Source organism: Cupressus sempervirens, chromosome 6 (assembly GCF_028749045.1).
Source record: "Cupressus sempervirens isolate cs-2001-9-10 chromosome 6, ASM2874904v1, whole genome shotgun sequence".
NCBI lineage: Eukaryota > Viridiplantae > Streptophyta > Pinopsida > Cupressales > Cupressaceae > Cupressus > Cupressus sempervirens.
Window position 1 is genome coordinate 480890433 of NC_143123.1, and position 72089 is coordinate 480962521.

At 32.6% G+C, this 72089-nt stretch overlaps 2 protein-coding genes and 1 pseudogene across 2 annotated transcripts; 2 read left to right on the plus strand and 1 right to left on the minus strand.

Moving 5' to 3' along the window:
* The first annotated feature begins 6760 nt into the window (after nucleotides 1-6760).
* Nucleotides 6761-9763, plus strand: LOC149553128 (protein NRT1/ PTR FAMILY 4.5 pseudogene; annotated as a pseudogene).
* Nucleotides 9764-20868: 11105 nt separating this feature from the next.
* Nucleotides 20869-26785, plus strand: LOC149553129 (protein NRT1/ PTR FAMILY 4.5-like). Its single transcript, XM_089790289.1, has 7 exons — nucleotides 20869-21021; nucleotides 21949-22003; nucleotides 22846-22932; nucleotides 23245-23462; nucleotides 23559-23990; nucleotides 25688-25812; nucleotides 25909-26785. The coding sequence occupies exons 1-7, from the start codon at nucleotides 20869-20871 to the stop codon at nucleotides 26783-26785; spliced, it is 1947 nt and encodes a 648-aa protein (XP_089646415.1).
* A 5193-nt stretch (nucleotides 26786-31978) lies between these two features.
* LOC149553130 (protein NRT1/ PTR FAMILY 4.5-like) lies at nucleotides 31979-40175 on the minus strand. The gene is made up of 5 exons (XM_089790290.1): nucleotides 40028-40175; nucleotides 39649-39866; nucleotides 39104-39544; nucleotides 32934-33058; nucleotides 31979-32846 (listed from the first exon to the last, which is right to left on the minus strand). The coding sequence occupies exons 1-5, from the start codon at nucleotides 40173-40175 to the stop codon at nucleotides 31979-31981; spliced, it is 1800 nt and encodes a 599-aa protein (XP_089646416.1).
* Between the last annotated feature and the right edge of the window lie 31914 nt (nucleotides 40176-72089).

Here is a 72089-nt window from a genome sequence, read left to right on the forward strand (position 1 = left end):
CTTTAAATAAAAAATTAAAGATACACATTTAAGCATAAATATAAGGATATAAATATTAAATTCTATGGTCACTATCAAATCCAATGCAATTGCGTTGAGTACTTGAGCGAGCAATCTGGCGCGTGACATTGGATGTAAGGGGATGCCAGTGCCCTTGTTGTGGACATTCCTCAGTTTTTGTACTCTCCGACCAATGGATAAACAGGCACATGTAGGATAAAAAAGGGCACTAGCTATAGTGCAACATATTTGCACTGGCCGGATGGGATGTCTGTATACCAGTCATGTCCATCGGTATGTACTGTACCTTTCTAATTACATTCGTACCCTGTACACTATCTTTACTGAGTTGTCCAAAGAACTTTACTAAGTGAGGGCATTGATTATTTTAGGGACTAATATAATTTTAGATTAAGTATGTTCTTTTATTTGATTTAAATGAATTTAAAATGTTTGAATATAAAAATGTTTTTTTTAAAAACTTGTAAGTGAATTTATTTAAGCAATTTTTCTTTTAGTATATAATTTTAAATTTAGAAAATATATTTATTTCGTTATTTTAATGAGAACGTGTCTTTGGTTTTTTCATATATTCATGTAAACTTTTGAATTTAGTTTTTACATATATTCATGTAAACTTTTAAATTTAGTTTATATATATAAAGAAAAAAATTATTTTTTAAGTTTCTTTTACTATTGTAAATTTATTTGTTTGTTATTATACATATATCATTATTGAGGATATAAGATAAGTAATTTTTTTAAACAAGGTATTTATTTATTTATTTAAGATAATTTTCTATTAAAAAAAATATTAGCACTAATTATTTAATAGAACTATAAATTTAAAAGAAAATATTATTTAAGAAAACCTTTTGTCTCTTCTATTATGTCATTGTTCATATTATAGCTCAACTATAGCTCAACCAACAATTTTTTCAAGCCTACAATAAGGGTCATCCAATCCTTGAAATTTTCAGAACAAAAATTAAATAATTAAAATAGTAAGGGTAAGATAATTGTGAGAGTGAACATGTAAATAGGAATATAGTTTTTTTCCTTTTTTCTCTCAATAAGTGTGTGGGTCTTTTGAATAATCTGAATAAAATAATTGTGTCATCTAATAATAATATCAAGTTATAAAAAATGATTAAATGGAATATTTTCAATATCAAGTTAATATTATAATTATTTAAAATAAATTGATCCTTCTAAAAAATTGGTCACTAAAATATTTTGGTTGGTGCATTTAAAAAAAAAAAATATATAATATGCAAGTACAATAATCTTTTTAAAAAAAAATAAAAAAATCAATTAAACCACTAGCTAAAATACTTAGATGACCAATCATAAATCAAGAAAATACAATAAAAAAAACATATTAGTACACTAAAACTATTAGAAACCATAGATTAAGAGCAATTTATATTATTGTCAAACATATATTAATTAATGTAAAACAATGTGAAAACATAAGTCTCTGCCTAAAAATCTATATAAAGATATTATGATATTTTAGAAAAAAATTGTAAATACTTACAATTGAATCCTATAGATTATTATAGTAACTTATTAAACATACATTATATGTATAAATTTTCAAATTATAAAACGAAATGGATAAATAAAATCAATAAAATAAATATTTTAGATTTATTTAATTTTAATATATAAAACGAAAACATAATTAAATTTTCTCACTATTTTGTGTAAAAAAAAAATTTAAATAGCTTTTATATATTTATTTTATTTTTAAAATTATTTGCTTTAGAAATGATCTTAAAAATACTATCCAAGTTATTACATTTATAATCTATTATAAAATTTAAACTTAGAAATTACATAAATATAAAATAAAATATAATGATACATTGTAATTAAATAGACATGTACCTACGGCCAAGACTATGTATGTGACATCCCATGTGCAAATATGTTGCAGTATTTTAGCTAGTGGTTTAATTGATTTTTTTAAAAATAGGATTCTTGTACTTGCATATTATATTCTTTTTAAAAAAAATGCACCAACCTAAATATTTTAGAGACTGATATTTTAGGAGGACCAATTTATTTCACATTTTTTTATAGTACTATATTTTAAATCTAAGTTTAAATAATTATAATATTAAATTGATATTGAAAATATTTCATTTAATCATTTTTTTTTATAACTTGATATTATTGTTAAATGACACAATTATTTTATTCAAATTATTCAAAAGACCCACACACTAGAGAAATAAGGAAAAAAAAATTATATTCCTATTTACAACACTCTACACAGTTATCTTACCCTTACTATTTTATTTATTTATTTTTTGTTCTCAAGGATTGGATGACCCTTATTGTAGCCTTGAAAAATTTGTTCGTTATAACAATTGTTTGAGCTATAATATTGTCATGCCCAAAAATATGAGGGCAAAAAACACACACAATCTTTTAAAAAAAAATAAAAATAAAAATGCTCTAAGTTTGATATGGTTGTGTTCACAGTTAAAGTAAAGGTTCTCTACATACCATCTTAAGTTTATAATCTTGTGGAGGAATACATCGTAAATTTGAACTCTTGTTATTAATCTGATATCAACATTTGTTTTGTTATTTCATTACTAATATAACATTATATTTAAAAAAATATTGAATAACAATTCAAATGAAAACGGTTCTAATTTAATTGAAATATTAAATCAAAGAACTAACTAAGATAATATCACATCTAACATATACATAAATATACTTTCTTTAATTTTATTCCAATCACAATTTTATATAAATCCAATAAAACATTCCTAATCTAATGACCATATGAATTGAATTTAAATTTGACTAAGATAATAAAACATTATCTACAAATTTTAACAATACTTTAACTAAACTAAAACAATATTAGCTATAATTTTAAAGCAATCATAATGATTAACATTTTAATAAAATCTATTAATTAACTTATAACGTATCAACTACTAAAAGAAAAACATTTAAATTAAATAAATTATACACTACTCCAAATTAATAAACAATATAATGTTAACATCTTTCTTCTTTTCATATAACAATTTCTATTTAATTCTTAAAGTAAATTTCATTTGACTAAATTAAATTTACATCCAATAATAATAATAACATATAATTTTTTGACTAATAAATCAAACAAGCCACTTTCTACATATTACTCTAATAATATTAATAAATCTAATATTAAAACTAACAAAACAAAAATAAATAAATATTATCTAACAACTATTCTTATCTAAAATCAAATACTAATAAAATAAACCAATTTTAATTTAGATTTAAACTAACATATGAACAATGTATCAAAACTTAATATTTAAAAAGATCATAACAATTAAATATATACAAAGATAAAATTCCAAACTAACCAACTAATATTAACTAAACATTAATTTAAAACTTTCTAAAATAATAAAACAACTAAATTAATTTAAAACTAAACTAACTGCCAATAGTGGCATGTTGTGATGGTTAAGTTGTTATGTTATTATCCTTGCCATCAAGGTTCAAGTCTCATGGGGATGAGGTCCCCCGTTTGTGGCCTCACTGGTTCATAGCTCCAGGTCAAAGCGTTTACCCCTCTTTAAAAAAAAAAAACTAAACTAACTTCAATTTAATTCTATCTTAATTTAAATCCTATTTTTAATACACTAAAAATAATAATTTAAAACAATACTAAACTGCAAGCAAACTAACTTTAATTAGTTATAAACTAACTAAATTTAATACCCACTAACTAAATTTACTATCATCTAACTAAACTTAAACTAAAACTAAATAATACCAAACACTAACTAAAAAAAACTTTAATAAAAAAAAACTAACATAACAATATCCTAAACTATCCTAAAAAAAACTAACCCCTTACGCATCTAATCTTACCTCCCCCCCCCCCTTCCACACATCACATCCTCCACAAGACTAAGCGCTCCATACTGCGCGCTACCCCAGACTACATGCATGTCAGTCTTGTCCCCCTCCTTGGCATGCATGGTAGTCCCAGGTTAGCGCCCAAGGAAGAAGGCCAAGTTTTTTATAAAAAAAAACAATCTTTCTTATCAAAGCCCATCCCAAACAATGATGTCCTACGCCCAAGTTGGAGAGGAAAGAGGGTGGGGTGACGTCACCCCAAAACATATATTATTTGAATTTTTTTAAAGTTTCTTTTCAAACCCATATCAATAGCTAGCGCCAATGAAGGAAGTAGTGAATGCAAAAAAGTTAAGTTGGTAAAAGAAAGATATTTGATAGTCCAATATATTTAATAATTTGTTTTGATTGATTATGTTTATTTTATCTTTATTTATCCATTTGATAAGTTATTTATATTATTCAATGAGAATATCTAGGAGAATCTTTAGAGATTCTCTGTTACCAAAGGGGGAATTAATTTCTTTCCCATACAAAAACCAGAGAGTTTTTGCTCTCTTGTGACAAATTTATTCTTGTCTTAATTTTTTCTAAGCATAAATTTTGAAGTTGATTTATTAATCAAGAGGGGTTATATTGTTTTTTCAAAGTAAATCTATTAAGACTAGTTACAAATTAAATATACCAAGAATTTAAATGTTCCATTTTAACAACAATGCAAGAATTGTTTTGTTTTTCAATAACCACGAAACTGAACCTACATTCATAATCATTAATTTTTTTGTTTTCAACATATAAGAAAACTTGAAATTTTGCCTAATTGAACATCATCATTTCATCTTATTTTTGCTGTGCATCCATATGACCAAAAATTACAAGAAAACTCATGAGAAGCAATAATACTCAAACACTATTTTATCAGCAACCTAATTCAAAGGCTCAGCCGCGAAAGAACCAGGAAGAAAACTCGACGTCATTGCCACTACAACAAAGTTTTGAAATACAATTTACATAGGATTCAAATCCCAAAATTTCAACAATCCAATAATAAGTTTCCTTCATGACCTTTATCAAGGGGTACATATCATTTTTTGCAACACTTTGCTAAGATCGTGGAGGGAACATAATCTGATCAGGTGTCAAACAAGCATGACCAAGAGACAAAATCAAACATGAATATTCATACTAGGTTTTCACAACAGGATTCACAATGAATCAAAATTAGAAAAATGTGGATTTTTCCAACAGGAGATGTCAGACACAACACCAAACTAGGTACCCAATCGGGGCTATAGCTCAAGAACTTCCATTCTTCCATTCTTACATGCCAAAACTCATACGTGATTTGTGCTGAAAGGTAAGGGCCCATAACACCTTACCCTCTCTCCCTCTTCTTGTCTTGAGAAGAGACTCTTCACTGTTGGAGTTCAACTAAAAAGACCTTTCCCAAAATTGGCCACTTTTGCCCTCTCTAAGGGTGAGCAATGCCAAAACACCCATACAAGAAAACTTTGAAAATTCAAACAAAAAAATATGAAAAGAAAGCATTCAAGAAAATATGGTTTCAATCTTTTCCAAGCATACCCAACATACATACAAGCATACCAATAAACAACACAATAGCATATGAAACATCATGAAAAAACATGAACAACATGATCAAGGAGATAAAAAATTCTTACCTTCACAAGGAGATTATGGTAATATGAACAAATTGAGAAGAGTTTTTCCTTCTTTGCCTTCAATCTTCCAAGACTTCTCTTTAAAGGTAGAGATTGGGTAAACACCAAACTATTCCAAAAAGGGCCTCTAAATAATATCCAACCTCAAACACCAAAAAGGGCAATAACTTCCCCCACTCACCTAAAAATCAAGAAGTTTCTAACTCAGCCAATCCTAAGGTTAACCACGAAGTGGAGTTGAGGTTATGCAACTCATGATAACCACTTTCAATTTTCGCACAAAGGCAAAAATAGACTTTTTGAGTGACCTCAAAAGTCAATAAAAGGGGCTTAGGGGGTGGAAAATACCCCCAACCCATACCCATACCCCTTGGGTATAAATATTTCATGTTTTAAGGCCTTAGGAAGTGATTTGGGGCCAAACAAATGCTAGGAAAAATTTAGGACCATCTAACAATTTCAAAATGTAGATTAAGCACTAATCTGGATTAGGGATAACTAAACTCGATTAAGAAACAAATTAGTAAAAAGGTCACTAACTTAGTTTGACTTAGGTCCAAAGGTTACATAGTTAACCCTAACTGGCTTGCTGGAATGCATAAGCAGATTCACGAGTGTCAAGTGACACTATAAGAATACAGTTACAAAATATTAACATTTACTGATCACGGAAAGATACATTCATACATATCATAATACAATTAAGTTACAAACAACAAGGTTTCCACGAATGACACATAGGGATCGGTTCTGTTTCTCTGTCGGGTTCCTCGGCTAAAATATCCTGCACACTCATTGCACACATTAGTAGCCCCATAAAATCATATGCACATATTTATATACATATCATGGAATCACATAAATTAAAACATACATCTTTCAATCAATTAGGGTTTCTCTCGTCCTACGCATATTCTTAATCATTAAATTTTCATAATCAAAGTGTTAATCCTGCATTTACTTCACCAACATACATGTTCATAAAGCATTAAATGACGAAGTCAAATATCTGAAAGTAAACATCAAACAATATGAAATAATATAATATGTTCAAAGCATCTAATAGTGTCTTGACATCTCGAATCGTGAGTATCAAAATAATAATGTATCATTATGCTACAATGGATCGAGGTGAGGCCTCACATCTATGATGATATTAATGGTTGTTATAGATGCATATAATAATGAAATAAATGGTGATATCTTTTGTGGTTCATGCGCAGGGATATGTTGTATTGTTGATACAGGCGCACAATAAGTCTTTATTGCCTTCGTACTGCGACCGATCTGATCAGAATGTGGTGTGCGAGAAAGTAAGCGGGGGGAAAAGTGGGATGTTATTTGTGGGCCTGTATTTGGTATCAATTGGAGGAGGCACAAAGGCTACTGTGACGCCCTTGGGAGCAGACCAGTTTGATGTGAAAGATCCCCATGAGAGACCAAATGTATCTCACTACTTCAACTTGCTCTTCTTCAGCCTCACAGTGGGCTCAGCTCTTGGAGTGACTGTGCTGGTTTGGATTCAGAACAACAAGGGATGGGATGACGCCTTTGCAATTTCAGCTAGATTCGTTTTGTTTGGAATGATGTGCATTTTTCTCGGATGTACTACTTATCGTCACAGAATCCCACAGACAAGTCCCCTTACTCGAATTCTACAGGTGCCTACATTATTATGTGTCCACGGCTTGTCATTTTACTATAGAGGGTGTATTTTTTTTAATCAAATTTCCGTATTTCATGAATAAAAGTTCACAAAATCCTCTCCCTCAAAGGATATCAGGGCTAGTTCAACATTGAGTTTCACCATAAACTCTAGTTGAACAGTCTCATTTGGTATTGGTCATTTGAGTTTTTATTATTATATAAGTTGTTGACAATTTGTCTTTATCAAAGAGAACATTTTGTTATTTATCATTTGATCTTTTACTATTAGACAAATCTATTAATATTTGTCATTTTTTTCTTAGTTCTCTACCAAAAATAGAATTCAAAACTATCTTTATTTTAAATTCTTATGGATATTGATCATACTTTTTATAACAATGAAATTGATCTTGAGATTTTTCATAATTTCAAAAATTAGACTAATTCTGACATGTAATTTTGAATCAATAATAGAAACAGCAAATCTAGAGTGTTAAACTTATAGACAAACATCTCAAATTCAACTTTAAAAACCTAGAAACAAAATATTAACAACACATTTAACAATAACAATATATAATATCATAATATTACATAAATATAAAATTCTACAATAAAAAGTCTTCAGAAAATATGTCATGAAACCAAAAAATCAAATTCTAGTCACCACCCATATCAACATTTAAGAACTTGAAAAGATCCTTATAATTCCTCTTTTAAGATATTGTCAAATTTTTTATTTTAAAAAACACAATAAAGTGGTCGTGTTGTGAATGACTCTTAAACTAAATTATAAGGTCTTCACCATTTTCTTCTCCATTTTCAACCCCTTACTCACCAGAGACAATTATTTTATTGTAGTAGGCTTATAGTTAGTATAGGTATTTGCTTATGCCAAATGTCCTCTTCATCAGGTACACCTCCAAAGTCAATTTTTATCCTTACCTCTAAAGATAGATCTCTATCCACCTCTAGCTTCACTTACACCAATTTTTTGACTTGAAATAATTTCTAAGAAAGAGCTAAAAGGGTGAATTAGTCTAGGCTAATGAGAAATCGGAATATGCATGAAATTCATAAATGCAAAGCTATGTATTTTTTTATTTTCTTTATATTGACTTAAAATTTCTAGATACAAGTCACATCAGTTTGCTAATTTTAATTGTAGAATAAACATTATCCACTGGACTCTTAAAGAGCTTTCAAAAGAAAAATGAATGGTCATATTTCTAGAAGGGAAAATAGAGTGACTGTTAGGATTCATGCACCCAACAGATGCAACTACATTAACATTAGTGACCTATGGAGTAAGAAAGAAAACAATATAGAAATTTTCATTTCTTTTCAATTTATTTGTTCTTTACGTTGAATTTTATTAATTGTGATTTCATGTTTTTTGTGCAAGCATTTGAATTATTTTTTCAGTAATGATCAAAACTAGTTGGAATTACAAACAGGTATTCGTCGTGGCAATCAAGAATCGAAAGCTTGAAACACCAGAGAAACCCCAAGAACTATACGAGTTGGATGATAAGGAAGCAGATTTGCCATCCGAGAGGCTTCTACATACAGATGAATTCAAGTATGTAACTTATTTGTGTGTAACTATAATCCCCACTCTCTATCAAAATCTTTTTACATCAAGAAAATGGATTAGCTGTTTTTTTTTTATGGAGAGAACAGATTTCTTGACAAAGCGGCAATCGAAACCAAGAATAGCCAGGGAAAAAGTTCGTGGCATTTGTGCAATGTAACCCAAGTAGAAGAAACCAAAATAATAGTGAGAATGATGCCCATATTTGCAAGCACAGTATTGATGAGCACATGCTTAGCACAACTACAAACATTCTCTGTTTCTCAAAGGGTGACTATGGATAGAAGCATGGGAAAACATTTCCAAATCCCTGCTGCATCTCTGGCTGTAATTCCCTTACTCTTTCTTATTTTCATCACTCCAATCTACAAAAAATTCTTCATTCCACTTGCTAGGAAATTCACAGGGCATGAATATGGTATTACTCACTTGCAACGAATAGGGGTTGGATTAGTACTATCTTATATTTCCATGGCCATTGCTGCTCTTGTGTAGGTGAAGAGGAAATGTGTGGCGATAGAGAATGGAATGGTGGACAATATACCAATTTTGGATCCACCCATTCCAATGAGTGTGTTTTGGTTGGGATTGCAGTACTTTGTTTAATGGAATTTCAGATCTGTTCACATTTGTGGGTATACTTGAATTCTTCTACAGTGAAGCTCCTGCGAGGATGAGATCCTTTGCCACTTCTTTTACATTTGCGTCCTCTTCCATTGGTTACTTTCTTAGCACCATCTTTGTTTCTATTGTAAATTCTTCTACTTGACACAGCACCAAGAGCCATGGTTGGCTTCATGGCTATAACCTCAACCGCAACCACCTTGACTTGTTTTACTGTTTTCTTTCTATTCTCACCATGCTCACCTTTTTCAATTACATTTTTTGGGCACAATGTTACAAGCCAATACTTGCATATGATCCTTCTACAAAAAGGTCTAAGGACAGAGCATAAATGTCATTTCATTGTTCAAATAAATGTTAGGTTATCAGTTAGTATCCATTCATGTTTTTCCATTTCATTTCTAAAAGGCCATCACACCTTTTGTTGAATGATATTTAATCAATATAATTTAATTGTTGTTAAAATTGAGGCAGCATTGTATAAGATCATACACTAACTCTATTTTCAATTGATACCATGCAAACATAAGACAGTGTTACTCTATTTTCAAATTAAATATTGGCTAGTAGAGTATAAGTAGTTTAGAAGGTTCTAGCCTCTCATTCTATATAATATTAGCTTGATTTCATATGAATTTAATTATAGAGTAGGATTGGACATAGTTTATTTACCTTCCTAAAGATAAATGATATCATTTTCACCATTTTAAGACATTAAGCTCTAACTAGACATACTTATTATTAGGCATTTATATCCCTCTCACATCCAAATAGATAAGTTCATCATCATGTCAAGAATTGTGAGAGGATTATTTTTTATTTTGGTATAGCTCTGCAAAGCAATCCAACATATATGAACTCTTCTTCTTTTATATCTTCTTTATGGATAAAGAATTAGAAATGGATTTCCTATCCACATTTTTCTTTTCTTCTTTGAGCTTTTATTTATGAATTAAAAAAATTAGGACTCATCACCAATTTCCAATTCCAAAGTAGGAAAAAAGGAACAATCTATTTCTTAGAAGTTTCTTCACAGGAAGAGTCTATGTACTTGAGTGTAGGGGCATTATTCTCAATTAATGATATTCTAGAATTTATAAGTCTTTTTAATTTCTCTTTAATAGATCCAAAGGTATTTATTGAGAATTTCTTCACTTGCATGTGTTCCTTATCAAAAAGGAGAGTTTGACAAACATCTTAGATCTTGGGGATGTTTTGGTAATTATCAATTGTAGTAATATTAACTTCAATTTCCTCTTTAAATAGAATATTTTCTAAAGATATAAATTTAGAGCCATCATGGTCGAAAATATTATTATTGATTAAGAGCTAAAATAAGTTTCTTATAGGGGACTTGAAACCTCAACAATTAATACAAAAGATATATCAATAAAATTCCAACAAAAAACAATGTTGAGAGAAACCAACACTCCTGAAAAAATAGAAAAAAAAATTCCTACACCTAAACAACTACCAACAACTAACCTAAAATAGGACACAATGAAAAATAGAGGAAACTAAAAAATAGAAAGACCCAGGACAACAAACCTTATGCCGGATCCAAGACTAGCTCCTCCTTTATTTCCTCAATTTTGTCAATGAATTCTTTAAGGTCTTCTTTGTTAAGCTCCATGCTCATTGACTTTAGTTTCCTCATACTCTCTCTGGTCCTTTTCACTTTTCCTGGAGAATTCTTCGCATACTTAGAATACTCTAAATCAAGAACCAACAACCATTACCCACTAATTTGTTCAAGCATTTAACAATGGCCTCCATTATCCCCTCCTAGCTCTTAGTCATGACCTTAATAATCTTATTCATTTTCTCTACTCTTTACATTAGACTCTGAATGACATTATTAGTATCAATGAGATCCCCTATTTTCTCTTTATTAGTAACATCCTACATTTTATTGAGGATTTCTTCCATCCATGCTTGCAAACCTCTATACTTAATTTTTAGGAGTTTTATAAAATTGAAGAACCACTTATCCATCCAGAATGTGTAAAGAGAGATGGCCTTTTGTAGTTTGGAGCACTCCAAGGGGAGGTTTGACATTCATATCCTTAAGATCATCCACCAACATCTTAACATTAACCTCATCCAAATCAATAGTATTGGTCATTGGGAGATTTCTTTTGTAATTTTCCTTTTTCATGACTATCAACATTTTTGACAATTTCTTTCTAGACCAAGACATTAGAAGAAATATGTACATCATGTTCCATTGATTTGACATAGTCATCAAGTTGGGGGGCTCCTTTATTTTATTCCTCAACATTCTTCTCATTATTTACTTCTTTTTCCTCCTCATCCTTATCATTTTGTGAATGGCCTCTATTGTCCTACAAGTGAGTAGAAATAAGGGACAAACATTTACTGTGAGGCCCATACATTTTTTTCCATAAAACCATATGAGTGATCACTCTCCCTCTCTTCTATCATCTCCATACTCTTCTCATCATTTTCACTCTCACCTTCTGACTCCATCCCCATCTCCTTGTAGTTCACATTAAGTTTCTTACTCTTAGTTGACTTTAGTATAGCTTCACATGGTTCACTAATCATGCATTTATCCTTCTCTTTAATATCTCTTGAGCTCAAAGGATTATTTTCCTTTTTGATCAAGATAGACTGTGGGAGGGACTCTTTCACTTTCCACCATAAATTCTAAATTGAATGCATCAACCCTTCATGTAGAATGGGTTTATTCAGTTTTTTCCTATAGGTCTTAATGTTATAAGTCAAGGAATATAGGAAATAGAAGGGAAATATAAATATTTTCTTATACCAAAAGTAATTTAGAAGGACAAAATGATAGTTATGGCCTCTACCATAATGTCCATCCAAAGTTATGTATTGAATCACTACTTTAAGAACCTTCATCCACATGGGTTTAATTGGAGAAATCACATACACTCCCGTCCCAACCACATTTTCCTTGACTAAAGCCCTATCTTCATGTTTTGGAAATATTTTAAGAAATTCTTCATAAACCTATTTATTTTGGTAAAACACATACCTCTTGTTTTAAGTCTTGTGATCATCATCATGCTTTCAATATTCAGCTTCAAATATCTTACCACCATTTTAACAATCTCCTAACCTTGAAGAAATTAATCCATAATTTTTGTCTTTGAATCCTTCATCCTCTCCATAAATAGAACCAATCCTCTATTTTCAATCTTCTTAGAGACCTCTGGTTCCTTTCTCTACTAATCATAGTTTCCATGTTCTCTTCTCTGAAAGATTCACCCAAGATAATAGTGCAGAGAATAGCCCTTCACAAAATACCACTCAAAATAGAAGATGCAACACACAAGAGAAGGGAAAATAAACTAGGTACAAATAAAAGACCCACAAAGCATGACTATTTCTTTGAAACTTAGGCTTAACTCTAGTAGGAGTTCTATAATCATTAAAATTCTTGTTCCTAATACTACCCTTCATAGTTATAAAGATTTGTGATATCAATGATTTTGTTGAGTCTCTTGTCATGATTAATGAGCTCTTTTACATTGTTGAGCCCTTACGTGCCATCATTCTAATAAATGGAAGAGATATTAGAAAATTTCATATTTTCTATTATGTCAGCAACCCCATTGGTCTCTCTATACAAGTGGTTAATATAAACATTTTCAAGTTTGTTTATAATAATTTTGATCTCTTCAATAATATTGTCTATAGACCAATATGGTTTATCCTTATTGGATATTCAATTGAGACTAGTATGGGAATCTCCCTCAATCCATAATCTAGTAATACCGCATTTCTCCATCAATATTATACCCTAGAGTAAACCCATTGGCTCAGCCAAATGATTCATCTAGATCCTAAGAGGGACAAAAATGACTTGAATAATATTGCATCTATCATTTCTAACAATGATACCACAACTAGCTACACTAGGGCTCCCCTTGGGAGCCCTGTCAAAGCTCATCTTGAACCAACCCTTAGGTGGGAAATTCAATCTTGCATTATCCCTTCCCTCTCTAGTTCCCTCTTTTTTAATCTTTCCTCACTCCTTCAAACTCACACACATCTAAAGCAATTTTCCCCTAAAGGCTACTTCAAAAGTTCTCAATGACAATAATTTTGATTCTTCCAACTAGCAATGCTGAAAAAAGTGAATGAATCCTTGAACACTCAAGATTCCATTCCTTCCATAGATTCCACATAACATGAGGGGCGAGAAGCATCCAAGGATTCATGTCCACAACAAATTTATGACTTTTCCATATCACCCAAAAATTGTGATCTTCCCCATCATAGTCTAGTACTGATTCCACTTCTAGAAAATACACATGGAAATAAATTATTTATAGGTAGTACACAATATAAAATTATGTAAATTTACATAAGATGAATTGGCTAGATAAATAAATGAATACACATGGAAATAAATTATGTTTAAGTAAGAGAAAATACCTACACAAAAATGCCATATTAGACATGAATGAAACTCTACTTGTTTATAAAGTTTTTCCATTTAACTAAATTATGATAGAGAAAATGTTAAGGCATAATTATGTTCATTTATAACATGTATTTTACTATTTCTTTTTTGCAAGTTGAGCTAAAGTCAAAATTAAAGTTGTATCTTATTTTTAGATTCTCATATTAAAATAAATGATAGTAACGTATGAGATGAACATATTTGAAAATCACTTGATAAGAAGAGTCACCAAACATTATTATGAAAATTGATATATAAAATATTTAAAATTATAGACAAAGAATGACAATATTAAGATGGTAGAACATATTTGAAAATCATTCCCCTCATTATGGGATGTAATTTTGTATTCTTATTTAAGGTAGGGAACGACGCCTATTTGGCTTTCAGGAGCCACGTTTTCAATTCTAGTAACCTTATACTATATCTATCAATATATACAGGGTTCATGCCTTCGATTTTTGATAAAATTAAAATTACTCATAAAATTGGGAAGCTACTAAAAGTGACATATACATAGGTAGTACACAATATGAGATTATGGAAATTTACATAAGACAAATTAGTTAGATAATGAAATGAATGTATATGAAAAATAATTATTTATAGGCTAGGGAAAATATGTACACAACAATGGCATATTAGATGAATCAAACTTTACTGCTTTACATTGTCTTGACATGTTACTAAATTATCATAGATAAGCAATCTAGTCAAAATCCCGAGTCTAGAATTTCTTCTACCCTGGTGGTAACAGATGGTTCTTTATCAAACATGCATGGATCTTTTCCACACATGCATGGTTCTCTTCCAAACATGTGTGCAATGAGATGTGACTAATTTTATGTGGGGGAGAGCTCTAGGCTTTAAAATGTTAATTGTTGTCTCCCATGAAGCTATGAATGCCATTTTCTAGTTATTCCTCTGGAGGCAGTGATGGAGGACATTGAGTATTGGACTAAGCATGCTTTGATATGAAAATTTCTTGGTATTTGGGTATCCTTATCACCTCTTGAGGAATGGATTTATCGTTCATGGTAGGTGGAAGGAGATATGCAAATCATGTTAGCTAGGAATAGTTATTTCTTTTTTGTTTTCTCTTGCATGTCTAATCGGGATCATGTTTTTGAAGGGGGTCCTTATTTTTACAACCATGTGGGGTTATTTGTTAAACCTTGGCATTCAAGATTTGATTTTGCTGAGGATCTCCCTCAAATGTTCCAGTGTGGGTTCACTTGCCACGTCTTCCTCTTGAATTCAGGCGAGAAGACACTCTTTGTCAAATTGTTGCTTTGCTTGGAAATCCAACTACGATTGCACATCAATCCCTTGATAAAAAGATTCTCTCTTATGTGAGAATCTGTGTTGAAATTTATTTGAATAACCCATTACCAGATTCTATGTAAACTTGTCTTGTGTCTTCTTCTTGAGTGGAACAAGTAGATTATGAATCCCTTCCTTTCTAATGTCAAATATGTCATGAGTATGTTCATTTGCAACATCAATGCCCTTGTGTCTTAGCTTCTAAAGGGGCAAATGGCTCTGCTACTGGCGATGATGGTGATCAATCAAACACTACAAGCAAAGGTAAAGCTTAGACGGATAACATAGCTAAGGGGTGTGCACATGAAAATAATGTGGGAAAAGGGAAGACTCAATTGAATGACATTGGTTTGGATAAAGATGGCTTTATTCTTATTCATCCACGAGCTAAGGGGCAAGGCCCTTCAACGATCAACAGTCATATTCTAATTTTGATCAATTTGAGGTGCTAGAAAGTATGGTTTTAGAGGAGGTTATTTCTCCTAGTATCTCAATTGATCCACTTTGTGATGGGGAAGTTCTAACTCATGATTCCTGTTAAGCATCTTAAGTTGTGGTTCATCAACCAAATGAGCTCCCTATTACTCCTTAGTCTAGAACTTTGGTGATTCTTGTGGTGCCTCAACATAATATTAGTATTTTGGAGGACTTAGCTCAGGATGTGATAGCATTTGGTAAGGGTAAGGGGTCTCCCATCCCTTTGGGTTTGTTGCAAATACCTTTTAAGAGGGTTTCATTTACTCCTCCTCTAAAGAGTGGCCATAAGAAAGACCAAGAGAAGCTCAAATTTATAGAAGATATGTTGATAGAGTCCAGGGCTGTAAAACCCTTGGATGTTCACTTCCCCCATCCTACTTAGTGATGATCATCCTCTCATGGAATGGTAGGGGGTTGAATAACATCCCTAGGCAAAAGGCCATTCATGATTTGGTGATTGATAATTCTCCAGATTTTTTTGGTATCCAAGAGACTAAGCTATTAGTGGAGTCTATGTACCAATTTTCCTCTAGTATTTGGCCTTATGGTCAATGCCAATGTGTTGGGGCTATCTTTTGGGACCCTCAAAAAATTTCTCCCCTTGGCTTGGTGTCTTCTTGTTCAACTCTATGTATGGTAGCTTCTTCTATGGATTCTGGTGAGGTGATCCTAATTACTAATGTGTAGGTCCATGTCGATTTTGTGGGAATGGTGAAACTCTGGATGTATATTCAACATGTTAGAAACTTTCATCCTTATCATCCTTGGGTGTTTGTAGGAGAATTCAATAAAGTTTTAAGTCTAGAAGAGAAGTAGGGTGGGTTGGCCCAGTTAAGGCCTTCATCTGATCTTTTCCATGAGAATATAGATTTCTTGTGTCTTTATGATATTAAGACTGCTAATGTTCTCTTTGCTTAAAATAATAAAAGGATTAGAGTTGATGCTATCTTAGAATGTCTTGATAGGTATCTAATTTCTTAATTTTGGGTTAGTGGTGCCCTCACTCTCTATTCTAAAATTATGGATTGGAGCTCGATTCTAATCATTAGCCAATTAAATTTTCTGCTACTAGGGTGATTATTCCTAAGAGTCCTCCTTTTAAGTTTCAGCTCATGTGGCTTCATGAATCCTCTCTTCATGATCTTATTTCTAGTTGGTGGAGGGATGGTGTCCCTGCATTTGGTACTACAACATTTTCTCTTACTAGAAAACTTCGATATGTCAAAGGGCAGCTCAAGATATGGAACAAAGATTATTTTAGGAACCTTCATTCCATGAGGAGGCTCACTTAGGAGCGTTTGGATGTCAGTACTAGATAGATTTGGGATCTTGGTTTCTCAGAGGATCTGGGTGAGGCTAAATCTCTTACTTCTAGACATGTAGAAGAATGGGAACTTCGGGAGGAAATATTCTAGAAGCAAAAAGCCAGGGTTGATTGGCTCTAGGAAGGTGATAGGAACACTTCCTTTTTCCACAAAACTATGCAATCTTGTTAGAATCATAGCTATATTTCTTCTTTGGTTAATTGTGAAGGTATCTAGTTATCTTCCTTGCCAGCTATGTTTTAGGAGGCTACTCAATACTTTTATAACCTCTTCTATGAGGACTCTCCCCTTGCTCATAATGAAGAGCATATTATTTTTTCTTGTATTCCTACCCTTATTTCTTAGGAAGTGGTCTTTGGTATGCCTAAAGGAAAGTTACTAAACGTGATGGCTTTCCTATTGAATTCTTTCAAGAAAAATGGGACATCATTAATCAGGATTTGTTAGAAGTTTTTAAGGAATCTTATTCTAGCAAGTAAATGCTTTGAGCACTGAATTCTACTTTCTTGGTTCTTATTCCAAAAAAAGACGAGGCTAATCAATTGGATTTTTTCTAACCTATTGCTCTATATAATGTGGCTTACAAAGTTATTACTAAGTTGATTATTGAGAGACTTAAAAAGTGGCTTCCTATTATTATCTTAGAAGGACAAGGAGGTTTGTTGTAGGAAGAAAAATCTTAGATGGGGATGGTTATTTCTACTGAAGCTATCCACTCTATGGCTAGCTCAAGGGAGCGATCTGTGTTTATTAAGTTGGATATGGATAAGGCCTATGATAGAGTCAAATGGAGCTTTCTAAGGAATATTCTTCTTGCCTTTGGCTTTAGCTAAGAGTGGGTGAGTTGACTATGAGTTGTGTAACTTCTTCCTCTTTCTTTGTTCTTCTTAATGACCAACCTTCCTAGTTATTTGGTGCTTCTAGGGGTCTTCGCCAAGGTGATCCGCTTTCACCCTATCTTTTCATTATTATGGCTAAGGGTTTGGGGAGATTCATTAAGTATCAAGTGTCCCAGAACTCTATCTAGGAGTAACATCAGGGGAATGGTTTACCTTCTCTTTCTCATCTTCAATTTATTGATGACTCTTCTCTTGCAGGAATTGCTCAAGTCAAGGAAGTTATAACCTTCAGACATACTTTCAATATTTATTTGGTAGCAATAGGCCAAAAAGTTAATGAACACAAATCTTCTATATATTTCTTGAACACTCATAATCCTATTCAGTGGAGGATCGCTAATATTAGGTTAGGTTTCAAATTGGTTCGCTCCCTTTGATTTATCTTGGCATTCCTATTGTTGTTTCTAGGAAGCCATGACTCTTCTGGTAGAATTTGATTAACAAGCTTCTGAAGAAGATACATAATTGGACCCATAGATGACTCTCTATTGTTGCTCATGTTACCCTTCTTCAATCTATTATTCAGGCTCTTCCTATTTATAAAAGCATGGTTCAGGCTGCTCCTGTTTACTTTCTCAAGGAATTTGATGCTCTTTCATGACAATTCCTTTGGAGTGGTAATTTGTGTAACTCTAAATGGAGTTTGATTAGTTGAGAGACTATTTGTAGGCCTAAGAAGGAGGGTGGCCTTGGCTTGGACGATCTGCTATCTTGAGTAGAAAATCTTTGGCTACTAAGCTGTATCGACGATGGTGCTCTAGACAAAATCATCTCTAGGCTCATAAATTACTCATAAATATTTTAGAGGCTTTGATCCTTGGTCTGTTTCCATGCTTCCTCTTGAAGGTCGTGGCTCTATCATGTGGATTCATACTCTCAAGATTGGTGCTCAATTGGTTAAGAGTGACCTTTTCTAGATATGTAAGTGAGGCTCTAAGGCTTTGTTTTGGTCTAATGCTTGGGATGGAAACCCTCCCATCTTATCCATTTACCCTCATCTTTAGACTCTCTGTGATTCTTTTCTTGCTGCTAGATGGGATAAAGTGGCTCATTATAAAACTCCTTATCAGCTAGGTCTTATTGTTGGATATAGATAGAAGTGTTCTTCAAATTGGCCTCCTTGTGGCTCAGAGGCAAATTGCGAGGATCATTCTAGGATTTTGGCTTCTAGGGAGTGAACATTGTTCTTTGTTTGGGCTAGATGTATTGGCTTGGGGTGGTACCCTATTTGGTAAATATTCTGTTTCTGCTGGGTACTGGGAGATTACTAGACAACTGTTAGGGGATGCTAGGGTCCCTTAGTGAAAACAAGTTTGGAATAAGTTTTCTTGGTCCAAATGTAATTTCTTCATGTGGCTGGTGGCTCATAACTGGTGTCTTACATGGGATAATCTTTGTAAATGTGGGTTCCAAGGTCCATCTTTTTATGTGTTATTTGGTAATGGAGAAGGATTCTATCTCTCGTCACTTCTTTCATTGTTCCTTTTCTACCCAGTTATGGCATCTTTGGTGGAGTGCTTGGGGTTGCTCTTGTCGGTTTGCTTCCTCCTTGCCTGAGTTTTGGGATTGCTTAGGGAGTGCCCCCTCCAAGGCTTCACCTCTTCAAGCTGCATGGATTGCCAACCCCTCTTTTGTACTCTTTGGCATAACTGATTGGAGAGGAACCGATGAATCTTCTAGAATGTCTAGATTGGTGTCATGCATCTTGGGTGGAAGAATTCCCACTTTCTTCAGGAAACTATTCAGGCAAAGTGTGAGTTAGATGGAGGTATGGATCTTGGTGATCTTGCTATTTGTAGATGCCTTAACTTTCATTTTCAAGATGGGTTCTTAGGGGCTGCAAGCCATTGGTATCATGGAGTTCCAAACCATCCTAGACGTCAAGGGAAGAGATGGGTGAACCGTGTGGGTCATCGGTCGCCTCCTCCACTTGGAGTTTTGAAAGTCAAAATTGATGGTTCTTCTAAGGGAATCTAGGTCCTGTTGGCATTGTGGGTGTGACTTGATGTAGCTCTGGAGAAGTTCAATTTCTTTTTTTAGTGCACAAGGGTTGTCATATTAATAATCTCATGGAGGCTCTGGCCATTTTACATGCTATGGAGCAATGTTGTTTGAGGGGATGGCACAAAGTTATTTGTGAATTTGACTCTCAAGCAGTGGTGAATCTGCTTAGTTCGAAGTTGCTTGAGGATGTTATTTGGCAATTGACTTCAGTTGTTAATCAAACTTTTCTCTTTTGTACTTCTCTAGAGTTTGTTAGTTTTAATTACATTTCTCGAGAATGGAATAGAGTTGCTGATTGTTTGGCCAAATGGGCATCTGAGCATGCTTAGGAATGGAATATTGTGGGTAGGGGCAACTTCCCTTAGATTTGTCTCTTGAGTTAGATGACCTTGTTACTTAAGATAGAGCTCCTTATTGAGCTCTCATTTTTGTTTTTTATTGTGTCTTAATAAATTTGTACCCCTCTTTTAATTAAAACATTCACTAAAAATAATTATTTTATGATTATGAAAATTGATAAATAAAAATATTTATAATTATAAAGACAAAAAAATGACAATATTAAAATGCTACTAACATATTTGAAAATCATCCCCTCATTTTTTTGGTGATTCCAAGAATCACCAAGAACAATTATTTTATGATGGTGAAAATCCATAAATAATAATATTTTAAGTTATAAAGACAAAGAATGAGAATATTAAAATGTTAGACCTAATGACTTTTAGCAAATCCCATCACTGTAATTTGATGATGTATCATAATATACTATTGTGGATGACAAAATCACGAGGCGCGACCAACTAAGCTCACAATTAGTTTGTCTTATCACATTGGATATAACGCAGGGCAGAGTTCAATTTCTGAGGTTTATTTATTTAATTTTTAGTTTTCTCCGAGCAAACAAACAAGAAGACATGTACGATAAAACAAAGTCATGGGTTTCAACGCTATGAGGTTATCTTATATGAAAGATTCTTGTATACCACTTCTTTTCTATTATGTCCTGCTGTTTTCCATGCATTGCATTACCAGCAATTTCAATCGTTGTAAACATCGAATGCTACAGCAATTCCGTCCGGACGTTACAGCCATCTACGCGCCGGTAAGAAAGTTACGTGTGTTAAAATATATTTTTTAATTGTATACATTTATGGAAGATACAAAAAGTTTTGATTTTTTAAATTCTATTTTTTGTTTTTCATATTTCTCGCATATTGTTTAGTATTATAAAAAAGTTCAATGTTTAGATTGGAGTGTTAATATAGATTGCTGATAAGTCACGCTGTCAATAATGGGTTGGATAAAGGAGGTTAGTAGTTTGGTTTGTAAGACTTCTAACTAGTATTATATGAGGAGTTATTATTCACTGTGTATTAAAGTTAAATGATGATTCCAAGCATTTACAAGAATATTTGTCTATATAGCGTATTGATTTATTCTATGAATCAATTAAAAAATCAAATATTTTTAATTTGTTAATTGTTGAATGAAGTTAATGGTCAAGCTTGTAAACCACGTCTAAATTTATGTTAAAATAGTTAGGACTGACAATTCAATTGGTAGAACACTTAAATATCAAATAGAAGGTTATAATTCTGTCCATCTACATAAAGTTTAACAATCTTATAATTAGTTTTTAAATGATTTTTTTATTCTTAACTAGTACTTTTGGTTTTTGCTTGATAAAATGGCCTAGCCCTAGCTGAATTTAAATTTATATTAAAATCAAACCAAGATGAGAATTTACAAAATATGCAAGCATTCAAAGGAAGCAAAGACACTACCCCAAAATCACCCCAAAGTCATAGTGTCAAAAAAGTTAATCTAAAATTTACCACAGCCATCCGTAACAATCTTTAGCACTTTATGAATTTGATGATTTTCTTGTTCAATCTTTAATAGAGTCATAAATATTCTATAGCTTACAAATTACAACTAGTTTTTGATGGAAAATGCTAATCAATTAAATTAAACTACATGTATATCAAAAAGATTATAGTGGAAGGAAAAAGTCAATAGAGTTATATAGGCACAACTTAGAAGTCGTAGTCTAGAAAAATATAAGAATATAGCGTTGAAGCATAAGCAAAATACAATTGAATAGAAAATGCCCTCCATGATGGCCACCCTTAAACATCACACACTACGTCAGAAATTAAGTTTGGAAAAATAAGTCAACTTAAAAAAAATTAGTCCTAACTAACTCAAGAATCCCTTAGAATGAAGAATGCCACTATCCTCCATCAAATTGTACAGATAAAAAATATCATGGATTTTTTTGAAAATTCAGTGTTCGATCTTCATGATCTACATAGTTTGTGGTCGAAAATAACAAAAAATATAGAAAGGAAACACGTTTTGGTGAATCTGGAAAAAAGAAATTGACTTCATTTTGTCTTTGATATTTTTTTGATGGAGATTAGCCTATCCCTTTAAAATGTCCGATTGATTCTTAATGACAAAACTACGAGCCCTTCACATGTGAATTTTTAACTATAGTTTAAGTAAAAACAATAATTTTTTATAATCAATCGCTCTCGTCGATAGAGACCGCCTCTTAATAAAAAGTTGTAAGAATTCTTGTAACTATTTAATAAAATATTTTTTAAACAACTTTCATAAAAACGTTGGATTGAAGTCATTGAAATTTTCACAGGCAGTTTCTATGGAGGACAAGAATGAAACGCGAAACCTTCTATATATTAATAATTAGAGGAGGAGACTCCTGAGCCATTCTTCGTGCAACAATATTGAGCCAAGTTTCCTGCTGGAGCCAACTGCGGCTCTGTAGTTCTACAGAGATGGTAAATTTTGTATGACTTCCTTCTTTATTTCTCATAGAATGATAGTTATGGCAGCTCATGTGTTGTACTGATACAGAATATCACTTTGCAGGGGGAACTCACAAATAAAACAGAATTTTTTGATGAGTTGGAAGGATTTGTGGACTGGAAGGGAAGGCCTGCTCGCAAGTCTATCCATGGTGGGAAGCGGTCCGCTGCTTTTGTGTATGGTAAATATTACTCCCATTCTATTTTCTTAATCAATTTAAAATTTATACAATGAGCGGAGAAATTAAATTTGTGTTATTATAAAGTTCTTTTGTAAATAAAAGTATAGAATAAAGACCATGCGATTTTTAGAGTCTATTTTTCCTTGAATTGATTTGTTTGTTTCGAATCATACGTGGTGATCTATTGTGATTCATATTCTCTTGCATCTCATAATTCAAAATATTAATATCAGAATTTGTCACAGAATTGAATCCATAAAATCTAACCAGAGAGATCGAAAATTTAATATTGACTTGTATGATGTGTTGCAGCAATGGCAACACTGGACAACTTGGCTTTTGTGGGGACAATTATGAACATTATTATGTACATAATGGGCGTGATGAATGTGGAAACTGCGGAAGCAGCGAACACGCTGACTAATTTCGTGGGTACAACATTCTTGCTGGCGCTGGTTGGAGGAGTGATTTCTGACTGTTGGCTTAACAGATTCAAAATAGCCGTTTTCTCAGCTCTGATACAAGCAGCCGTAAGTCCATTTACATCCTTTTTTTCAAATTCGAAGCATAACATTGATTCCATATACATCTAAAGAATAACTTCCTTCTTTGTTTTCGTTGGGCAGGGATATCTTGTAATGTTAATACAGTCCCACAATAAATCTTTGTTGCCGCCACACTGCAACCTATATGATCCGACAGTGCCCTGTGTGAGAGTTAGCGGGGCGAAAAGTGGGATGTTATTTGTTGGGCTTTATCTGATTGCTATTGGAAATGGCGGGACAAAGGCCGGTTTGCCGCCGTTGGGAGCAGACCAGTTTGACGACGGAGACACGGGAAATATATCTCACTACTTCAACATGCTGTTTTTCAGTGTGACCGTGGGCTCAACAATCGGAGTGACGGTGTTAGTTTGGGTTCAGAACAATAAGGGATGGGATGATGGCTTTGGAATTTCAACCGGAGCTGTTATCTTTGGAATGATTTGCCTTTTGCTCGGATGTAATACTTACCGTATCAGAACTCCACAGACAAGTCCCCTTACTCGAATTCTACAGGTGTGTGTGCATTGTTATGTTTACAGGGAAAGGGGTATTAATTGCGCAGTTTTTTTGATTGATCTACCATTTTTCCAAGCAAAGAATTTTTTTCCTTATAGTTGAATTTTAAGCTACCATCTTTCTAAAATATCAAGATGTGATTGCTGTTTAGAATATATCTTATTAAATCAGAAATTTCTACTTAAATCGAATCAAATATCTATTATTTTAATCATAATGAGAAAATTCTGTTTCTGAATTTAATATTAAGATTTCAGATCATATTTATTTTTCCCCTATCCCATTTTTTTCCTTAACAATTTGGTGCATCTTTTCTCTGTTGGTATTTCATATCACATCACATAACTTGAATCTTTGACCAGTAAATTATTTGCTGTTTTCAATTAATAAAGAACAAATGTTGAAAATTTTAGAAAAATCTATTTTATTTTGATTTTTTCATTTTTTCTCAAAGATACATTTTGTCTAATGAACCATTTTTTTCTATTTTATATATTTATATTTTTTTACCTTTTCTTTTGTTTGATTAATTATCTTGTTATTTAGTTATTGATTTTTGTTTAATTTTATTTCACTTGTGTGAAAACTACCTTAAAATTTTGTATGAGATGACCATATGGATCTCCTTGGGCTTTATCTTTTATTTCTTGTGTCTGCATTATTTTATGGGAAATTATTTTCCTCACTCTTTTTACTCTACTATAAATTATGATATGAAATATTAATGCTAAAATCTCAGTACAATTAAATATAAAAAACAATTTGCTGATCAATAATGTGTTCCAAACAGTTTTGAATGAATTTACGCCATTCGTACACTGGGATTTGTCCCTGTTCATGTACAGAAGAATTAGGAGCCTAGTACTAGCTATTTGAATTGTATGCAGTCTAAAAAATAAATAATGGACACGACAACTTCTTGCTGGCTGTTCAAGGCCTTCCAAAACTTCTAGGCCTGCTGTAATACAACTTATATATAATATTTAAAGTGACAAATAGAATTACCAAATTAATAAGAGTAATAGAAGGCGGCTATTCTCCCTACAAACTATACAATTGACCAATTTTCAAAAACATCATAAATTTTTCCAAATATCTCAGCATTTGATCTTCATGATCTGCATAATTTGTAGTGGAAAACAACAAATTTGAAAAAAATCAGTTCGTCAATCTAGAAAAAAAAAAGTTTGACTTTATTTTGTCTTGAGTACATTAAGTCTAGAGATTAGCCTCCCTTTGCGAATTAGCAGAAACTGGCCTCTTATTTGTATAGCACTGGTCTAGTCTCACATCTACTTTTAAATGAATAATCTCTATATTATTTTACTGATAATATTATATATAACGGTTAAAAATTAATAAAATAATAAATATTATAGATGGTCTACGGTTATCGTTGATCAATTTTGTTTCACTATCCAATCTGAAGGACATATCATCCTTCCTTTCGTTTATCTTATTGTTGCAACCTTTCCTTTTTCTATCTTTACAACGCTTGGCAAGATAGTTTAAGAGAGCCTTGTAATTTTATCTTTTAATCATTACGAAAATTCATTTTGACGATCTATATAGCAAGCATAAGAAACCACATTGAAATTTAATACTCATTTTATTTTATTCTAATCTCATAGTCCGGGTCGAAGTGTTTGAATTATTTATTTTTGCAATGATCAAAACTAGTTTCCATTACATAGGTATTCGTAGCTGCATTCAAGAACCGAAACCTCGAAACGCCGGAGAATCCCCAGGATCTTTACGAGCTGGCTGACAAGGAAGCAGATTTGATTACCGAAAGGCTTTCTCATACAAACCAATTCAAGTACGTATATTAATACAGAGTTACTAATCAACATCGCTGTAAAAATCTATTATATCAAGAACATGAATTAACTGTTGCTTTGTATGGAAATAACAGATTTCTCGACAAAGCAGCTGTGGAAACAGAAGACGGCAAGGGAAATAAAAGTTCGTGGAGTTTGTGCAGTGTGACGCAAGTAGAAGAAGCGAAAATAATAGTGAGAATGATGCCCATATTTCTAAGCACAGTATTGATGAGCACGTGCTTAGCACAGCTCCAGACATTTACTGTTGCTCAAGGCGTGACCATGGACAGAAGCATGGGAAAGCATTTCGAAATCCCATCAGGATCTCTTGCTGTAATTCCTCTTGTATTTCTTAACTTCATCACCCCAGTCTACGACAGATTCATAGTTCCAATGGCTAGGAAATTCACGGGACATGAATCTGGCATTACTCACCTGCAAAGAATTGGAGTTGGGCTTGTGTTATCTGCAGTATCGATGGCCATTGCTGCTCTTGTGGAGGTGAAGAGGAAACATGTGGCGATAGACCATGGAATGATCGACAACATACCAATTGTGATGCCGCCCATTCCAATGACGGTCTTCTGGTTGGGATTTCAGTACTTTGTTTTTGGAATCTCAGACCTCTTCACATTTGTGGGTATGCTTGAATTCTTCTACAGTGAAGCCCCTGTGACGATGAGATCATTTGCCACTTCTTTCACATTTGCTTCCTTGTCCATTGGTTTCTACCTCAGCAGTATCTTTGTTTCTGTTATTAATTCTGCTACTCGGAACATGACAGAGAGCCGTGGATGGCTTCGTGGTCATAATCTCAACCGCAACCATCTTGATTTGTTTTACTGGTTTCTTGCCTTTCTTAGCATGATCAACTTTTTCAATTACATTTTCTGGGCACGTTGGTACAAGCACAAGCCGCTACTTTCACATACTGAGCTTCCTCTAAAACAGTCCAATGACGAGACATAAATGTGCTCTTTATATTGCTCCAATGAGCATTGCAGGCTTGTTATGTCATCATCTCACAAGTATCTTCTTATTTCTCTCTTTTCCCTTTCTCGATAGCATCTTCCTGTTATTTCTCTCTTTTCCCTAAAGGATGATCATCTTTGGCTTCGAATGATATGCTTATCAGTTCTAAGTCATGTTCTATTTATGTCTTTCAATATCTTGTTGACTTCAAATTGTCTTTCATAGGTATGTATGATTTTGTATTTCTTTTTTATGCACAAATTGAGGTCATATTGGCTGGGAGGATTTCTTGTGGGAGATATTTAATAATGTGTTATTAGTACTTGCCCATAGACAAAGTACTATTGTGACACATTTTGTATTTCATTCATTATTAAGTACATTGTGCATAGTTAGATGCAAGATTTTTAACTTAATAATTTTTATAAAATACTTTTCTATGATTTGATTGGATGAATCATTTTAACTCTTATACATAGGACAGATTTCACGAAATGATAGTTTTTAAGAACTATATTTTTAATAATGTGATTTATATCATTTTAACTAGATGGTAAAATATGATATTTGAATAATTTTAAAGATTTTTAATATTGTAATTTTTATATTATAATTTACAAATTAAATTTTTCTATTCAATTAAAAATATTATATATACTTATATTATACAATATTTTAAGAAATGCTATATAATGTAATAACTATATAATATTTTTATTAATTTAAATATTCTGTATACTATAATAAATAATAAATCTATTAAATGAAAATTAAATTTCTACTAAAACTAACAACAAGTACTAAGTCATTATATGACACTTGTTATTTAATCATATATGTTCCCTATTTGCCAATTCAAGTAATAATATCATAGGAGATATACTTGTTCTTTAAATTAGTCTTTGTATAAATATTATTTTATAGCAAAACATGGCATTATTATTAAAGTTATGATTTGGGTGTTCTTAATATTAGTATTTGTATAAATATTTCAATTGATTTTTTAAAGTACATTGTACTATTATTTAACCAAAATTATTTCTCTATTTGCCTTGATTTTGGTAATATTATGCTCACAAACTAGATTTTTAACTTAATAATTTCCATAAAATACTTTTCCTTAATTAGATGGGATGAATTATTTTAACTCTTATATAGGTGGGATTTCATGGATTGTAAAACATGATAGTTTATGAGAGTTGTATTTTTAATAATATGATTTGTATCATTTTAACTTGTATATTTGTATATTTTTTAAGATTTTTAATATTGTATTTTTAATATTATATTTTGCAAATTAAAATTTTTCATTCAATTAAAAATATTGTATATACTTATATTATATAATGTTATAATAAATACTATTATATATATAATTGCTATAAAATTATTCTATACACTATAATATATTTCTTAAATAAAAAACTAAACTTATACTAATACTAATGTCAAGTACTAAGCTATTATATGACACTTGTTTCCTATGGGTTACCATTACAATATAAATAATCTTAACAATTTGTAATAAATAAAGAAAATATATGTATAATCAAATTTATTTTATTTCACTTAGAGCACAGAATAAATAAGTTTAACAACTTGTCTTAAGATATTAGAAATGTAAACATTCATTTACTAATTTGTTTTAGATAGTGTAGTAGTGTATATATGATTGCAAGGATTGAGAAAATATTTATCTTGTATTTTTCAAATTTTATTTTAATTTTTGTTAGACTATTATTTATATAACTAGCATGTCTCATTTCATCTATTCAATAATCTAGATAAGTATGTGGATAATTTTTAAAACTTTAATCTAATAGAGTGAATATAATTCTATAAGGTTTAGATTCAAATTTGATTTTTTGGGTATGAACCAAATCCCTTCCTAATTAGCCATTACTATATAACTTAAATATGTTTCATTTCATCTTACATTGTAAGATGTTGCAATAAAAGATTTAAAAAATGTAAGTTATTATTATTAATGAAGAAGAATTGTCATAGGATGTCATAACATTGTTATCTAACAATAGAAAATTCATTTCACAAACAAATAATATAAAAAACATTTGATCTTTGTTTCTTAAATAAAAATATAGAGGCCCTTGAAAAAATAGGATGCTTAACTAGCAAAATTTCAAAGTTGTTTATCAACATTGGTACCTCATTTTGTAAATATTAATTCTAAAAAATAATGGATATAAGTTCTAGACATTTAAGAGAACACTTAAATTATATACACATCGCTTGACTTTATAGAGATGTTTACCATCCACAAATGTAAGCTTGAGTAAAAAAATGATAACAATTTAGTTTGTCATTTGTGAGTGTTAACTAGTTCAAAAATGAACTTTGAATAAAGTCTATAACATCAAGTATTATCAAAAGGAACCTACAACTCCCGCATCCGCAACTCTTCTCGAATCTCCTCGTTTTATCTGCATGATTAATTTCTGCATCCAATGGAAACTCCTCTGGTCCTTCAAACATTGGATCGTCTGCTGGGATCCCTGTTTAGTCAGATGATTTGGCGTTTTTGGGCATCTTCACTCCTATAGAGGTGTGGGAGAAAGTAAACCTGGAGAACATGGGGATCCTTCTACTAGGTTCTGTGGTAGAGAAAATATCCACGATTATGTCCTTGTGCTTGGTAGGTCGCTTTCTGTGCTATAGACCTAGTGTAGAGATGGTGTGTGATAAAGTGGAAGCTCAAAGGTTCGATTGATGTCTCAGTGATGCTAGGTGCTCTTCTTCTATTTAAATTTGCAACGAAGGAAGATAGGAGATCTATTATGGTAGGCTCCAGGAGTTATGGTAAACACTTCTTGTCCCTTGCTAAGTGGAAATTAGGATTTCATTCTGTAGCAGATTTGAATCATTTGGCTCTCGTCTAGATCAGGCTCTTTGGTCTTCCATTGGAATTTTGGGATGAAAATATTTTTAGTTGGATAGGGGATTCTTTTGTCTATTATATCAAAGTTGACAATATAACATTGAAAAAATCTAGACTAATTTTTGCTAGATTACGTATCAATGTTCCTATCAATAAGGCCCTCCCTAATGTGGTTGTCTTGATATATAAATGGCAATCATGGAGAGAGACCATTAACTATGAGAATATAGGGTTGGAAGGTTATGCTTTTGTGGAAATATTGTGGACCTAGTTTCATCACCCCAAAAAACTAAAGATGAAAAGTCTGGTTTGGAAGAGGGGGAGATCCCCTAAACTTCGAAAAAGTTCAACTAGATTAGTTCTTTGGAAGCTTTAGCAGAGGACCAAAACATAGATTCTTCTATGCAGTAGAGTAACATTATTTTGTAGTCTCCATTGCAAAAGATGGAGAATGGAGGAGACAGTGCTATCACCACCATTGGTATTGGCTCCGAGGTTAATGAAAGACCTATGGTAAGGACCTGAACTTAATGAAGGACCTATAAATTTATTGTAGAAGGATCAAATAATTTAGATGCAACCACATTATTTTTTGAATTTCTTTTATCATACAATGTAAGATTTTGATAAATAGAAATAGAGACTCTCAATTCATAATTGTTTGTATGGAGGAGAAAAGTGTTACAGAATATAAATATGTAACAATAGTTCTCACATTTAAGGCAAGAGCCTACAATGCATCAATAAACTGTGAGTCTCTCATCAGGGAGTTATTGGGTTCAAATATACTCAAGATTAACACATAATAGTAATTATTATTAACAATAATAATAAATGAATAAGATCATCAAGATGTTGTCTTAAAGTGGGAAGAAGAGATAATTTTCATAGAAGGGACACTCCTTTCTACATAATTCAATGCATTATTATGTTTATTTTTACTATCTTTTATTCTCTGGAAAATATATTTTTTTTTGTATGCTAATATAATGAATACATTACACCATGGATAAATGGAAATAAATTCATAATATTCTTGTCGAAATAGTCTAAACCAATTTAATATGTGTTCAAAAATTTGAGAAAAGATATACCAAGAGGTTGTAGAAATTCAAACACTTTTTCACTAGTATCAAAAGGAGATGTTTTAAATTTTGTGTGATAATTCTAGAACAAAATCTAAAGCCAAATTTTATTTTGTTGTAGCATGTAATGAGAGGAGGAAAACTATGAGCTATATTTTTATGAAAAATAAGATTATAACGAGAAGATTGTACACCTAAATATGGAAAATTTTTGGGGAGATTGTTTTTGAACATGATTATAGTCTCGCTAAGTGTGAACAATATATTTGTGTTCTTTTCAATAATCATTCTATCAATAGTGTCACTAGAAATTTCATTGATGCCTACTTAATGCTCTCTTTATTGGAAGCTTATCATCCAAGGAGAAGAGGGGATCTATTTCTTGTCACAAATGAAATGAATATTTTGGAATTCAATCCAAATGATAGAGACCAACACATTAAATGTTTTTTTTTATATTAATAGTAGTGAAAAATAGGTGACTAGTCTAGAGACACAACCATAATGAAAGAAACACTATCAATTGACAGACAACTCACTGATAGGAAACATAAATAGCACACTAGTCACCCATTAACATAAAAAATAAGTATCTATGAGAGTTTTCTAATCTACTAATGGATAGACATAAGGAATTATGAACAAATAACTTAATAGAATTATGAGATAATAACAAAATGACTATTTGAACATTTTAAATGCAAATAGAAAATTCACATAAACCATGCATGCAAATCAAATAAGAGCTTGACTTAGAATTTAGAAAAAAAAAACATATATAAAATCAGATTATATGCAAACAAGAATGATTCGTAGAAAGTATCATATTCCTCTCAAGTTTCTACCATAATATAACCTTCCAATGATATAACTATTTGTGAATTACCACCACATAACAATAAAAGCCTCAAATAAACATCTCTATTCTAATATTAAACTAGAAGGAACGCATCCCACACTTAATTATAACTAAAGCATAATCTTTGTCCTTCCACTTGCAAATATAAAAAATAGATCTTCTAAAATTATGGTGAAATGAACACTTCTCTAGTCTATATTTGATCAAGCATTGAAAAAGCGTTACGACCTAAATTTATTCACCAAAATATTTAAAACCAAACTATTGTAACAATAAAATCAAACATTTTATTTTATTTTATCAATGCAAGATTGCTCTCACATCACATCCTCCTCCATCAACATTTAAGTTTAAATGTGTGATTGTTTTGTACAAGGATCATATGGAACTACCGGCTTGTTCTTGTACCAGCGCGCCCAGAAAAGGTAATTGAAAACATTAAGCATGCTGAGAATAGCAAGAAACCAGTAGAATAAATCAAGATTGTTGCGGTTGAGGTTGTTGCCACCAAGCCAGCCATGGCTCTTTGTTATCTTCCGAGTTGCAGCATTAACAACATCAACGAAAACACTGCTGAGGAAGTACCCCAATGACAATGAGGCATACGTAAAAGCAGTGGCAAACGATCTCATCGTTGCAGGAGCTTCACTGTAGAAGAATTCCAGCATACCCACAAACGTGAACAGATCAGCAATTCCAAAAACAAAGTATGGAAACCCCAGCCAGAATACACTCATTGGAATAGGCGGCATAACAATTGGTATATTGTCCACCATTCCATTCTCTGTCGCCACATGCTTCCTCTTCACCTCCACAAGAGCAGCAATGGCCATCGATACTGCAGATAATACAAGTCCAACTCCTATTCTTTGCAAGTGAGTAATACCAGATTCATGTCCTGTGAATTTCCTCGCAAGTGGAACGAAGAATTTGTCGTAGATTGGAGTGATGACGTTTAGAAATACAAGAGGAATTACAGGCAGAGATGCAGCTGGGATTTGAAAATGCTTTCCCATGCTTCTATCCATGGTTATCCCCTGTGAAACAGAAAACGTCTGTAGTTGTGCTAAGCATGTGCTCAGCAAAACCGTGCTTGCAAATATGGGCATCATTCTCACTATTATTTTGGTTTCTTCTACTTGGGTCACGCTGCACAAACTCCACGAACTTTTCCCCTTGCTATAATCGTCTGCTTCTACAGCCGCTTTGTCAAGAAATCTGTTCTCTCCGTGCAAGACAAAACAGTTAATTATCCATGATTTTGACAGTGTTTTTTTATCAGTAACGTAATATAAATATACGTACTTGAATTCGTCTGTATGAAAAAGCCTCTCGGTATGCACGTACGCTTCCTCATCGTACAGCTCGTGTAGATCATGCGGATTCTCTGGAGTTTTAAGCTTTCGATTTTTAATTGCAACCATGAATACCTGATTTCAATGTTATTGAATTATTAAACAAGAGTTCTGTTCCTGTCTATTGTGAGAAGTAGAAGGAAATAATTTAACAAGATTGAAAGATAGATTTGTTTTTATGTAAACTTAATTTATAAACATTGCTTTGATATGCTAATGCTTATAAGAAGTCTTCAAATCTTCCATCAATTTTTAGATTGAACTAATTCTTAATATTAAAAAAAATTGTTTTGTTTGGTCAGATTGTGTGTTGTTTGATTTTATGGTTGTGAGTTGAAGACAAAGATTTTGGAAGAGATAAATGAAGTCTCTCTTGAGCTGTGTCGATTTCTAAGATAAAAGTTTGATAGATATAATAAAGTCTTGTCTACTTGTGTCAATTTAGTAGCAAGAAAATTATTTTACAACTATAGACTTATTTTTTATAATATAAATATAATTGTTAACATATTTTAATACAATACTTATTTTCTTTTAATTTATATAATGTATCGTCTGATTTAGTTTATAACTATAATTATCATATTGAACTAAATTAATAGTAGCATACATATTAGAAAGAAGAAAATCATTTTAAGCATATATAATAGGTAGAAGCAATTTTATGATGAAAGAAAGAAATTAAATTTCTTAAAATTAAATAAAATAAAGATATTATATTCTTTAAAAATATAAAAGTAATACAAATCTAATCTTTTTATTTTATTTTTTGTGAATATAGAAAGATGTATAATATATTTATTTTCAATCAAACTTAATAAATATCTTCATTATTATTATTTTAAAATTTTTGATTAAGAAAAGCAACAATAAATGGGTTGCTGATCCGAAGTACAATTAGAACTCTAGACACTAATATTTATTATGACTATTTTAAAGTTATACTAAATATTGGTTTATTTTAAATAATTGAAATATTTTGTATTTGAAAATAATTATGGATAAACGTAAAAGAGAAAATAAATAAATAAATAAAATATTATGAAAATTTATGTACTTATTATTTTTATTTTAAATATCTAATAATTTACAATAAATCATTAAAGTTTGATTTAGACATATTTAAATAGATAATTATTGAATGGACTAAAAGAATAAATTTTAATAATAACATATAAATGAAAGTAAAATATTGATACAAAATATTCCAAGTATCGTTCCACTTCAATGAGATCTTTGGCCGATTTTTAAAAAAAAAAGTTTTAATTTTTATTAAAATAGAAGGAACTGATTTGATTTTGTACTTTTATTTTGGCAGTTGCAGGCCGGAAGGAAAATCGTGAGGACAGTATAATAAATATTTTGACAGTGAAATAAATACTTAAAGAAACTAATCAACAACTTGCGCAATATTTCTTGAAACTTGAGAGCAGGAAGACCTTTTGTAAATATATCTGCCAATTGCTGAGTTGTTGGAACAAAGGTTGTGCGGATGACATTGGCTTGCACATTCTCTCTAACAAAATGATAGTCGCCTTCAATATGTTTAGTGTGCTCATGAAACACTGGATTGGAAGCAATATGCATAGTAGCCCGATTATCATAGAATAATGGAGTGGGTAGAGATGAACCATAACCAAGGTCTTGCAATAGAGCGTGAAGCCATATAATTTCACTGGTAGTTGATGCCATTGCTCCATATTCTGCTTCAGCACTTGAATGAGCAACAACACTCTATTTTTTACTTTTCCATGTGACCAAGTTACCTCCAAAAAAAGTACAATAGCCAGTTGTAGACCTTCGATCAATGGGAGATCCTGCCCAATCAGCATTTGTATAGGTAGTAATAGATTTATGGCCAGTCTTATGCATCCATATACCTCTTCCTGGGGACCCTTTTAGATACTGTAAAATTTTGGTAACGGCATGCATATTTTGAGCCTTGGGAGCATGCATGAAATGATTGACCAAACTAACTACATAAGAAAGGTTAGGTCGAGTAATGGTTAAATAGATTAACCTGCCAACCAACCTTTGAAACTGACCAATATCAGACAACAATGTACCAGTATCATCCAATTTTCTTCCGCTATCCATTGGCGTATCTGATGGTTTGATTCCAAATTTACCAGTTTCTTGTAACAAATCCACACATACTTTCGTTGATTAAGAAAGATGCCATTTTTTGAGTAGGCAACTTCTAATCCTAGAAAGTACTTCAAAGTTCCCAAGTCTTTAATGGCAAATCTATTGTGTAGCATAATTTTTAGCTTAGAAATTGCATTTTGATCATCACCAGTAATGACTATATCATCAACATAAATTAGCACAACAACAATACTGGAGTTACTTCTTTTAACAAACAAAGAAGGATATGCATTACTTCATTTCAGCCCATTCAGCATAAGGACAGAACTAAGCTTAGCATACCAGGCTCATGGAGATTGTTTAAGCCCGTAGATTGCCTTTTTTTAACTTACATACTAAACCAAACGTGGCCTCTTGCGGATGCCCAGGTGGGATGCTCATGTAAACTTCTTCTTTAAGATCACCGTGCAAGAATCCATTTTTGACATCCATTTGAAACAATTTCTAGTCTTGATTAATGGCAAGGGAAATGAGGACCCAGAATGTGTTCATCTTTGCAACAGGCACAAAAGTTTCCTGGTAATCTATGCCATATGTTTGTGTGAATCCTCTAGCAACAAGTCTGGCCTTATGTCATTCTAAGGAACCATCACTATTGTATTTCTTTTTGTACACCCAATGACATCCGACAGTTTTCCTTCTTGGAGGTAGCTTAACAATCTCCCATGTGCTATTGTCATCTAGAGCTTGTAGCTTGTCTTGCATAGACTTCCTCCAAACTGCAATGGAGTTAGCTTCTCTAAAAGTTTTAGGTTCTTGAGTATGATCAACGGTACTCAAGAAAGCTAGGTGAGACTGAGAAATATTATTATAAGATAGGTGTTCCTATATAGGATAAGATGTAGCATGATAAGTGAAGAAATCTTTCATTCGCTCTAGAGGATGAGTTGCTCTACTCGATTGTCGAGTAGCTTGAGGAGATGTGGGGATTGGTGTTGCTTTAGGAACTTCTACATCATGATCAGGAATAACATCCTCATTGGTAATGGTAGGAAGCGGAACCGGGTGAGATATAGACTCCCCCTTGGACCGACTCCCAGATTCAACACAAGCTTTAAAAAAAGATTTAGATTCCACAAAATGGACATTACGTGAAACAAAAATTTTACGAATGACTGGATCATAACATATGTACCCTTTCTTAGTGGAAGAATACCCAAAGAATACACACCAAGTAGAGCGAGCTTCTAACTTATCTTTGTGTATTGCTTGTTGGTGCACATAACAGACACATCCGAATACCCTCAAGTGTGAGATGTTAGGTGTCCTATTTTTTTGTATCTCTAATGGTGACTTGAACTTAATAACATGCCTGGGAAGACAGTTGATCAAATATGCAGCGGTCAATACACCATGAGACCAATATTGTTTTGGGACCTTTGTTTGAAACATAAGGGCCCGTGTTGTTTCTAGGATGTGTCGATTCTTTCTTTCGGCCACCCCATTTTGTTGTGGAGTTCTGACACAACTTGTTTAATGAATAATGCCTTGGCTTTGAAGATATTATGAAAAATATCCTTTAACATATTCAGTACCATTATTAGACCTAAAAGTTTTAATTTTAGCACCAAACTGATTAAACACCATAGTATGAAAAACTTTGAAGACACAAGTCACTTTAGTTTTTGATTTTAACAAGTATAACGAGGTAGCATGAGAAAAATCATCAATAAACAACACAAAATATTTATATCCATCATAAGAATCAATAGGCGTAGGTCCCCATAAGTCAGAGTGAACTAATTCAAACAACTCAGTAGACATAGAAGATGAATCCCACAAAGTATGCATTCTCCATAAATAGCAATCTATAGATAGAAACAAATCCTGTTGACATAAGTTGAACAAGGAAGGATAGAACAACCAGAGCATTAGATGGAGCATTATGAGAAAAGAAACTAATTTTACCACTCCCTAAGGCTGAAATAGTAGTTCCATTTGCAACAGAGATATCATGCTTATCAGTTTTCAGAATAAAATTGGTTATTAAAGAAGGACTATTGGCCATATGATCTGTAGCTTCGGAATCAATAATCCAGGAATAAATTTTGGAATTGGAAGTAAGATAAGCATGAAGATTACCTAACATGTGAGAGGAAGTGGATGGACTGTTGCTAGAAGAGATAGTCTTACTGAGTTGTTGAAGAAGATGACCCAACTAATTGATTGAAAAAGAAGTCTCGGCTACAACAACATGATCCTTCCGACCCTTATATTCAGATTTGAGATGTGGATGTAATTCCCAGCAGCGATCCTTGGTATGCCCAATTTTCTTGCAGTGATCACATTGATAGAGTTCCTTCTTACCCTTGTAGCGAGAAACATTCTTGTTTTTGTTGGAAAATGAGACTTTCTTTTATCATCCTTTTCAGCCAAGAGGACACCAGATTCAATCTTCTCCATTGAAGTTTTGGATTATGAGCTCATAGTCTTTCTTTGAGTTTCCTCTCATTGAATAATAGCACAAACACCAGCAAGAGTGGGTGATGTGGCATCCATCAGAAGATTGCGCCTTATGTATTCATACTCAGGCTTCAGACTACAAAGTAGTGAGAAAATTTTATCCTCCTTAGCTCGTTTCAAAAGAGTTTGGGCAACAGTGGTATGTGGACAATACAGGTTCAATTCGTCCCACAGTTTTTTAAGATTTCCAAGGTATTCACTAAAGGTTTTCTCACCTTGTTGGGCTGCAACAATTTCAAGAGTGAGTTCAAAAATATGGGTAGCATTATTTTGGTTCCCATATAATTCAGCAATTGAATCCCACAGTTCTTTTGCTGAATTAGAAAAAGTGAAAATTTCAGCAATATGAGTTTCCATTGAATTGAGTAACCATGATCGAACAAGTTGATCATTGGATATCCAATCCTCATATCCCAATTCAATAGCTTGAGGACACTTTTTATCACCATTAACGAAACCAAATTTTTTCTCGCCACCAAGCGACAAAGTAACAACTCTAGACCATGCTACATAATTGATACCATTTAACGGAATTGATGAAAGTCTCCAACTAGGATTCAAATTGAACTCAGCCATGAAAAAAGCAAGGAAAAAACACTTACAATGAAAGTCTCTATCGCAGATTCAGAACACACCCAATTTCTGAGGCAGAGGATAAAGGAACCCGCATGAACCAGTAGTGTAGGTGCAAAATTTGAAGAGGATAGATCACATGGCAAGGCCAGTGATCTCACAACAAGAAGAGGCTTTGATGTTTGCAGAGAACCCGAAATCGCGTAGCACAGAGCAAGATCGTGGGTTTTAGAGGCTAGGTCACGCACTAGGAGCATAGAAGACGGCTCAGGAACAAGCAAAAACAACCACACACCCTCGATTTAGCTTAGGAACAGGGAAAAAATGGCCACGAAAAAGGGTTTTTGCAGGCAAATGGCTCGAAATAATGGAACAGAAAAAATTGAGCGGCCAAGAAGAAATCCTAGGTCTCCCGTGACGGAATCAGGCCAAGACCCGCTCTAATACCATAAAAAAAAAATCAAATAACACACAGATAATCAAATAACACACAGATGTATGTGGTTCGGCTGTAGCCACATCCACTGGAGAAGGGAGAGAGTATGTTATATTCATTTTGTGTGTATCAAGAGATTACAACAGCTCTACATATAGAAATACATCAGCCTTAATTAGAAGAAGGCATAGATTAAGACGAATCCAGACGAATCCCACAAAGTATGCATTCTCCATAAATAGCAATCTATAGATAGAAACAAATCCCATAAATCTCTCTTCTCCAACAATACTCTTGTTATTATTACACTATTTTTAAAAAAACATTTTTGCATTGAAAAATAAAATAACCCCAGGGGGAATGATTCATGTCAATTAATTAAAGCAGGCTAATGAAAACTTAATTTCTATATACGCAGAGATTTACAATCCATACAATATCAAACGCACGGATACGGAAGATAAAGGTAGAATAATGTGTAGGCGAAGTTATGACCATACCTGTAGAATTCTGGTTAAAGGACTGCTGTGTGGAATTCTGTTACGATAAGTGGTACATCCAAACAAAATACAAAGCATTCCAAAGAAAACAGCTCCAGCCGTAATAGCAAAGCCAACATCCCAGCCCCTATTGTCTTGAATCCAAACTAACACTGTCACTCCAAGAGTTGATCCCACGGTAACACTGAAAAAATACTTGTTGAAATAGGAGGATATGTTTGCTCTCTCATCGGGATCTCTGTCATCAAACTGGTCTGCTCCTAATGGCGGCAAACCAGACTTTGTGCCTCCATTTCCAATAGCTACCAGATAAAGCCCAACAAATAACATCACGCTTTTCCCCCCGCTTAAACTCGCACACCTCGAATCCGGATTTGATCGATCGCAGGGTGGAGGCCTCAGAGAACTGTGGTGGGCTTGTATGAACAATACAAGATATCCCTGCCCAACCAAAAACCAATAAAAAAAAGTTTTTTTTTCAAATGTTTTAAAAATCATTAATGAATATTGAGATTATGAGTTCTAACGATGTGATATAGACTTACGGCTATTTGTATAAGACAGGAGAAAACGGTTGTTTTGAATCTGGTTAACCAACAGTCGGAAACAATTCCACCGAGCAGGGCCAGCAGGAAAGTTGCACCCACGAAATTGGTAAGCGTGGTGGCTGCTTCGGCAATTTCCATATTCATAAATGCAGAGAAATATGTGACCAGGTTTATGATTATTGCCACGTAAGCTAGATTGTCCAGTCCCGCCATTACTGCAATGCACCACACGGGCTCTCTTTAGAATAGATCCATGACAAATATTGTCTTGTAAAACATCATACAATAAGAAGGATTTTTTCTTATATTAAAATGGACATACATACTTTTTTATAACTTATTTTTCCCCTAATGTTTAAGAAATGGCATACCATACCATAAATGAAGATGGTGGAGCGATTTCCACCATGGCGATCTTTACGCGCAGGCCTTCCTTTCCAGTCCACAAATCCTTGCAACTCATTAACATCTGATGATTTGTGTTTGGATTCCTTCACTTGTTCCTGCAAATTTATCTTCTTCATTAACTCAAAAACGTCTATGGTACAATGTCTTATCATTCTCTTAGAAATTAAGTTAAACAAAGCCATGGAAAAGCAGTTTACCATTTTGTTTCGCCTTCAGAACTGAAGAGCAATTGGCCGCTCCAAGGGCACAAACTAGGCTTGCGCAATAAAGCTTACGTTCGTAATACTTTCTGAACCTTAGTCTGCTTATATAAATGAGTTCTCCGAGTTCATCTTTCTTCCCAGTTATTATGAAGATCTAGCGTGGAATCTAAGTTATTACTATTTTTTTTTCTTTTGTTAATCTACATTATTATTATTTTGTTCTTTTGTTTTTGTTACGTTCAATCAGTTAAATTCACTAAAAAGGTACCTTACTCTTTCAGAACAAACATTGGAATCGGTGAGAGACGTTCTCTTAGAGAAAAAGTATCTCGTATAATTTATCTCATTGGAAATTGAAAGCTCGACAACTGTCGTCTGTTCTTTGCTGTGCTTACATTATAATCATCCAAATGTATTATTTTATTTTTCTCTTATTTATTTTTAGATTTATATATTTATTTCTCTTGGCATGTAATATTTCGACCTGCTTACAGTACTGTGTAACAAATTACTGTTTCTTAATACGCTCAGTAAGTCGCTCCAAATATTTTCTAATGATTCCTTAACTAAACGTATTAAATAGTCAATATTAGCTTATTTTTTCTAAATTTTTTTAAAAAAATATGGTCTAATAATCTTTTATCAGAATACATAACATTTTTATTTTTCATCACATAAACCTACACAAATTCCAAACAATTTCTACAGGTTTGATGAAATCTTTATAAGTATATTGGATATACTCTATGTTAATAATTTATTATCATAACATTTCCTTTTTGAAAAATATAAGTTATATTTAAATACATTATTTTCTATCAGTGTCTATCAATTTTCTGGGATCTCGTTAAAATAAATAGTTTCTTCATAACTCTAACAAATATATTTACAGTTTTTTTTTATTAGGCAGCCAAAAAAATGGAAAATGACCTAAAGACAAAAGCCGAAACTCAGCAATAAACCATAATATATTTACCAGTTTAACATTTCAGTTTAAATTTGTTTTATGCCTACATAAAACGATAACAATGTAATCTACCATCTTTAAACGAATAGAAATGATAAGAAAGACAAAACGAAAAATGTAGCACAGATCAATTAGATTGTCAGCATGCTATTTGTGAGAAGCAAAATGCATGTTATGATTGATTGGCAGCAAGCGCCTCAAATTGTCGATTTCATTTTTTTCACGGTACAAGAAGTGCACACCTCTGAGAAAGTTGGCCTTTTTCCCATCGTACAAATCTCATTCATTTAGGACGTAAGCAATGAGCTCACCCTCCATGCTTATAATTCTCTTCCTCCACCCTTCACTCATTCTCTCTATCTATTTGTCACTCACTTTTACTATTTTAAAAAAAGTTAAATGTTTATTTTAAGGCGAGCGTATAGAATAAATAAATAAATATATTCCTATTTTTATATTTAATATTTTTTTATGTAATCAATTAAAAAAATAAATTTGTCTATTATTTTACTTATAATATAGCTATATTCTTATTGACATTAAATTATTTTGTATTTTAATATTGCAATTATTATTATTGAATTGCGATTCTGTTATGAGTGCATTACTATATTTTAGCTTATGCTTAACACTATAATATTATATGTCTATAATCCTCTTAAGCAAGGTTAATTATTTTTAGAATTAAAATAATATTTCATTATATATTTTTATAATTTTTTAAATTAAAAAATATTAAGATTAAATTATTGTTATTTTATAAATTATTTGGTACAAACATTTAAGGGGATTGTGTCAAATGCTTTAGACATAGGAATATGAATCAATGAGATCAGTGAGAGGGTATCGTCCCCATTTAACAAAGGCAAGCTTCAAACTCATGAACATATTGGATTAGTGAAATCATAAGCTCACCATCGCAATGGCCTAGAGAAGTTTGAACCATGGTGTACAAAATAAAAATACTTAACCAACATATGAAATGACAAACTCATTATTATTATTATTATACCACATCATTATATTTTAATTTTACATCCATTCTTATTCTTATCTTTGAGGAAAAAGTTATATAGGAACATTTAATCCTCTATGTGTTCGTATAATATATTATTTTATTATAGAATACAATTATAAAGATTTACTTTTGAGTTTTTATATTAACGAAGAGCTCACACTCTTGAAATTCAAATCTTGGATAAAATAGAATATGTATTAAATGATTTTTTTAATTTTCATTTGTTTCTATCCATTTAATTATTGGTTCATCATTTTAAAAATAAACTACAAAATTGATAATATTACAAAAACCTATGGGCATACCAATAGAAATGTGCATTAGATGAATACCAAGTGAATTATTTTGTTAAGATGAATAGTGAATCCAAACATACAATATAGCTCTTTCGAAAACCCAAAACTTGCATCACATCCCTCATTGTCTTGCACCCACACCAAAATAATTACTCTAAAATCAACTAAATGTTAGTGTTGAGATAATACATACATTAGAGAATTCAAATATATTTCATGATACCCTCCTAAATGCCATGCTAGCCTTGTTGTCATCACTTCTAATGGTTGTGGAATGCAATCCAACAAATAACATTGTTCTTTTCATCCCACTTATGTTTGATCCAATAAGCTACAACATTGAGGCTTTCAATGCCCATAATGTGGTTGTATTAACAATACAAGGCTTCCCTATCATGAAAATAAAATATCTTATTTTCAAATTTATTGATTAATAAGTATTATTATCTATATTTTTGACTACGTTATTTTGTAATCCCTAAATGACATGCACATGTAATAAGTTGTAAAAACAAAAAAATTAACGATTAGGCTTAACAAACACATTGTTTTAACAATTTATTTTCTCTAGGTTATCAGGATCTACCCTTATTCTTTTTTTAATCAATAATTTGTTAATATATTTCCTAGTAATAATAAAATTAGGTACAATATTATTGTTTTAAAAAGTATTTGAAACCATGGTTTATGAAAAGTCCTAACCCACCTATCAAACTACCACTTTCAAAGCAGTTCATCAACCCAATACACCTAGATTAAAGACATCTTCCATTTGACTTGCACTACAATTTTTTTTTTACAATATCGATGAACTCCCACTACACAGACTGTCATTGCATGATTGCCAAATAAGAGCAACTTTAACATAGTATACCAACTTTATAGATAAGAACCACTTATGCAAGCACTACAAAATACAATCTTTACATTTTTGTTCTCCCTTAACAAATATTTCAAACTATTCAACAAAACAAATTATAGGAATACCAAGACACCATATTAATCCATATTTACCTTACCCCTGAGAAACTATGTTTCTCTTCTTGTGCCCATGCCTTTCTTCTGACCTTCATCCCCTTCTTGCCTCCTCTTGTTGTACTTCTACATGAAGCGTATGTAGAATTATCTCATCCTCTACACACAACACGTATTCCAAAATTCCCCATGCCACTGCCATCCTATTCTTAAAGGGATCTTTATTCACATGCCTTGGAGATTGAACAAAAGGTACCATGCCAAACCTTTTTGCTTCCTTAATGTCCTTAATACCCTTTGATGTGCCAAACCCTATGTCGAGTACTTTCCATTAAAATATGGATTCAATCCCTAGTAGCATATCATCCTCCACCAACTTCCTCATCACCCATTTGATCATCACCTTTTACTCTACCAATTCCATCCCCCATGTAAGAATCATTGACATGATATCTATATTTATGTAATATTGATGTCTTCTATTGAAAAATTTATCCCCTAAAACCTCTATAATGACCATCATTACCCTCTCTTTTTTTGGCTTTTCACTTTTTAATTTTAAAAAAAAAATCTTTACCTCACAAAAAAAGGCTTTTAGTCATCATGTTGTGAGTAAAGTGAAATATCCTTCATGTGCTCCACATATTCTCTACTTAAAACACCAATCAACATCACAAAGAAATATTCTATGCTCATGTTCATTCTTAATGATTCAACTCACACCTCACTATCCTATTATACATTTTTTGAATCAATCATTTAATGATGATATCATCTTTTTCATGCACTAAATCATTCTCTTACCTCATCATCATTATCGTCATATAAATTAAGAGCACCAAAATATTGAAGCCTATATAGAAAATGTTTTTGCTACATCATTTTCTTCCCATATAATGTGTGTGATTTTGAACTTATGAAAAACAATATTCTTGTTTAATGAGTAAGAGAACCAATATGGTGTGCAAAAAGGGGTATAAATGACCACTTTTCTATTTTGAAATCAGGTAAACTTGAATTTCAAAGTGATATTCAAAACTTGTGCACTCAAAAATAGGATTTTAGAAAAGAATAAGAATGTTAGAAATCTCACTCTAGTTTCCAAAATTCTATTTAAAAAAAGGTATGGATAAGATTAAGATGTTCAAACCTCTTGCACACAAAAAATTATTCCTAATTTTTTCAAATAAACATAATATTAGAGTAATAAGGTATTGTCTTATTAACTCTATTTTACTTAAGCTAAACTTTAGTAATATAATAATTAATTCTTTTATCAATTTTTATCATGCAACCTAGGTTAGATTCCTATTAGGGGTTTGATCTCCTTTTGTTAGGATGGATTTATGTTTGTAATCCATTCATATGTTGATCACTAGAAATTTATCTTTTTTCTCATCAAAAAATTCTCCTCTATGAATCTGTGAATTCCAGCCTCCACAGCTTTTGTTTCTCTCTTTTCATGAGAGGTATTTGTATGCACGTGATTCTTGGGAGTTGTGGAGTTGAGCTTTCCTCAACTTCAACTTGGTGTTAGAGCTCTAGATCTTCATGCCTATTTTTAATTTATGAGAGGTTTCATTTTGTTTTTAGATCTTTCTTTTTTCTTCTTCTTCTTTAAGAGGGTTTTAGTTTTTAGAGGTGTTTTGTATTGGATCTAGGGGAGCCTTTGATTTTAGTCACTTTGAGCCCAAAAGAACATCATCATTGTGCTTAGAGGATCCATAACCCCCATTTCCATATAAAATACATCCAGTTTGGATGTTGATGAAACATGAGGCATTTTTTTTTAATCCAAAGGTCATATGGCCTCGGGCTTAAAAATTGAGGTGAATTTTTTTTTAATCCAAAAAATTTATAAAGAAATTGTGATTTTTTAAAATCAACGCTTTATTTTGTGTGAATATTTGTTTCAAAATAAATAAATCATTGGGGAGGGATTTTTGAAAACCTTTGGGGCTGGGCATTTTATTTGAGAGTGTGTACAACCATGTAGGTGCTAGTGTCCCCTTATTCCTCCTGTCACGTGAGCCACATGGGGTCAGACAATCCTCCATGCCTTGTGCTTTGTCTTGAGACCTATGCATTCCTCTCCTATAGTTTTGGGCAACCTTTTTTGGGTCCATCAATTATTTTAGGCTCTGACCATGTGACTCCCATAGCTTTTGGTTCCTTGATGCAAGCTTTCTTGGCATGCATTTTTTGGAATCCTCTATTTTTATGTGCACACCTACGTCAACAGTGTAATACTTTTGACAAGGGAATATGTAATGGCTATGATTGTGTAGTCAAAGCATTGCCAACTCTTCCTCTTCTCAACCTTTTCATCTTCTATTGAATGTTACTAGTATAGAATATGAAAAGTTAGTTGATGTTGTTGTATTGTACTAAGAATTATAATTCAAATAGAGATATTGCCCTGCTTGAAGAGTGTATGTAATCCAAATTAGTTGGGTGAACCACTATAAATCTCTGTGTTAAATCTTATGCATTTTGTTGTCTAAATTAGTTTTAGATTTTATATTCTTTTCTGTATTTTCTTCAGCTCAACAATTGGTATCAAAGTTGGTTGAGATTGTTTGATGTTCTAGAAATTGATAAAGATTTACAAGCACCATAGATGAGGCAGATAAGTGGAAAATAAAAAACTTTTCTACACAAAAATATGGAAAGTGCAAATAGAGTCTTTTCTCATCAAGCAAGATTTACAACTTGCATTTCTTGGTAAATAAAAGGGTAAAGGATCATTGACAGATGAAGAATGGGAAAAACTAGATTTGAAAGAAAGGGGAATGATTTTCTTAACTCTCTCAAGTAATGTATTTTTTAACATTTCAGCTGAGAAGACAACTAGAGAGTTAGTTGAGAAGTTACCTTCATTGTATGAGATACATTCAACATAGAATAAAGGTAGGGGGAGTGATGTAGAATCATTTGTATGAATTTAATACATTAGCTATTCAACTCATTTTAGTTGGTATCCCATTAGATGATGAAATAAAATCCATTTTATTATTATGTTCACTTCTAAAAAGTTAGGAAGATGTAGTAATGGTTGTGAGAACTTTAATAGCAACCAAGAATAAGCTGAAATTTGATGAAGTGGCATCCACATTACTTAGTGAAGACATGCAAAGGAAGCACCAAGAATCCTCTTTCGATGATGCTCTAATAGTTGTGAGCACAAGCAATAGAGGAAGAAGATGTGAAAGAGGTAGACATAATAATAATAATAATGGAAAAGGTAGATCGAATCATCACTTGAAGGGCACTTTCTGGTTTTGTGGTAAACTAGGCCACACAAAGTAATCTAGGATGATATAAATGCTACAATTGATGGAGCTTTGGTACTTGTAGCTAGTGACATGGATTCAATTTCGTTAGTTCTCAATTTTAGTGCATCTTTTCATGCTGCTCCATGTCAGAGTGCACCCACAAATTTCCACAAAGGTATGTTTGGTAAAGTTTTTCTTGGGGATAACAAAGAATGTGATATTGTTGAAAAAGAGGATATTTAATTGTTGCTAAAAAATGGTAGTCAATGGCTTTTAAATAATGTTAGGCATATTGCCTCACTCAAGCACAATTTGATTTTATTTAGTCAGTTGTATACACAAGGCTATACTGTTAACTTTGATCTTGAGTGATGGAAAGTGTCCAAAGGTCAATTAGTGTCGGCTAAAGGAAAGCAATTTGTAAGTTTATATATTTTAGAGTTTAATAGTGAAGTGGGAGTAGCCATGCCAGTTGCGGAAAGTAATGTTGAACTTTGGCATAAGAGGCTTGGTCACATGAGAAAAATGGGTCTTGAAGTCATGCCTCAAAGAGACCAACTTCTGGGTCTTTAATCTCTTGATTTGGAGTTGTGTGAGAATTTTCTTTATGGCAAGCAAAGTCACACTAGCTTCATAAGGACAGGTCATGAGGAGAAATCTTATCCATTAGAGCTTGTACATTCTGATGTTTTTAGTCCTATGGAGGTAACTTCTCTCAATGGTGCTAACTATTTTGTCACATTTCTTTATGATTTCACTCAAAAAGTTTGGGTTTTTATGTTGAATAAAAAAAATGAAGTATTTTCAAAGTTTAAAATTTTTAAGGCTATGGTGGAAATTCAGATTGGGAAAAAGATCAAGTGTCTATAAATGAAAAATGGTGGTGAGTTTTCCTCTTCAGAGTTTGATTGTTTTTGAGTAGATCATGGTATTTAGAGGATTAAAAAGTCCCTTATACACCTCAAGAAAATGGTGCAGTTGAGAGATTGAATTAGATTATCTTGGAAAGGGTTCGGTGTATGTTATCACATGCCACTTTGGGGAGAGAATTTAGGGCAAAGACATGCAATATAACATTTAATTTAATTAATCAAGGCCCTTCACCACTTCTATATTTTCATATTCCAAAAGAGAAATGGACTAGTAAAAATAATTTCATTTTCTCATTTGTGAGTTTTTGGTTGTGATGTGTATGTTCACATTCCAAAAGAATAGAGAACAAGATTGGATTTTAAATCCAAAAGATGCATATTTCTTGGGTGTGGAGAAGACCAATTTGTCTTTCGATTGTGAGATGAACTAGTTACACATAAAGTGCTTTGAAGTCGGGATGTTGTCTTCAACAAAAAGTCTTTTTCAGGTTTGCAAAAATTGAACACTACTTCTTCTGATTTTATTAAGTTTGATTTATTTGATAATAGAGGCTACATTCCAATGACCCCTTGAGTTAAATTCAATCCCATCACCATGATCATTTCCCCTACCTCCATTGGAGTCCCTACAATCCCCAAATCTACAATGTGCATTATGCCAAATATTATTGATGCTAAAAATGCCAAAGAGAACATTAACTTGTTTCCACACTCGGTGCAAACTCCATCTAGACCCATTGTTATTTATCCAAGTGCTAAAGTTCCCAAGTATTAATCTAGACTTGGCATTAGTCCCCATACCAAGTGTGACCCTTTATATGGAACACACTCACAAGAAGTGCCCTTCCCACCACCATCGACAACACACCCACATTGACTAGTGACTACCCTGCTTACTCACCTATCTCCAACACGCATCTTGGAACATTGATCTCACAAAGGGAAAATTGATTTTCTCTTCCACCCACAACCCTTTGATTTGGATGGCTCTAGATCAATAGGGACATACCATAATACAAAATAGGGGACTAAAAAACTTCCAACTTCTTTATAAACTCAATAAAATCAACAACACACTACACATATAGGTTCTGCTATTGATAATACAAAATGTATAAATGAAGTACCACAACCAAGTAAATCTACTCAAGATAGGAAATGTCCTTGTAAGTTTGATGACTATGAGTTATAATTTTCTTTATGTTCTGATCAAGCTTAGCCACAAACTTTCAAGCAAGCCTATAGTGATGTGAATTCAATGCATTGGATGAATGCCATGCAAGATGAAATGTATTCTTTGAATGTAAATAATACATGGGATTTGGTTCCTCTTCCACTAAATAGCAAGGCTCTACAAAAAAATGGGTCTACCTAATAAAAGAGGAAGATGGAGGACGTAAAAGGTATAGAGATAGATTGGTAGTCAAGGGATTTTCTCAACAAAAATGTGTGGATTTTAATGAAAATTTCTCTCGAGTAGTAAAAATGCAAACTATTTAATTGGTTTTACGCATAGTAGTAGCTTGGGATCTTGAGCTTGAGAAAATAAATGTCAAAACAACATTTCTACATGGGGATATCTAGAGGGATTCATTAAACAAGGGCAAGAGAATTTATATTGTAGGTTAAAGAAGAGTTTATATGGGCTAAAGAAAGCTCTGCACCAATGGTACTTAAATTTTTATAACTTCATGACACAAGAAGGATTCAATCACTACAAATAAAAATCGTGTGTTTACTGCAAAAGACTTCCTATTGGTGATTTTGTGATTTTACTATTGTATGTTGATAATATGTTGACTACTAGAAATAGTATGCGAGTCATTAATGAGTTAAAGATGCATTTGGCTCTTTATTTTTCCATGAAGGATTTAGGGATAGAAAAGAGGATTCTTGGTATGGATATGATCCATGATAGACATAAAAGAGAAATTAAATTATCTCAAGAAAAGTATAATCTCAAAGTTTTAGAAAAGTTCAATATGTCAAATGCCAAATCAGTTGCCACTCCATTGGCTGATATTTTTGATTATCTTCAAGGATGTGCCCTTCCACTCTAGAATAAAAATGTGAGATGGATGGTATTCCTTATTAGTCAATAGTTGGGATTTTGATGTATGCAATGGTTAGCATGCATCTAGACCTCACTCAAGTAGTGGGAGTTGTGAGTAGTTTTACGAGTAATCCAAGTAAAACTCATTGGCAAGCGGTTCAATGGATCCTTCGATATTTGAGAGGTACTTCCTCTCATATTTTATTCTTGAATAGTAATACTCCTTATATTTGTGGTTATACTGACTCTGATATGGATGGATATTTAGATTAAAGAACATCTAATATAGGCTATGTGTTTACTTTTGTCAAGGCAACGATTAGCTGGACTTCTTGTAAGAAACTATAAGTTGTTGCTCTTTACTCTACTGAGGTCGAATATATTTCTCTTACTGAGGGGGCTAAAGATTTGATATGGTTACAATGATTGAATGGAGAGTTGGGATTTCAACAATGCAACTTTACTCTATTTTATAATAGCAGGAGTGCCATGATACATTTGGCTAAAAATTAAGATTTCCATAGTTGCACGATGCATCTAGAAATGGGATTTTATTTCATCTGTCATGCTCTTTAAGAGGGAAGTCTACAGTTAGAGAAGATTGATACAAAGCTTATACCTCAAGAGAAGTTCAAATTTTTTAGAGCTTCTCTTGGCATTGTCATGACATAGCCATAAGCATTCCAAGTAGGGGATATGTGTATACAATACTGATTAGACTTCAAATGGGATATTGTAATAATTCTAACAAGGGAATATGTAACAGCTCTGATTGTGCTATCCAATCATTTCCAAATCTTCCTCTTCTCATTCTTTCCATCTTCCATTGAATGTTACTAGTATAGAATATGAAAAGCAAGTTGATGTTGTTGTATGGTACTGAGAATTATAGTTCAAATAGAGATATTTCCCTACTTGAAGAGTAGATATAATCTAGATTAGTTGGATGAACCACTATAAATCTCTATGTTAAATCTTATGCATTTTTTGTTTGAATTAGTTCTAGATCTTTAGCTTAACAAACAGTGTATGGTAGAAATTGGCCCATGAATTTTGTTGGGACACACTTTTTGGGATAGGACCCCATGGGCCACATTTAGTGGTGATAAATGGGCCTTATTATTGCTACATTCATGCCATATGGAATCCTGCACCTTGTACTTTCCTTCTGTACATTTTTTGGGAGCTCCTAGGGGTCCTCCCATGCCTCAACATGGCTTTCAAAGCACAATGCTTAGATTCCCACCATTTTTTAGATGGGAAGTTTTTTTTGGAAGCACTAATTTTCCATTGTTCCTACCATGTCAGTGGGTATCCATGCATACTAAGGTTTCTTGGAGACCATAGTGCCTTATTGGGCCCCTTTCTTGGCATGCTATTTACGTCTCCATTAGCAGGGAAGGTTTTTTTGTGGGGCACTCTATATTTGTGTAGGTACACAAAATTTTGGGGTTTTTGCATTCTTTTATGGGTTTGGACAAATTTTTGGGCCCCACCACTGTCAAGTAGAGTAACCAAGCACATGTCATCTTATGTTGGTTTCACCATATTGAATGTTAGTTTTTACCATTTGATGAGGAGTTTCCAATTTCATTAGACATTTTCCTAGTGGTTATGCATTTTTTATGGTCTTTTGGCACTCCATGGTGGTTTTTGGATTTTTTCATGTGAATTTATTTTGCATTTGATTGATGGTTTCCTAGAGAATGCAAAATTTTTCATCATTTGTTCTTTTTGGCCACTGGTTCCTATTATTGGCCTTGACTCTAATTTTTCTAGTGATGTGGCTCTTTTCCAGCAATTGGACATTTTTTCCATCATCAACAATCATTTTACTAGGATTTTTTTGCCTCAACAGTTGATTGACCATCAAATTTATGGCCACTATTCATTGACATTAGTACCATGTCTGTATTGTATCAACATACCTATTTTCCCTTCTTGCTCTATTTGGATATCTCTTTAGTTTTTTTTCTCATAGATTGAGCATATGATCTCTATTTTTCACAAACAAGATATCATTAGAAAGTTGGTTCTAAGCCTGTCACAATGGTACAGGTATTTTTGAGTTTTATTGCATTTTTCTTTTTTACTATCAAATTAAGGAGTTCATTTTTTGCACTCTAAGAGACATATCTATTAACATGACTGTTGATGGTATTCCTTTGGAGAGTGTCCTAAGAATTGGAGAGTTGGTTAGCATAATTGACATGTTGTATTCATGACTGTGTTTATCATTGATGTCATCATATTATTATTTATGTGAAGATTGGCATAGTAGAAAATAAAGAATGTGTTGTACAAATTGTGTATTGAAGATCAAGTCAAGTGCAATAAGGGATATATTCTATATTGTGTCCTAAAGAAGTGGATATGTATGTTTGTAGAGAGTTAAAGACATATAAGAGTTACTCAAGAATTACAGAGGATAGTGTACATACAGAGTACCTGAGAAATGGTTTCTGATGTTTGGATTGTATCTCTTAACAGGTATAGAATCATGATGAGAAAAATTAGTGAGTGATATTAGACATCCCAATGATGATGTTAGTGCATGTGCAAGGTTAGAGGTCACACATGTGAAAATTTGTATTCACTATGAGCCAACAATATTTTGTAATTATGAAAAGATGTAATATTTTGTAATATTTTAATGAGGTAGTATTACAATTAATTATGAAAGCCTCAAGGTTTAATCAAGGAATTATTTTTGAGGATATGGTATAAATGAAGGTTACTTTCCCTGTGATAGATCATGAAAATAGTATGAATTCTATTATATGTGAGCAAGTGATATATGAAGTGTATAAATGTGTGTAAGTGATCAAAGGGATTAGTGTGATGTGAGTTCATAGACTTGGTATTGACATTTTAAGAGGTTCAAGTTATTCATTTCTATTGTTATGCAAGGAGTAATATAGAGATCAATTGAATGGTGAGTTCGATGGTCTTTCCCCTGAAGCTACTTGGACAATGGGTCTTTATACCTTCTACAACTCCTATTAGGGCTGGAACAACTCCTAATAGGGTCAAAATCTCCTAACATGGATTCAAAGTCTCTTAACAGGGACAGATATGTACTAAATATATTTCATTAGATCCTAGCATAGTCCATCCTCTTACAAGGAACTTTTATATTAGTACATCATTTTGTGGGCACCATCTCCATCAGGTTTTTCCCTCTAATCAAGGGTTTCCCTAGTTAAAATATCTAGTTTTATTGCCTGTGTGTGAATTTTCTTATGGTTGCTAGTTATATTTCTCACATGGTTAAGGATTAATAAGGTTGATAAGTGTTTTAATAGTTGGATAATTGATTCACTCACTCCCCCCTCCTCTTATTTATGTTGGTGGACTTTACATTCTAAAAATTAGTATCAGAGCATCAAGTCCTTGAAAGAAAAGATTAACATCTTAAGTATATCAATGGTGGGTCAATTTGGAAAAAAAGACCTAAATTTGATGGAGTTAACTATGATAGTTGGAAAGAGAAGATGAAGACTCATTTTCTATGTATGGGTCTAGGATATTGGTTGATGAAAAAGAATAGAAAGAAGATTGTAGAAGAAATCAAACTTGAGGATTGTAGTGAAGCCAAAAGAGATATGTTTATATGCAATATGCTTTCCAGGGAAGCATTATTGTCAGCTTTGTTAGCCCCTCTTTGAGTTGCTCCTTTATCAAAATTTTCAAAGTCTAAAATTTAAATGTTTTCAGCAATGACCTCATTCATATATTGTAGGGTAGGAAATTATGTCAGAAACCCTAGTAAATAAATGAATAGGTTTATCCCTATTATATTTTTGAGCATTTTATTTTAAGGTTTTCTTTGGAAAAGGATAATCTTTTTTATGTTGGTTTTATCCTAAGTTTTTTGTGTATTATATCCCCATTGTCATGAATTATTTTTGTTAGGCCTTTCATCTTTAATTTCTAATTTTATTTTACCTTTGGTGGACCCTTGAAATGAATTGTTTTTACAACCATTAGATTTGAGTTAGATCCATGGTCATCGCTTTGTCGCTATTCAAAAGTGAAAGGTTTTTAAGTTTTGTGACAAAGAGAGGTTATGATACATGTCTAGTGGGGTCATAGGATTAAAATAGTTTGAATGTGTGAATAAGAACCATCAGATTTAGATCAAATCCATGGTTTTCATATATTTAGTAAAGGAAGAAAAAAGATCTTTAACCATAGCAACATAGCAATAGAAAGAAACATGGATATAGTAGGGTTGGACAGCTTGTGGGTTTCAAAAGGGATGGCATCCTTAGATGTCAATAGGTGTCACACTTTCATTTGATTATGGCTGAAGTAAGAAGTTTTAAGATTCATCCCAACCATTGATCAGGTTGAAGATTGATGAACATTGCATAGTCACTAAAAGGAGATGCTTAGTTTCTAAGAAAAGTGACAAAATGAGAAAAAGACATGTGCTTCGGGTGGGCCATACCTCACAATGAAGGTGCTACTTTCTTATGCCATTGATACAAATCAAATCAATGATGGTCACTTCATTGCAAGTAAAAGATACAAGTTTTCTTAAATGATGCAAGAAAATGACATGGCGCTACATGTCCTTGTGGGTCATGTAAAGAAAGGAAAACATGTTTTTATTGCCATTAGATCAAAAGATGATCCACAACTCTCTCTTTGTCACAAAATAAAAGTGCAAGGTATTTAAATAAAGTGACAATTCGACAAGGTGATGTGTGTCATAGGGCAAGGTGGAGTTACCTGAAACATCAACAAGAGGATACCAACCATCTGATACTAAACAGATCGATGAATGTCACAATATTGCAAAAGGAAGAAGAAAGGTCTTTAACTATAGAGACTATATGATGTGAAGACATGTGTCCGGGGTGGCCTAACTATGGGTTGAAACACTAATTGAATTGAGACTAATCTATACTATTTTATGTAAATAGATCCATGGCTCTCGCTTTTTTGCTATTCAATGTACTAAGTTTTTTAACCAAAGCAACAAAGTGAGAATGTATCATGTGTTCAAGGTTTATGATGAGTATAGAAAGGACTCAAAAAGGTGAGATGCCTTTTAGTTGGAAAAATATAATTGGTTTGATTTCCACATCAAGAGGTTGAAAAATGACTCAATGATAAAGTTCAATTGAGATCTTTTGATGTGTTATGAATCAATGGTCCATTTTCAAATTCATTTTCTGTTGCATGTATACCCATTCTATGCAAGATATTAATAGAAAAGTTAATTCTCCTTGTATGAGTATAATTTGAAATATAATTTTCACATTGTTTCCTATTTTAAAAATGAATGATTGATTATCAAAGTGAAAAGAGAAAATAATTCAATGCTAAGAGACTATGAATTATTGTGACAAAGGTGAATTATTACGATCAAGGAATTGCACAAATATCTTAGTAAGTTTTTTATCCCTTTAGATAGAGAAGTTTTCTATGTTGAAATTTTCAAAATTTGTAAAGATGCCTCCTTGGAGGAATTTTTCTGAAAGTAGGTTACTAGCACAAGAACATCCATGATGATTTTTGGAACAATTAAGTGCCTCGACTAATGAAACAATGAAAGGAAAAGAGATAATTCCTAAGAGCCCTAGATTAAAAGTTGGTGAGGGTTTCTATGATAAGGGAAATCTACCAAGGGATTCTCAAACATCCATGGGTGGCTTGGAGTTATTCAAAAAATGGTTCTCTCAAAGGAAACATGACACACCTCATAACAATGTATGGGAATTTGATGTGGGGAAACTTCTTGTACCTGGGGTGTTCATGGATGTGTACTTATTAATCATGATGGAAAAGAGATATGATCCTATAGTAAGACTGATAAGAAATCATTCTAGAAATGACCTATTTAAGGTGATAGTGAAGGTAATTATGGAGTTCTTCATGTTAAACCCTAGCACTAGCTTGCATGAAGAGATTGATTTTAGAAAGTTGCAAACCAATTATGATGCACAGAGGATATACCTCAAGAGCTGGCCCCTATAAGAACATTTTACCAAGGTGGGTAATTTGACACTGGTCACATCGTCTACCCCTAATCCTTTGTTAAAAAATTACTTCAATCCTAGGGCACATGCATTATATGTTTCTCTCTATAACGTTCTTGGTATAGATGAGCAAGACTATATTCTAGTACCTTTAATGTATTTGATAGCTCAAATATTACAATATGGAATGAGTTTAATCTTTGATTTTTCCTCTTTTCTATCTAAGGAGATCCATAATAGATTGATTGGATATTTAAGAAAGGGTAAAGTTGATATGCCTTTTTCATAGTACTTTATGCTTATGTATATGTATTTATTCAAGGTTTTTTTTTCCTTTCAAAAGGAAATGAATTTAGAAAGGGAAAGAGAGGGAAACAAATTGCTTATGAAATTATGGAGTGCTAATATGACTAGGGAGGTCATAGATGTCATTTTTGTTAGATTCTACATATATTTTCTTCAAAAATGAGGGCATTGTTAGTTGAAGATAACCCTTGAATTACCAAGCCCTTGTTGAGCTTATCAGGCCAAGGGAGCATGCTACAGGGTTGAAGGTAAGCCACAATAGGGGAGATATTATCCCTTACCATGTTTCTACTATATTCAAAGTTTATGGTTTTCAAGGAAAACCCCATGTTTTCCCCTACCAAGTTCCTCTCAAGGTAGGTGTTACAGAGTTCTTATGGAAAGTTGGAGGGCCTGAAGAAAGAGAATGGGTGGGAAGATCAAGAGGAACAATTTTTCCCAATTTTACAATAGCCCACCAATTCATAATAATAAAAGGTGGTTGGAAGCACTTAGGTAAATGTTTTGGAGATATATCAAATAGCCCAGTCACACCCTATGTTTATAGATCTTGAGGATTTTTTTATGAAATATTCAAAGAAAGAACTAAGGCCAAAACCTACAACCATATTTTCTATTACCCTGAGGATGTAATAAGGGATGAGATATCTTTGTAGGAGAAAGAGGTTAAGAAAGAAAAATGGTGAGTCTTCAATAAAGTCCTTGAGTATAATGAATGCCTTAGATAGGAGCTATGAGCCATTGAAGGATATAAAGTTTTGGGGAGACAAGATGAATAAGTTAATGTCACATTTTGCAGGGATCATGCAAACTTTGAATGAGAAAAAAGAGGTTTTAATAAAAACATACTCGGATCAAGCAAAGAAGGTGGAGAAGAAACTAGCCAACAAATATGTCATAAATCTAGGACAATATACCCTCCAACAAAGAAATGGATTTATTGTGGCTAGAAACATAGAAGCACATCCTATGCTAGTATATCATAGGAAATACTCTAAAATCCCTCGTTTGAAGCTATCTAAAAAGAGAGAAAATTTAGAGGTGGGGACATCATCAAGGGTTGAAGAGTATTCACCTTCCTAGATTCCTAAGCATTTTGACAATGAAAATACACTAATGGAGCAACTGAGGAAGATGGGAGGTTGGGATGATGTTCTAATGACAACATCATAATTAGATCAAGGAATGCCCCAAGAGACCTCAATGCGAGTTTTGGACCTCACAATTGAGGATTTCAAGGGGAGTGAGATGGATCTTGTTATTGAACAAGCTTTAAAATATTCAATTTTTATGATGATTTGTTAAATCTAAAGCATTTATTCAATTTTTGTGGAGAATAGAAACTGAAAGCAAAGCAACCTGATAGAAAGGGCTCTACCATTGAAGAGGAAGTCAAGGATGAGATAATAATCTTTTTTGATTGAATAAATAGAAAAGATGGGAGACAATTATTGAAGGATGCTGGTGTCTTGGTACTCCCTGAGTGGGACATTGCTAATGTCATGGTCTTTGATACCATCAAGAAGGAGAAGGAGACCAAGTTCAGAATAGAGGATAAATTTAAAGAGGGCCATGAAGGGGTGAAATACAGTGTGGTAAAACCACAAATCTGTGTCACCCTTTTGTAAAGGAAAAGGCTAACAAAAGTATAACTGTTCATTTTCAATGACATAAAACTAGTATTATTATTTTGAATTTGAAAACAAAGTAAACTAATGAAATGTGTAGAAATGGATGAAGGTTAGGATTATAATTTTTAATAATTATTTGGAATAAGAATTGATAAATTTTCCTAATTTTTATAGATAATTATTTAACTATTGAAAAACACTAAAAATTAGGGGTCTAGTTCCGACCAGACAACTATATGGAAACAAACTTATTTTCCTTTGATCTCAAACTATGTTATAGTTAACATATGTAGCTAGTATAATAAAAAATAAAAAATGGCTTTAGACCTATATTTTCTCTTTTATAATGATTCAAATATCAACTCACCTGAAATCAACAGTTTTCATCTCCCACCACATTTTTAAAAACAAATCTATTATAACTAGAAGAAAAGTTATACATTCTAGAAGAGGACTCTCTCCTCTAGAATGCCATATAATTTTAAAATTATTTTCATATGATTTAATATTTTTTTCTTTCTCAAAATCAACATCTTTTTGAGTGTTAAAATATGTGCTTGTAGAATTTTTTAATTACAATATAGTATATCTAATTAAAACACTATAAAATCTATATGAGAATAACTTTGAGCTCTATAAAATGGTGTTTATATGTTACTAAAAAAATATTATTAAAAAAATGAGTTATTGAAACACCACTTTTCCAAAATAGTTTTATTTATTTAGTAATTGGATTCAAACTAGTATAAAACATGCATTTAATAGACATTTCCAATTGGAAAAGTGTGATACCATATATAACTTAGCTACAATGAATTTATCTAGATTATATGTTTGAATAAAGAAGTTTATAAATTCAATCTAGACATGGTTAGAAAAGATAAACCAAAATTCATTAATTTAAATACTAGATTCAAAAAAGTCTTGGAAGCCTATGGTGAAAGATGAACAAAAATCAATGAAATGGAGAGTATTATAGATAACTTAGAGAAGCAAGAAGGAAAGAGGAAGGTGATGGAAGAACCAATTCATGCAATGATTTTATATTCACATGCTACATCACCTCCTATTAGACCAATTGTTGAAATACCAAATACCCCTCAGTGGCCAAATTTCTACACTAAGGAGGAATTGGATGAAGAAAAAGCTAAACTTAAGGCTACCCAAGTGGAAGCATTACAAAAATATAAGGATAAAATCAAGGATGCTATTATGTTTTTGGTTGACCATGTCAACTGGACCAAGTTTCATTTTGAAATGTCTAAACTTGTAGATGTGTGGTTTGAGTTTAAAAATAATGAGCTAGTTTTGAGACGAATTCTGGATAAGTGGATTAGTAGAGAACATGATTTGGATGATTGCTATGTCAGTATCATTGATAAAACTAACACAGATACATCGGTTGAAAAGACATATGATTAGACATCTGACCTACTAGATTTTGATACAAAAAGGAATATTTTTCATAGAAAGATGAAGGTACATTTTTCTAGATATGTAAGTAAGAATTTTGATCTCTTTCCCCATGTTTAAGCAATCCAATTAATTTCAAATTAAATGAAGTATGGGGAAATGAATTGAAATAAATTATGAGTTCAAGGATGAATGATGTTATAAATAAGAAAGATAATATTTGGTTTTCTAGACTAGTAGATGAGATAGAAAATGTTTAAATATTCTTTGATTCTTATTGGACTGAGTTTGAAGAACTAAAGAAAATGGGAAAGAACATCATAGAAAAGGAGAAAGAAATACTTTATTTTAATTGGTTTAGTGAATTAGTCTATAATGAATGAGCAAAAAAAAATGCTTCAATAGAAGAATCTTCAAAGGTGGCAACAAAAGAAAAATCACAGGGCACATACACAACTGAAGAAGATTAGAAATTAGTTGAAAAGGATCTCATAATAACTAAAGAAGTAGAAAAAGTGGCTCCACCACCTTCAGAAAAAAAAATAAAAGAAGAAAACAAAAAAATTTATTGATGAGAAAGAGTAAGAGAAATATGAAGAAGCCCTTGCCCCACCAAAAATCACAGACAAATAAAATGCATGACAACTACTTTTTTCTAGGAAAGGAAAAGTAGTTGTCAGAACATGATAACTTACCTTTGTGTTTCATCCACTAGGGTATACTTGCATTAAAAATCATGAAACTAATTTCAAATCAAATGGAAGATACCATCTATGCTTAAGTCAGTCATCTCGTGGGTTAAAGATAGTGACACTTATGTCCTTTTTGTAACTATGTTTTGTTGAGGGGCAATTTTCCTTTTCCCTCTATGCCTAAAGCTTGTTGGAACTCATCCTATATAAATGAATTCCCAAGGCTAGAACATACACTGTCATTTTTCAGTCTATCCAGACCTATATAATTGTGTTGATTCAGAAATGCCATTGATATAAATATAAAGTTAGATGGTTGGGTTTATTTTAAGTTTTCTCACTGAAATTGACACTAAGTTATACAAAAATTTATATTTTGGATACCCAATCTAGATCTTGTCTCTTCTTGTGTTCCTTTTAATTTTCCAGAATTTTATGATAATATCTACTAAATTTCATTTATAATTTCCTTCAAATTATATCTCAATTCATATTTTCTTGATAATCTAATGGGTTACGTAATGCTTGATATGAATTTGGGAGAATTGAAAGTTGTCTTAAAAAAGATCTTGATGAGAATAGGATTTTAGATTAAGTATTGTTTTCCTCTTCACAAAGTGATAGGATAGATCTAGTTATATGTGTCAAAAATTTGTGAGTAACAACCCAATGGACAAGGCACTGATCATATTTTTAAATTGGTGAAATGTGGATGGATTATATAGTGCAAAATTAATAAATCAAAATTGTTTTAATTTTGTTCTTGTAAACTTGAAAATATAGCCTACACTTATTTTAAGGAGTATTAGGGTTTGAGGAGTTTTTCATCTTGCATCCATTTTGTAGCCTTAAAATTAGAATAATCATAGGCATTCATCTATTATTATGGAATTCGTCAGATGAAGTGATAAATATGCTGAAGACAATGAATTCCTAGGTATCCTTTGCATTAACAAAAGGTAGGTAAAATCTTGTCAATATAAAGAGCCAACAAGCTCTTCTTGAAAATGAATATAGTCAGATAAAATCCTTAGAGACATCTCACAAAATTTAGAAAGCTTTAGAATCTACATTTGAAGGTGATGTACATGCTAAAAGAATCAGGTTACAAAATTGGACATGTTTTTTTCAAGATGCTAAGATGACAAAAGATGAATCTATAAGAAGCTATATTGGTATAATATCATCAATTGTTGTAGGAATTAAGTTGTCTTGAAAAAGATCTTGACAAGAATAGGATTTTAGATTAAGTATTGTTTTACTCTTCAAAAAGTGATAGGATAGATCTAGTTATATGTGTTAAAATTCTATGAGTAACAACCCGATGGACAAGGCACTGATCATATTTTTAAATTGGTGAAATGTGGATGGATTATATAGTACAAAATTAATAAACCAAAAATATTTTTATTTTTTTGTTGTAAACTTGAAAATATAGCCTACACTTATTTTAAGGAGTATTAGGGTTTTAGGAGTTTTTCATCTTGCATCCATTTTATAGCCTTAAAATTAGAAGAATCATAGGCATTCATCTATTATTATGGAATTCATCTCATGAAGTGATAAATATGCTAAAGAAAATCAATTCCTAGGTATCCTCTGCATTAACAAAAAGTAGGCAAAATATTGTCAAAATAAAGAGCCAACAAGCTCTTCTTGAAAATGAATATAGTCAGATAAAATCCTTAGAGACATCTCACAAAATTTAGAAAGCTTTAGAATCTACATTTGAAGGTGATGTACATGCTAAAAGAATTAGGTTACAAAATTGGATATGTTTGTTTCAAGATGCTAAGATGATTGAAGATGAATCTATAAGAAGCTATATTGGTATAATATCATCAATAATTCTAGGAATTAAGTCTTGCAAAGAATCTAAAGATAAAGATGAGATTTTATGGAAGATCTTGAAAACTTTGACACCACCATTCAAGCAGACAATGCAAATGATTGAAAAAGTGATACCTTGCATTGAGAAGTTTATCATAGAGACTCTTCCTAGAAGATTGGAAGTAGAAGAAGTGAGCTTGAAGTAATCTAGATAATTTCAAAGAGTGGAAATAGCTTTTAGTCCTTTAAGTTTTCACCCTTCCTTGTCAAGAAGTGCAAGCACTAGCAAAGACTATGCTAGCAACAACAGATCTAGATCTAAGGAGGATAAAATAATTGAAAAAGGAATTTCCCTTCTTGTAAGGAGAGAACCAGATGGTAAGAGAATCTTTAAATGTTGGAAATACAATGCATTTGGTCATTATGCTTCTAAGTGACCTAATAGAGAGAAAAGGTATACAAAGAATTTCAAGTCTAGAAAGCCTAAAGATTGTTTGTATACAAATGAAGATGATAATTCTGATGAAATAATTTAGAGTGAAAGTGATGATGAGTTAGGATTTTTAGATATACAATAATAAAATCCTAAAAAAGAAGTTAGAGAAGACAAAGCATCAGTTTTGCAAGTTCAAAAGAAAATTGATTGGATTATACATAGTGGTTGTTTGCATCATGTTACTTGTGACATGAATAAAATTGTTAAGTTCAGTAGTCATCATGAAGGGATTGTTCGAGTTGGTAACAATGAAGCTTGTCATATCAAGGGAATACGATCTATTACTCTTGATGGAAAGAATAACAATTATGATGTCTATTTTGTTGATGGATTAGAACATAACCTATTGAGAGTTGGACAATTCGTTGATAGAGGACATTAGTTGCAATTCACAAAGAAGAAATTCATTATCAAGGATAAAGATGGTAAGTTGACTGACATTGGGACAAGATCCAAAAGTAACATTTTTAGTTGAATTCACAGAGATAACATGTTTCGTTGCAAAGGTGGATAACAGTTGCTTATTGCATAGAATAATTTTTCATATAAACTTTGGTAATATTGTAAAGGATAGTAGCACATTTTCTATGAGAGATTCACCTAAAATTGTGAAGCCTACTAATGTTTTGTGCAAATAATATTTTATGGATAAGTAGAAGAAAGTTTCCTTTCCTAGCAAGAAGTTCACTACCACATCAAAATTAGAGATTGTTAATACAGTTTGATTGGTCCTACTAGAACAAGAGGATTCTATAGTGAAAGGTACTTCATGATTTTTGTTGATGATTTCATTAAGATTATATAGGTAGCATTTCTTAAAGAAAATTCTAAAGCATTTGAAATTTTTTAAGTTCTTTTAGAATAGATTTGAGAATGAATCGAGAGAAAAGGTAAAATGTTTGAGATTAGATAGTGGTGGAGAGTTTACCTTGAATGAGTTTAATGCCTCTTGTAAAGTAAATATCATCAAGACGATTATCAAAACCTAAGATCCCTTAGAAAAATGGGATTGTTGAAGGAAGAAATAGGTTTGCAACAGAAGTAATGAGAGCCATAATGTTTTGGAGAGAAGCAATCAACACAACCATATACACGATGAATAGAGTGCAGATCAAAAAACATACAAAAAAAACTCCCTATGAACTATGGTTTGGACATGCACCCTCAGTGAAGTATTTCAAAATTCTTGGAAGTAAGTGTTACATAAAGGAAGATGACGATAATGGTATGTTTGATGCAAGAAGTAATGAGGGAAATCCTTGGTTATCAATTATAAATAAAATCTTATAAATGTTTTAATCAAAGAAACAAGACTATTTTTGAGTATGAAAATGTAAAAGTGGATTGAAATCTTGGAATCAAAGAAAGAACGTTGGATTATAATTATGATGAAGAACAAGCTAATCCTAAACTTGTTATATAAAATGTTGAAGTTTTCTTAGAGACTAATAATGATTTACAGAATGATTGTGAAATTGTTGAATAGAGAAAAGAATGAAGACCTAAACCTAGAGAAGAAGTAAGAGTTGAAACAGTAATGCCTACACCTAATGGGATTTTGACAAAGAATCACCTTGCTAATCAGATTATTGGAAGTAAAGAAAAATGAGTTATGACAAGAAATAGAGTACATGAATAATTGTATTTGATTTCTGAGATTGAACCAAAACATGTAGATGAGGCATGCAAGGATGATCACTGGATCCAAGCAATGAAGGAAGAACTAGATCATATTGTGAAGAATGAGACATGGGAATTGGTTCCTAGATCTAAAGACAAGAATGTTATAGGAACTAAATTGGTTTTTCAAAAACAAAATCAATGAACAAGGTGAGGTTGTAGAAATATAACAAGATTGGTATGCAAAGGATATGTTGGAATCTGATTGAAAAGATCACTATTGAAGAAGAGAGAATGTTTACTAAGAGGGAGATTATTAATAAAGAATGTTTTTAATCATTGTTTTGTCACTGATGTCAAACCTACTATTTGATGAAATGACAATTGCTTATAAGATCCAAGTACTATCACTTAGTTGATTCATGAAGAGGATTTAATCAATAAGATGTAACAAAAAGCACCTAAGGGAAAGGTTGAGTTATGTTTTTGTAATGAAGTACAAGGATCAGTTAAGACAGTGATAAAATGATGTATTGATAGTATACTTGAAGATATATATGTTGGATACACTTAGAAACTCTGGAAGAATAAGTTGTAACAAAGTTGTTTGCAAAGCTTGACTAAGTTCATTAGTGGATGTCGAGCAAGCTAGTTCATGTTGAGCAAATTTTTAGTAAGTGCTGAGAAAATGGAAATCTTGTGTATGGTGAGTGAAATAGAAGGAGCCAAGTAAGTTCAGGTGCCAAGAAAATAATAGGTGTCGAGCAAATGTAGAAACTTAGTTGATGCCGAGTGAATCCACAGTAGGTGCCAAGCATCAATAAAACATAGTAGGTTTCGAGTAACATAGTATGTGTCGAGTATCAGAATCTTGATAGTGCCAAGCTACTACAATATTTGAAAAGTCAAAGATTCACCAAATTTGAGTTGAATGGTTTGTTATCTTGAATTTTGTGAACCAGATGGAGGATAGGATGATGAGTTGGTGGCACAAAATTTTAGGTAAACCATTTTTGGGAAAATTCAGGAGGATTCTTCTTGATGTTTCTAGAAGAAACAAGATAAGGGGTAGATTCATTGAATCTTACCTAATCCATTCAAACTAAAATAAGGAAGAGCGGGAAGATTTGAGTAGGAAAAGTATTCCAGACTTCTATTTAAGGAGTTACAGGTCAAGAAACTAGAGTTGTTGAGTTGCCAAGTTGTTGAAGTGGTTGGTAGGATGTCAAGGTGAAGGCATCGAGAAAGAGGAAGAATAGAGTATAGAGACTCTGCTTTGATAGGTGACCACATAGGAGATTACATTGGTAAATTGAGCATGGAGACTCAAGGAGACAAATCTTGAAAGGAGGACAAGCTATCAGAGATGTAGAGACTGGAAGCCAAGAAAATTTGAGAGCTAAACTGAGATCTCAAATTTGCAAGTTAAGTTGTGAGTTGTATTAGATTGAAAGCCCTTCTTATTACTCTCTAACAATTGTATCAATTAGGGTAAAATCCTATGGACTTAGGTTGGTTTAATAGCCATTTGCAAATCCTTTAATAGGGTGACATTCCAAGCAAATTTCAGGCCCACTTCTAATAGGTGGTTAAATCCTTTAACTAGGTCACATTTAACAGTGTGTTGTAACCTCTAATAGAGTAGGCCTTTCATAGGGCATCACTTTAGAAGAGTGAGAATTGAGTAGCATGTTACTATTAGTTTTTCCCATATTGGGTTTCCACATAAATCACTATGTTATGTGTTGATTCTTCATGTGTTATTCTTGCATGTTGATTTTACAGTTGCTAAGTAGGAAAGTTTAAGCTTGGATGGATGAATAGTTTAATGGGCTCACTTTACTTGGTGAAAAAGTTTTATTATGACTTTTAGACCTTGAATAACTAATTCACACCCCCCCCCCCCCTCTCAGGTATTCTAAAGCATTTCTAACAATTGCTATCAGAGCCATCTTCTGATTTGGTTTAAAGGTACTAGAAGTAGGAAGATCAAGATGTCCAAGTGAGAGGTTCCCAAGCTTAACAAAGATAACTTCACTGCATAGAAAAAGTTAATGAAGCTACACCTTGGATAGATAAGTGACCATGCACAAACCTCAATTAAAGTAGAACGTGTTGATCTAGCGGTACCCACTATAGAAGATATGAAGAAAAAGAAGGTGCAAAATCAAACAATGTTGGAGATTGCCTCTACCCTCAATTATGCTGAATTTGATGACATCAAGGGATGTGACTCTAAATTCAAGATGTGGAAAGCCTTGATTGATATCTATGGAGGAGATTTGAATGTTCATAGAGCAAAAAGAGAAAGCCTCAGAGGAAAGTTTGATGATATGAAAATGGAGGAAGGTGAGAATGTTGCTCAATATGCCTCTAGAATGAAAGAAGTAGTAAGTGCAATAAGAAGTTTGGGTGGTCATTTAAATGATGACACTGTTAATAGAAAATTCTTAAAAACCTTTCTCCCCATCTATGCTATTAGAGTTTCAGCCATACAAGAATTACGATGTGTCCCAAAAACCAACTAACTCTTGAAGGTATAGTGGGGAGATTCATTGCATTTGAATTGTCCAACGTTGATTACTACAGACCAAAGAATCTTGAATTTGCTTTCAAGGCCAAGCTATCAATGAAAGATACCAATGAGGTGAAACCCAAGAAGAAGAAGAAGAAAAAGGTAAAGTATGAATCCAGTGATAGCAACACAGATGAAGAAGATGTGAAACAATTGGAAGCACTATTGGCAAGAAGATTTCATAGAGGAAAAGGTAAATTCAAAGGTAAGATTCCTATCATTTATTTCAATTGTAATGAAGTAGGACATATTGCTGTAAGGTGTACACTGAAGAAGAAATATAGAGAAGTCAACAAGAACAGGAACAAAAGAGAAGATGATACCAGAGATTACAAAGACAAAGGTAAAAAATGCTACATTATTGAAGAAGAAGATTCTAATGAAAATGATGATGAGGTAGTCTATGTAGCCATAAAGGATGAGTGAGATGAAGATGTGGCAACAATATTGGTAACCTATGTGAACAAGAATGACAAATAGATTATAGATAGTGGATGTTCACATCACATGATAGGAGACAAAAGTAGGTTTATTACCTTTACTTAGTATGATGGAAATAGTGTTAGATTTGGAAATGATGCTCCATGTCTAATCAAAGGAAAAGGTTCCATTAAGCTCATAGAGAAAATTTCATGTGATAATGCATACTATGTTGAAGGATTAAACTACAATTTGCTAAGTGTGTCACAATTAGGCAATGTAGGTTGCAAAGTAGAATTTGGAAATAAAACTGCCAAATCTATGATACTAATGGAAATCTAATAGGAAAAGCAGAACAATCTGGGAGTAATCTATTTTACCTAGATATGGAAGATGCATCATGTTTTGTTGTTAGATTTGATGATGTGTGGCTATGCAATAAAAGGTTATTTTATGTCAACTTTGATAATCTAATTAGCATCAGCAAAATGAAGAAAGTCAAAGGTTTGCCTAAACTAAAGAAGCCTGGCAATACAATGTGCAAACAATGTCAACTAGGAAAGATGACCAAGTCAACTTTCAAGAGCAAAACCTACACTTCCAAAGAAATGTTAGAGTTAGTGAATACTAATTTATGTGGCCCAATAGAAGTGCAAAGCTACAAAGGAGACAAATATATAATGTTGTTTATTGATGACTAGTCTAGGATGATGACTGTGATGTTTTTATAGCAAAAGTTTGATGCATTTCAAATGTTTAAGTGGTATTTGGCTAGGGTTGAGAAGGGAACAAGAAAGAGTCTGAAGTGCCTAAGATCAAATAGAGAAGGAGAGTTCACATCAAAAGAGTATGAGACATTTTGCAATAACAAAGGAATCAAGAGACAAACATCAGCACCTAGAACTTCACCATAGAATGGCATTGTAGAAAGAAGGAATAGATTAGTGATAGATTATGCCAGAACATTAATGATGGAGAAAAATGTTGCTCTAAAGTACTAGTGAGAAGTTGTAAGTACAATTGTCTACGCCCTAAATCAAGTACAAGTCAAGAAAGCTAAAAATGCAACACCTTTTGAACTATGGCATGGTCACTCACCCAATGTAAAACATTTCAAAGTATTTGGTTGTAGATGCTATATTCTTAAAGATACTAGAAATGGAAAGTTTGATGCAAAGAGTGACAAAGGCATATTCCTTGGATACTCCACTAGAAGTAAAGCATATAGAATACTAACACTAACAAGATTGTGGAGAGTGCAAATGTAAATTTTGATGAGCATGCAGAAGTTCAAGTTGATGAAACCAAGAAACTAGAAGAGTAGAAATCCTGTGTATACTTCTATCAAGGAATGCCTACTAAATAAGAAGCTACCAATCAAGTTGGGAATCAACAACTAGTATCAGTATCAGTTGAGTCTCAACCAGTGAATGTTGAGCTGCATTCAGAAGCTGAGTTGTAGAATGAAGATAATGCAAATTTTGATTTTGAAATTAGTACACATGAAAGAGATGGTGAAATTCTAGAAAGAGATATGCATAGTGACTCTAAAGCTGAAAGACCAAACTTAGAAATGATTAAAGAACCAAGGTTATCCAAGTATGTGAGGAGACATCATTGTACAGAACAAATCATTGTTGACAAGGAAGCTAGACCAAGAACAAGGAACAGACTAAAGAACCAATCATGTCTACTGAGCAAGATTGAACCCAAACTAGTGAAAGATGCACTGCAAGATGATAATTGGCATAAAGCTATGGAAGAAGAGATAGATCAAATAGAGAGGAACAAAACTTAGACCTTAGTTCCAAGAAAAGCTGATAAGAATGTAATTGGTACCAAATGGGTATTTAGGAACAAGCTAGATGAGAATGGTGAGATTGCAAGAAATAAGGCCAGACTAGTCTGCAAAGGTTATGCACAAGAAGGACTAGACTATGGGGAAACATTTGCCCCCGTTGCAAGAATGGAAGGAGTAAGAACACTACTTGCATATGCTACTTACAAAGGTTTCAAAGTCTAGCAAATGGATATAAAGTTTTCTTTTCTAAATGGTATACTAGAAGAAGAAGTCTACATAGAACAACCAGAGGTATTTGTTGATGACAAAAATAAAGATATGGTTTGCAAACTGCATAAAGCACTCTATAGTTTGAAGCAAGCACCTAGAGCATGGTATCAGAGACTACACAAATATCTTGTGAAGATAGGATTTGAGAGAATAGATGACAACAACAACCTGTATATCAAGGTAGAAGAAGGTAAAGACATTTTGATATCTAAGATATTTATTGATGATATAATATTTGGAGGAATAGATATCCTATGCAAAGATTTTTCTGATTAAATGAAACATGAGTTTGAAATGTCAATGTTTGGAGAAATCAAATTCTTTGTTGGATTGCAAGTACATAAACTAAAACATGGCATATTTTTGACCCAATCAAAAGATATCAAGGAGATATTAAAGACATTTGTCTTAGAAGATTCAAAACTAGTCACTATACTAATGATAATAGGACATACGTTATCCAAGAATGATGAGTCAATTGAAGTAAATCAAACAATGTACAGATCAATGATTAGAAAGTTATAGTATGTTGTGCATAGTAGACTAGACTTTGCATTAGCTATTGGAATAGTGGCAAGATTTCTTGCAAATCCAAGATAAAATCATCTTATGGCGGTAAAAAGAATATTGAGGTACCTAAAAGGAACATATGATTTTGGCTTATATTACAAGAAGACTAAAAAGTTTGAGTTGAAAGCCTACACTGATGCAGATTGGGGAGGTAATATTGATGAAAGAAAAAGCACTAGTGGAGGAGCACTTTTCTTAGGTAAAAGACTGGTCACTTGGACTAGCAAAAAACAAAGTTGTACCTTACAATCCATAGCAGAAGTTGAGTATGTTACTGCTGCTATCAATTGCACCAATATTGTATGGATTAGGCACCTATTGCAAGGTTTGAAGGAAGATGTAATTGAATCTATGATACTCTATTGTGATAACACAAGTGCCATCAAAATATCAAAGAATCTTGTGATGCATACCAAAATAAAGCACATTACAATTAAGTATCACTATGTAAGAGAATTGGTGAAAGACAAGCGAGGATGTAATATGTTAGTTCAAAAGAACAAATTGCTGACATCTTCACTAAAGCATTACCTAAAGATGCATTTGAGTATCTTAGAGGTAAGTTAGGGGTGATACCCCTATCAAAGGCTAGTTAAGCAAGAACAAGACTTCCCTGCATCAAATGAGTTAATTGTTGAAAAGTTACAAATTGATGTAGAGGATACTTACTTTAGGTTTTTGGCTAAAGTAATCAAAGTACTAAAAATCCAAACAAGTCACAAGCAAGGTGACAGAGGGAGAAATTGAAGTTCCCAAAAATGCTATACTTGCATGATGAGATGTTGAAGTAGTATGTCTTTGGCATTGTTGTCAAAGAGGAAGAAAGAGCATAAACTGATCAACATAATCAATTAGACAAAGGGAAAAGTAGCTAAACCAATCTAAAGAAAGAGATGATATTATAATAGTAGAAACTAATCAATACATGCAAAGGGAGAAATAATGTGTAGAGGAAGAAATATCAGTTAAGAGGAAGAGTATAATTGATCAAAGTGGAAAAGAGAGAGTCATATAGAAATTGGTCAGACTTGAAGAGGGAGAAATGTGATAAAGGAAAAGAGTGTATCAACAAAAGAGATATCCCTAATACTTTGAAAGAGGGAGTTACTTACAGAATTAAGAGGGAGTCACAAGCTAGTTTATGTTGATGATAAAATAAACATTTTTGGATAAAGTTTTCTTTTTGGCATTTGATTTATTGTTTTAACCTAGTTAGCATTTTGGTAACTTGGTTGATTAGTTTGGTTTGCCATTAATGCCAAAGAGGGAGATTGTTGAAATCTAATTGAAAAGATCACTATTGAAGAAGAGAGAATGTTTGCAAAGAGGGAGATTGTTGATAAAGAATGTTTTCAATCATTGTTTTGTCACTGATGTAAAACTTGCTATTTGTTGGAATGACAATTGCTTATAAGATCCAAGTACTATCACTTGATTGATGAAGAGGATTTAATCAATAGGATGTAACAAAAAGCACCTAAGGGAAAGGTTGAGTTATATTTTTGTAATGAAGTACAAGGATCAGTTATGACAATGATAAAATGATGTATTGATAGTATACTTGAAGATATAGATGTTGGCTACACTTAGAAACTTTGGAAGAATAAGTTGTAACAATGCTGTCTACAAAGCTTGACTAAGTTCATTAGTGGATACTGAGCAAGCTAGTTCATGCTGAGTAGATTTTTAGTAAGTGCCGAGCAAATGGAAAATCTTGTGTATGCCAAGTGAAATAGGAGCTGAGTAAGTTCAGGTGCCGAGCAAGTAATAAGTGCTGAGAAAATGTGAAAACTTAGTTGATGTTGAGTGAATCCATAGTAGGTGTCGAGCATCAATAAACTATAGTATGTGTCAAGCATCAAAATGTTGATAGTGCCGAGCTGCTGCATTATTTGAAAAGTCAAAGATTTTCCAAATTTGAGCCGAGAAGTTTGTTACCTTGAATTTTGTGAACTAGATGGAGGATAAGGATGATGAGCTAGTGGCACAAAATTTTAGATAAAATTTTTTTGGTCGAATTCAGGGGGATTCTTCATGATGTTTCTAGAAGAAACAAGATAAGGGGAAGATTCATTGAATCCTACCTAATCCATTCGAACTAAAAAAAGGAAGAGCAGGAAGATTTGAGTGGGAAAAGTATTCCAAACTTCTATTTAAGGAGTTATAGGTCAACAAGCTAGAGTTTTTGAGTTGCCAAGTTGTTGAAGTGGTTGGTAGGATGTCAAGGTGAAGGCATTGAGAGAGAGGAAGCATAGAGTATAGAGACTCTGCTTCAATAGGTGACCAAAGAGGAGATTTCACTGGTATATCAAGCATGGAGACTCAAGGAGACAAAGCTTGAAAGGAGGACAAGCTATCAGAGCTCTAAAGATTAGAAGCTAGGAAAATTTGGGAGCTGAATTGAGATCTAAAATCTGCAAGTTAAATTGTGAGTTGTATCAGATCGAAAGCCCTTGATGTTACTCTCTAACAATTGTATTAGTTAGGGTAAAATCCTATGGACTTAGGTTGGTTTAACAACCATTTATAAATTATTTAATAGGGTGACATTGCAAGTGAATGTTGTAAAGTCCTCTAACTAGGCTCACTTCTAATAGGGTGGTTAAATCCTTTAACCAGGTCACATTTAACAATGTATTGTAGCCTTTAACAGGGTAGGACTTTCAAAGGGCATCACTTCAAAAGAGTGAGAATTGAGTAGCATGTTACTGGTGGTTTTTCCCAAATTGGGTTTCCACATAAATCATTGTGTTATGT

Coding starts and splice junctions, on each gene's coding strand:
- LOC149553129 (XM_089790289.1), top strand. CDS start 20,869: ATGAGGTTATCTTATATGAAAGATTCTTGTATACCACTTCTTTTCTAT. Junction 23,463..23,558: donor CAGCTCTGATACAAGCAGCC/GTAAGTCCATTT, acceptor TTCGTTGGGCAG/GGATATCTTGTAATGTTAAT. Junction 23,991..25,687: donor CCCTTACTCGAATTCTACAG/GTGTGTGTGCAT, acceptor TCCATTACATAG/GTATTCGTAGCTGCATTCAA.
- LOC149553130 (XM_089790290.1), bottom strand. CDS start 40,175: ATGAAGAAGATAAATTTGCAGGAACAAGTGAAGGAATCCAAACACAAA. Junction 39,867..40,027: donor CTCCACCATCTTCATTTATG/GTATGGTATGCC, acceptor GGTGCATTGCAG/TAATGGCGGGACTGGACAAT. Junction 32,847..32,933: donor TTTCATACAGACGAATTCAA/GTACGTATATTT, acceptor CGGAGAGAACAG/ATTTCTTGACAAAGCGGCTG.